At 35.1% G+C, this 66984-nt stretch overlaps 3 protein-coding genes and 1 long non-coding RNA gene across 4 annotated transcripts; 3 read left to right on the top strand and 1 right to left on the bottom strand.

Moving 5' to 3' along the window:
* Window positions 1–9626: 9626 nt before the first annotated feature.
* LOC140762759 (amino acid transporter AVT1C-like) lies at window positions 9627–18453 on the top strand. Its single transcript, XM_073100697.1, has 13 exons — window positions 9627–9782; window positions 9887–10101; window positions 12341–12696; window positions 14706–14920; window positions 15014–15037; window positions 15458–15638; window positions 15875–16094; window positions 16180–16315; window positions 16763–16782; window positions 17059–17204; window positions 17354–17397; window positions 17471–17533; window positions 18094–18453. Exons 2-13 carry the CDS (start codon window positions 9887–9889, stop codon window positions 18187–18189), a joined length of 1716 nt encoding a protein of 571 aa, XP_072956798.1. The 5' UTR covers window positions 9627–9782; the 3' UTR covers window positions 18190–18453.
* An 8021-nt stretch (window positions 18454–26474) lies between these two features.
* LOC140763538 (RNA polymerase sigma factor sigF, chloroplastic) lies at window positions 26475–42923 on the bottom strand. Its single transcript, XM_073101767.1, has 9 exons — window positions 42644–42923; window positions 41996–42144; window positions 32845–32966; window positions 32524–32766; window positions 32153–32429; window positions 31829–32059; window positions 30823–30963; window positions 27997–28194; window positions 26475–27075 (listed from the first exon to the last, which is right to left on the bottom strand). The coding sequence occupies exons 1-9, from the start codon at window positions 42732–42734 to the stop codon at window positions 26779–26781; spliced, it is 1749 nt and encodes a 582-aa protein (XP_072957868.1). The 5' UTR covers window positions 42735–42923; the 3' UTR covers window positions 26475–26778.
* A 1528-nt stretch (window positions 42924–44451) lies between these two features.
* Window positions 44452–48072, top strand: LOC140763930 (uncharacterized). The gene is made up of 4 exons (XR_012104930.1): window positions 44452–44630; window positions 47511–47660; window positions 47747–47828; window positions 47914–48072. It is a non-coding gene; the product is annotated as an uncharacterized lncRNA (long non-coding RNA).
* Window positions 48073–56240: 8168 nt separating this feature from the next.
* On the top strand, window positions 56241–60995 carry LOC140762906 (adenylate kinase isoenzyme 6 homolog). The gene is made up of 3 exons (XM_073100884.1): window positions 56241–56473; window positions 60276–60421; window positions 60577–60995. The coding sequence occupies exons 1-3, from the start codon at window positions 56273–56275 to the stop codon at window positions 60767–60769; spliced, it is 540 nt and encodes a 179-aa protein (XP_072956985.1). The 5' UTR covers window positions 56241–56272; the 3' UTR covers window positions 60770–60995.
* The last annotated feature ends 5989 nt before the right edge of the window (window positions 60996–66984 follow it).

Consider the following 66984-nt stretch of genomic DNA (forward strand, 5'->3'; position numbering starts at 1 on the left):
AGTTAACTGGTGGTAGTGGCACTAGAGGAGCAGCAACGAGGATGGAGAAGTGTTTTGGTTCATCCACGGGTGCTCCTTCCTTGTTCCTTTCCTAATCTTGTGTTAACCATCAGCCGAGGAACTGTGGCTCTGATACCACTGTTATAAAACAGAAATGGAGTATAGGAAAATTCTAAAAAATTTGCGAGTGGTAGCCGTGGGAAGGAAGGTCGAAATGTAACAAAAACTAAAAGAGTGAAGGAAGGTCAAAATGGAATAAAAATGAAAATACCGACCTTGCAGCTGTCGAAGGGTGGCGGACGATAGTGGGATAATGGAGGTTGACTGTAAAGGTCAGTGGTTCGTGGAAGTAGATGGTAGCTACGGTTTGGAGGAAGGATTAGGGTTCTCGATTAAATCTACTCTTAGAAAAACAAATGGATACAATTAAAGGTAAAAGCAAGATAGTAATTAATCCATTACCACTTCTTTTTATTCGAGTAGAGTCATAGCGGGCCAGATCAAATTCACCTTATTGAACTTATATACGTATATTACCCACTTTAATTTAAATTTAAAAGAAATAAATATAATCAATTAACTAAACTCAATTCAACTCAACATAACTAACTCAACTCTCATAGTCGGATCATAACAATTTACAATTTGCAATTCCAACTAATTATTCATCTGTAGGCAAGTCAACATGCTTGCTTTCCTCGATGACAATAACTGTCTTAAACTTTTCAAGCAAAGAAAGATTTTTTCTCGACAATCTTATTTCTAGGAATAATTTCACCTATGTAAAAAACTATTACTTACAATGTCAGTTAACCTAGCATAGAAGTCATTAAATGATTCATGCTCTTTTATGCAAAGAGTCTCAAAATTTGTAGCAAGCCATCGAAGCTTGGATGGTTCAACAGCGGAGCACCCTCATGGATAGTCCCATGGGTTCTTATTAGAGATTTCGCATGTGCAAATCGCGTAAATATGCCAGGTGTAACCCCACTAAATATGGCATTGAAGTTTTCTTACTTCCTTTTGCTTAGGAAATCTCTTATCTTAGATTTCTATTATGAATAATTGGATCCATCGAGCAAGGGAGATCTAACATTCCATCTCTGGATAATTTCATACCTTAAATCAAAATCAAAAGAGACTAGCTCGAATACCAATTAAAAAAGTATATATGCACTAGACACGACTACCCAAGCACTTGCTTATTACGTTTATAATGTTACATAATAAGAAATAAGTAATCCAAGATGAACACACGAGTTTTAGGTGGAAACCTCAAATCGGATAAAAACCTACAAATCCAAACTTAAATCAAAACAATCACTAATAATAAAGTTGATGATATTCTTTCAAAGTCTCTCGAAGATGATGATAGACAGCTACTAAGGTTGAGTTTAATTATCCCCTGAATATCTTCTTCAGACAAAATTAAATATCTCTTAAGGAGATTCTACAAAATATTACGCAGAGTTGATATTCGCATCAATGTTGGGATGCCAATTAATTAAGTTAGTTCAAACGCGCTGACTTAAACAATGAATTTTTGAGTCCATTTGAGTCAAGTTCGAACTTCATTTTGAACCAAAAACTGCATCCGAATTACAAGGTGAATATCTATAATGCCAAAAACACGGTCTCTAAATTTTCGAACTCGGTTAATAATAGCATCCGATCTCAAACTTGTGTATATGCTCATTATAAAGATATTTAGACATATAAGCAATTATTTTTATCACATTTGCCAACATAAAAACCTTAACGACGATGCTTTGATTCAATTGTAGGTTAGGAAGATGTCGACGTCTATAGCTGACAAACTAAGGGGCAAGGTTAGTCTTAGACCGGAATAGCACCAATCATCTTTACACAGTCTCCACACAAGCTGAATGATATGATGCAAATACAACCACCAAAAAGCATATGGTTCAATTGCTAAATGGCAAAAATTATTACTCAATTCCTGCAATCCAGCCAAATACATGAATCCCAGACTTATGTTTTAAAATAAACAACTCCTCAACTTGGAAGTAGATTAATGATCTAGCCTAGATTTGTACTCTTCTCATTCTTTAAGCTATATTTCATGAAAAGAATGACCACTTATCACCAATAATTGATGTTCTATATCAATTTATAAATGCAAATTTGCACATTTTAAATGCAAATGGCTGTTTCTTATGTTGAAGGAACTCATCCCTCATTATTTGTTATCTACTATTAATTTGAGACAGCTCTTTTTTCTTTTCTTTCCTATATTGCAATTAGTGGATACATGTGCTATAATACAATTGATGGCTTCTAAACAAAAGATAAAACTAGAAACCTCTCATTTTAAATTGTAAAAAGTTATGTATTAGGCAAGATTTTATTCATTTCAAGCAAAGAATTATAACCGTCGAAAAAGATAGGAGATAATTTAGACAAGCCCTACGATTTGGTGCGCATCAACGGTACAAGAATAATAACATATTATATCAAGCCCAATATAAAGATGCCCCGACACCGGAATTAGGGGGTTTACAGAAGTTTAGAGAATCGGTAGCCATTTGTTTTCGACTACAATGGCGACACGAAGCCACCTCTATCCACATTTTTATTATGATCAAATTACAAAATTTAATCATCACGGTGAAAGCTACATTCATCATCAATTAGATTACAACAAATTACCATGACGATTACCGATAAGGACGCCCCAGCTAACACAAACTTAGAACAATGTTAGTAATTATATTTTAAAACATAGCATATGGTTACAATATCACAGGATATGAGATAGCCCCCACCTTGATCCAAGGCCATTGGAGAGCTCTTGGAACACCCAGCAGAATCAAATTGGGGAACATAATTTTAGGATGTTAATTGGATAGTGGGGTCAATCTAACTCATGGGCTCGCAAACCACTATAAGATAGGATAGAATTTAGTGATGATCCAAAAGAACTTGTTGAAATATTGATATGTAAAATATCTTCCATCCAATTCTAGATTAAGAACTATAATATATGAAAATATCGCACAGACGTAACAGTTGAAATTAGATTAAAAAATAAATAGGATTTATAAAAGAGTTCATGTCAACTAGTTAATCATATTAAGAAAGATATTTACAAGAATATCAATAAGGATGCAAGTCTAATTTGGAGTCACAAGTTTACCCTTGCAATCCAAAGTTGTTTTCCTTTCTACTTTAATATTTCCTTAAAAATATCTATCAAGATTAAATTGGAGAGCCAGATATCTAAATATTATTTAGAGTTGCAACTACAATGGAACATAAAAATTTTCTAACAGAAGAGTATCAACCAACAATAATTTATTACAATACTAAGGGTAATTTCAAACATACATATATAGTCATTGCATATATATAGAATATTAATATATAGTCATTACACCCATAGAGAATATTAATATAACACCCTAAAGACATAGAAAAATAATGCATGCACGTGCTTGGCACATGTTGCGAGATCTTTAATTAGGCCGCTGCTAAAACTTTAATATTAAATTTATGAGTTTATTACATTATTCTTTAATTATGATCTATCTTGTTGCATTATGTATTACATTATATTTAGATTATAGAGACGTATGCTCATTGGACTTTATACTCACCATTCTTTAATGAAATATATTTTTTAGATTAGTAGATCCTATTAAGATCATAAGGAGTTGGCAGGGATTCTAATTAATTTCTTTATATTTGATAACTAGATTAATCATGTTGCCCATACATAGGTAAATATCCTCTTTAAGATACTTATGTTATGAACATGCATTTTGTAAGCTTATTATGGTAATTTAAATATTTTTATTTAGATTATTTTTTAAAAATTTTGGTATATTATCTTAGATATTTTATCCAAATATTGACTAACTGGTCATGAGTACAATGTGGATTTGATATTTGAGTTAATATATCATCACTGTGTACATAATATCAATCGTTATGTAGCCATTATATACACGGAGAATATTAATATATAGTCGTTATATATATAAATACTATTAATTGCAGTCATTGCATACATAAATAATGTTAATATATATTCATTGTATATATAGAGAATGGTAATACATATATTGATATATATATTATAGACATAGAGAATAATACTATAATATTTATTTTATAGTGGCTTACTCCATCTATCTTATCAACTCCACCTTATGTCATATTAGAGAATATTTTTATAAATCTATAAAAATAAAAATAAAAATTCTTATTTATCTTAATTTTATTTCATATCAAAGATAATTACTATAATACTATTCTATTTTATAACCAAATATGAGAACATCCTACTTCAAGGGTCTAATTTGAAGAGTAAGAATTAAAATAACTATTTTAATTCTTTTTCTTTAATTGCAAATCAAATAGGGCCTAATAAAGTGGTGGTATATTTTACATCTCAGAGAGGTGAGAAAAGTGTTACGTTTTAAATAGTTCATGGGCCAGAGACTAACTTTTCAAAGGTGTAACTTGATAACTATAGTTATTAGAGAACGGTAGTTTCTATATGATGTCATGATCTAACTAAGGAAGTCAGAGCTAGTTGAGTCAATCATAGTCAAACTCAGTCCTTAGTTAACTTTATTTTATTATTTTAAATTCTAAATAAATTAAATAATTTGTATGTGGATTCAATTCTCTATATTTTTTTTATTGAGTGAGTTATTTTTATTAGATCGTCCCTATCTTTTATTATAACCGTTAGATCGTCCTTATCTTTCTAAGAGTAGATCATAACCGTAAAAAAATTTTGATCTTTCAAACCGTAGCTACTATTTTTCTTCCAACCAATAGGGGTGAAAACGGATCGGATACTGATCGGATGGTGCTCAACCCATATCCGTATCCATATTTTTAGTCCGGATACAGATTTGGATACGATATTGAACGGATAGTAAAATTTAAAACCATATCCGGATACGGATAATTTTCGGATAAAGGATCGGATCTTAAACAGATATTGATTGAATTTAAAATAATTATAATATTTTATTTAGATATAATTAACACAAAATTATTAAGAGTTTTACAACAAATAATTTTCTTTGTATGTCAAATATATAAAATTAGAGAAATTAATCTCCATAAATAATATATAAAGTATTATTAGTAACAATATTAATATTTACTATTTAAATAAGCAAACTAAAAACTATAAATCATTTAAAAAAAATGCGGGTAAACGGATATCCAATATCCGTAATCTAAATCCGAAAAATATATCCGACCCGTATCCGAATCCGTATCCGAATTCTTTTCAAAAATTCTATCCATATCCGAATCCGTATCCAAATTAGATAGAAATTTTGTATCTGAATCCGATCCGAGTTAGGTCGGATAGCGAGTCGTGTCAAAGTTAATCCAACCCGTTTTCACCCTTAACCACCAACCTTGGCTTCCACCGCCCCCCAACGACGGCTGCAATGTCGAATATTTACTATTTTGCCCTGTTTCAACCTTCATTATTTCTTTTTTAAAATTTTCATCGCGCTATCAGATTTAGGTAAAACCAAGCCATTAGAATCCTAACTCAAGAGGCTACCAATTCTTAAATTTTCATAATTTTTTTACGTTCAGATTGTCTAGATCCAGTTCGTAACATATTATTTTATTATTTAGTTGAATACTAATATAAGAAGTAATAATTATATTTAATGTGATATAAAGTTGATATTAAAATATTAGAAAAAATAGTGAATTTACATTAGGAATTAGTGATACTTTATACAAAATGACCAAAATTACCAAAATACCCTTATTTGGATGTAAAGTAGAAGTACTAGTATATATTTTTCTAAATAATAATATTTTTTATTATAAATGTGAATTTAAAATGCTTTATATCAGTACTAGGATGAATGCAGACTTACAAATATATAGCAATACAGCTATATAGCTATGTAGTCCATAATAATGCAGACATATAACCATGTAGTGTGTGCTAGTACAAATATATAGTCATATAGTGCATAACAGTATAAACATATAGTTATATAATGTGTGATAGTGTGGATATATAGTTATATAGTATATGACAATGCAGACACATATAACTATGTAGTGCAGACATATAGCCATATACTACGTAGTAGTCTAGATATATAACTATGTATGTGTGACAATGCAAATATATATTAGTGTATTACAATACGAATATAGAACTATGTAGTGCGTGGCAGTACAGATTTATTGTCCTTTGTATTGCTTTATAGTATGGATATAATAGTGTATTTATGTGACATACTACTATATTTTGAGAGAAGAGAGAATAGAGAAAAGAGAGAAAGAAAGAAAGCTGAGATGATGTGTAATTAAGTGATGTTTAATCCAAAGATGAAATAGTAAACACTAATTATTACTAAATTGTGTTTTAAAAGTTGTATGGAATAAAACAAAAAAGAATGATGAATTAGTATACCAGAAAAAAAAATTAAATTATTGTTTTATTTCCTATCGCCAATTTTCACGTACCTTTACTGAACTTTTTTTGTGATACATAGTTCTCCTAAATTATTAAAAACGTATCACCCTTGACGGACTATAAATTCTTTTTGTACAATCAATTAGGCATCTTTAATTGATTAACTGCATGGGAAGATTCTCCATGAAGGATTTTACGTTGCATGAGTTGAAATTGGTTGCTGTAAGTTGGTTCACACGTAAATTTAGGATTCTAAAATGTGCAATAAAAGATAGATGAATCCTTAGCTAGCTCAGAAGTAGTAAAATTCATAGGGATTGGAGGAGACCTTGTAGTATATCCCGTCAACCCAACGAAGAGAAGTAAACATACCCCAACATGCAAATTATCCTAACTCATGATGCTACCAATACTTAAATGTTTACGGGTAGGAATAAATTTAGAAGACTTACAAGTCGTTCAAAAATCAATTAGAAGAGATTGTAGCAGATAATTTGGTCATGATTACTATGAAGAAGAGGAAACAAATGCCAGATTTGAACTGATCTAGAGCAAGTTCTCTTCAACATGGAAGAATGATGAGGGGGATAAGCAACAAAAACTAATGATCGATTTAGAGTTTTGATTATTGATTCATCAAAGGAATAAATATCAAACACATCATAAAAGCATAATTTGCAAAGATATTAGCCTCAAATTATCTTATTCCTGCAAAGATATCTACCCTTTAAAATAAGAATAGAAAATTGCGAATAGCACTGACCTCAAATTATCCTATTCTTCACCCAAGCTACTTCATTTTCGAGCGTTCAATTACAACGCAGAAGTATTTCATAGCTTAATCACAGTATCATTAGTTCTCACTTTAGTTATATGAGATAAAGATGCTAACCGAGTTAAGTCAAATCATATAATGAAGACATTGGGCTCAATAGATTAAAATTATTTATTTTTAATTAATTTATATTTATATCTTATGTAAGCCCGCAAGCCTAGTTAAGTCATATAGACCTTTAAGGCAAATTCAAGTATATCATATAAACCTATAAGGCAAGTCTAATTAAGTCATTTAAACCTATAAAGTAAGTCCAATTATATTATTTAAGTCTTTAAGGCAAATTCTAATTCAAGTTATCTAAGACTTTAGGGCTAGTCCTAGTAGAACTCTTTATACCTGATATATATATATATAAATGGGGTTTAACTCCTTTGTTTAAACATCTAGGCATTAATAAATTATTGAGTTTAACTAATTTATTATATCACATTTACCATTTTATCATAGCAATTAGATCGTCTTTATCTTCATAAGAATAGATTTTAACCATAAAATCTTTATAAACTTTCAAACCCTAGCCATCACCTTTCTCCCGCAAGCCATCCTACCTTATGGCCATCCACCACTACCACCCTTAGCTGTCAAACACCCTCCAACGATCATTACAATGCCAGATAATTACCAATCTGTTTAGTTTTGACCTTTTTCTATTATTTTATTTTTATCTTTTTTTATCTCAGAATCGCATAAAATTAGATCCATAACTTATAAGGTTACCGCCCATAAAAATATCATAATTTTCTTAAGTCTAGATCGTTCCAAGTTCATAACAATAGATGAAAACCGGATTAAGTCGAATTATATCATGAGGGCATTGGGCTCAATAGATCTAGTATATTTATCTTTTCACCCTGACCTCAAAATCATGTGAAATACAAATAATAGTCATTAGATCCATAACTTATGGTGCTACCACCCATAAAAATATCATAAGAAAACACAACCTAGAAGCCACTATTGTAGGTGGCTTTTGCGTTGCTGTAATGGCGACCAAGGTTTATAGTGGTGGGGAGGTTTCCTCTATGGTCGAAGGAGGGGTTTTGGCAACAGGTTGGGTCTCTTCTCCACCTCTTTTACAATTTGAAGATTGTGAACAATGAATTTGTCGTCGCTGGTAGGCGCTAGCGATGGAGGATGGTCATACTGGGTCAGGATAAATACTGTCAAGGCTTTGGTTGAGTCCTTGAGAGAGGTTTCTATCTCCTTCGGGCCCTTCTTTAAATCGGTCGAAAATTCTTTGAATATCACTTTCGCCCATGTTGATGGTTCATTGGGGGCAGTGACTACTAGTGCGCCAAGAAAACCTCTATAAGGATGGAGATGAGTTCTTGGTCCTCCATAGTTGCTCCTTTCTTGTTCGACTTTTTCGATCTTGTGTTAACTATCGATCGATAAATGGTGGCTTTGATAATACTATTACAAGCTAGATCTGAAATGATCTAGACGTAAGAAAATTATGATATTTTTATGAACGTCAATCTCATAAGTTATGAAGTGAAAAGACAAAATTAAAAATTAAAAAAAAAAGGTTAGAACTATGACAGTCGTCGGGAGTGGTAGATGGCTAAATGGGGTGGTGGATGGCCGTAAGTAGAGTGGCTCATAGGAGAAAGATGGTGGCTAGGGCTTAGAAGTTTAGAAGGGTTCTACGTTTAATGTCTACTTTATGAATATAAAGACGATATAATAATTACGATAAAATGGTAAATGCTATGATAATAAATTGGTTAAAACTCAATAATTTCTCAATGCTTGAATTCTTAAATAAAGAAGCCCAACCCCTCTATATGTAGAGGTCAAGTATAATAAGTCCTACTGGGACTAGTCATAAAGATTTACACAATTCTAGTTCTAAATGACTTAATTAGATTTGTCTTAGAGACTTACATAACTTAATTAGACTTACCTTAGAGGCTTACATGATTTAACCAGACTTATTTTAAGAGCTTACATAAAATATAAACATGAATTAATTAAAAGATGAATAGACTCGCGTATGTTTCTAAATTTAAATTTATTTCAAATTATTATCTTACATAAAAAGGCTAAGATATATTTGCTGAATCACGAGGGGTGGGGGGTGGCGGGGGGGACTGTTTGCGGTAAATAAGTTTTTATGACGAGGCCTAATTTGGTCAAATACTTATAGTAAGTGATAGGGCGAAGAATTCACGGGTTATTTTGTAATTCAAAAGAAGGAAAGAAAAGTAAATTCGAAAATAAGAGAGGGGCAAATAAGGTATAATGACATAGACGAATGACGGACCGGAGTCATCAGTCACATTATCTTTTTGCTCTCTTCCCCCCGTTGCTCCCACATGGTTCCTGTCTCTCTGCATATATATAGACACTCAAGCCACGGCGTCACATAATACCGGTTCCATTTCCCAACTCTCTCTCTCTCTCTCTCTCTCTCTCTCTCTCTCTCTCTCTCTCTCTCATCATCCTTCTTAAACTTCCTTGGAGCAAGAAGCAGATCTATCTCGACTTCCGAGCAAGAGAAAAGAGGTTCCCTTCTACTCTCGTTCGATTTCATCTCCTATCTATTTTTGCCCCATTAGATCCATTTCGAAATTAAATCTGTGAATATAAATCTTGATTCGCTTGGCTAGATGAAGAACTCGGTGTCGGATAAGAACTTCTTCATCGATACCGACGACGACGATGGCGACGGCGACGTGGCCGACGCCGAGGAGGGCAGCAATCTCCGTCGGGCGGAAGACGAGGACGCCGATGACGAATCCGACGGCTCAGATTCGTCGTCGGAAGATAGCCCGCGGCGCAGCAGGCCGAGCTCCTACAACTCCGCGTGGCCCCAAAGTTACAGGTACGCCTCGCTTTTCGAATCGTCCCTAATAAATCTCGCCCGTCCGTGTCCGATCGAACGGCGGGATATCGATGCTCTGTATTCGCCGTTGGATCTCGTTTGGGACGGTGATATGTGATAGAAACGCGGCGCCGCGATGAAGTGGTTAGATCTCGGGCTCTCTAATTTCCGGATTTAATTGGGAATAATTCGTATGACAGAATGAGTGGATGAGTACGGCGATGATTTGGGAACTATTCTTTTTGGCCTTTTCTAATTAATGGGATCTATGCAGTATTATTCCTCCCTTCATCGTCCTCTAAGTTGTTTCCAGTTGGGTGGGGGTCGGAGCTGCTGACCTGGATGAGACCCATCCAAAGGACACTGAATTCTAGCTAAATTAGGAAGAATTTTATAACCGAGTTCTTAGGAAAAATATCATTTTTATTTTATTTTAATTCTTTAATCAAAATATAAATTTATTTCTACCATACTAATAATATGTCTATCACTTTTGCTGTGCTAGTATTACTTTTCATCACCACGGTGGATCTTGTAGCTTGCTTTTGGGGAGCAGAATGCCTTTTTAGTTTCTTTAATTACATCCACACTACACTAATTATTATTATTGTTATTATTATTATTATTTAAGGAATGGTATTGAGATGATAATTTTCCTACAACTAGCTTGAGGGTAATTTTGTCTTTGCATAGGCAAATTATTGGATTGGTATTGTAAGGGGGATATTCCATCTGGTTAAATAACAAAGAAAAAATTATCTCGGAAAATGTTTCTATGTGCCCCCACATTGTTTCACCCATTCTGGCCCCTGCAAGGCTGCAGTACTGATTGACGTGGATCACCAATGACCCTTATTCACGTGTTGCTCCTGTACGTCTGTTACAATATACGACAAATGAGTTAGATATATATATATATATATATATATATATATATATATATATATATCGTATACTAGGGATCTACAAAGAGATATTTTATCTTTATTCTGAGGCACATATTAAGTTTCGAGATTAGGATTAGAACGATCACCAGATGTGATAGAAAATGATAGTGTAGTAGTAGGAAGATTCATTTGGTTCGAGTTAGTAGTCCAATCTATGATCCATCTGACCATTGAGATGACGAAGTTGGTAGAGAAAGCGACAGTGTTGTCTACTAGTCAATAATAATGATAATAGTTATAGTGTAAAATAATTCATGGCTCATCACACACATGGAGAGATCAGTATGAACATCTTATCCCACCTGGCCAGTGTCCATCTTATCCATTAGTGAGCTTAGCTTGCTAATTGGAGTTGTCTCGGTTGGTCGATGATTAGTGGATAAGACTTCTTTGAGCTTTGTAGATATTTCCTAAACATGCTACATAATTCTAGTAATATGAGATCTTTATTCATATGAATAGTTTGTAGGATTTATCTGATATTCGATTTTGTATCCACATCGGTAATAAGCAAATAAAGTAACGAAATTTAGCATCCATTTATTATTGATCAATTGACAGCCTCTGCAGTTTAGCTACAGGGTATTCAACATTTGGATGAGACTAAGAAGATGAGCTAATTTTATTTTCTCTTCTCTCTTCTTTTAGAGAGAAATGTGTTGTGGGCAGTAAAGAAATGCGTTACTTATTACCTCAAACTATAATTTATTCTCATATGGTTTGGCCTAGTTTTAATTTTCTAAGTTTAATTACTTAATCCTTGTGGTCATTAGTGCTAATATTGTCTATCATAAGTAGTCAAAATTGATTACTAAATTACCCCTATAATTCCTCACATCAAACTTTATTTTTGTCGAGGTAACTAAATTTTCCACATTCCCGTTAATGAGTGATTAACAATTGTAAATTAATATGAATTATATGAATTATGGACCACCACATTGGAAGTTAAATATTTAATTTTTGAAGTAAGTTAGCATGAGAGTTGCAAAAGCGTTCTCAAACTCCAGTACCATAGCACTAGAATGCAGTTTTCAAACAAAACCAGTCCGTCTCAGATTCAGTGCTACTTTTTGCTGCTCAAGTTTGATTGGAGGACCTTCAAGAACTCATCTTTTGATCCATCTCATATGATTCCCGCAACTCCTGTTGTAGAAGAATAAACGATATCGATCACATTAGGATCAACTCTAATTTATCCTAGTAATCATGGTCGTAGCAATGGTTGGTAATCACATATAATTTCATACATTCTATTAATTGAATTTCTCTTCTTTCTCTGTTCTTTTCAGGCAATCCATAGATATCTACAGTAGTGTTACGCCGCCAAATATTGGATTCTTGGGCACACCAACATTGAGCAGATTATCCAACTCGTTCATTACTTCTTCATTCCGAGGCAAACACACGCCCGAGATTTTCTCCTCGCTTATCAAACCACTCCTACCGACGACCGCTGCCGACGAGCAGCAGCAGCAGCAGCAGCAAGAAGAAATTGAAAGGAAGAGTTCTCATTCTCTTTTAGTCCCTCCTGCCCCAACGAGAAGACCATCTTTGAAAAAGATCCCAGAAGATCTTAAACCTTCAGTGGTCTCGCATGAGTTGCCTATCCAACGCCAATGCACTTATAGTCAGGCTGTGATGAATGGTACGCATAACACTTCCTTCTTTAACTTCCCTTCTTTTATAGAAAATTTCATTTTACTCCATCCTTTTCCCGTTACTGGAGTTATATCTAACCTTTCAGAACAATATCATATAGAACATATTCTATTAAGATAACCCTTGGAGCACTGCATTATTGAAGTCATCGAAGTTAGCTTAACTCGGCACCGGGTTTAGTCTATATAGAAATACTTTGACAGCCGTCTTTGAGATATTGTAATTTAAGTCGTCCTTCTTTTTGCTTATAATGTCTATGTTATACGTGGGTTAAATAGTTCAATAAGAATATTCCAACAGTATCTTTGTCTTCCATTTTCCTTAAAATGCCATTACCTAAAATTACTATCACAATATCTAAAAAAATTTAAGAACATTTTTTAAGGGCATTTCAGTAAATTTAGTTAGTATATGTTAGGTTAGAAAATGTCACAAAAGTGAAATAAATCTTGATCTAAGATTAAGGATAGTTAGTCAAAGTAATAGTAGGGTGTCATAAAACTCATAAACAAAAAGGAAGGGTTAAATTACAAATAACTTAAATATAAGGTGTTAACCGCATAATTGCTAACACGTTGGATGTTATTTGAAAACTGGAGAAAATAAAGCGTTGAAATAGAAAACACCTATGTTTGTACTATATGCAAGATTATCCTAGTGATCACCTTCAAATGCTCGTCACTTCGTGTAGTTAGTTTGTTATGCTAGTTAAACACCATCAAATCTATCTCTTACAATAGCACATCACATTTATATCTAAAAAACGCTTTCGTTAGTTGGTCTCACACAGAGTCCATTACTCTACTGTAACCCTGCGTTCTTTTATTTTTAATCCAGACAAGACATTCACATTTAATGCCTGGAGTCCATTTTTCGAGGTTGGTCTCCCGTAGTCTTATGGACTCTGGATCTCTCAAGCTCTTTCAAACTGTATGCACGAATAATAATCACTACTCTACCATTGAATCCAAATAAAAAATGGGTACTAATCCAATTCCCACAAAGTATTAGTGAAGAATGACAAATTATTAATTCGTATTGATGAGGCCAATCTGTTCTATTATCTCTGACAGTTAGTCTCGTATAGTATTGTTGTTTTCTGTGGGCTATCCAACTTGAGAGACTGCAATCTTATCATGATTATTCCATTTCAGTACATTCTCTATAGATTATTACTTAGGATGGGCCAGATATGATTATCTCGGACAGTGACAAGTGAGTAATGAACCTACCTGCATAAATAGTCCAAGTTCATAGTATGTATTTTTTTAAAATTTATAATCCAGCTGTTGATGGGAAGCTGCTTGTCGGGACATCTCACTCTTTGTTGGCACACTGGAAGACAATAGTAGCTCTATCATACCAACTGCTCATGTTACAAGTTATTGATTCGCCTTTCTGATTCCTTCATGTAATTCTTTTAATAAGTTATAATACTTGATGAAAAAATAGCTTGTAGGCTAAATCCAAATAGAAAAGGCTTGATACATATAAGATTAGAAAGAGGAGTAGGATCTCTCAACTCTTTATTAGTGTTAGCACTTATGCAAATACTCGTCCAAATAAACAAGAATGTGTATCGGAAAAGAATCCACTGGTCCAAAACCCAGCAGGAGAAAGAGCTAAGAGAAAAGGTTCAGCTATAAACTAAGCATAGTTCATCTTTGAGAGGCTAAACATGAAAGAACTATATGGATAACTCCTAACTTCCTTGTGTTTAAGGACACTTAAATTCACCAAAACAGTGTTTTGAAATTCTGCAATTTGAAAAGATCTTGTGAACTTTATGTACTTATTCCATGACTCCCACTATTTGCAAGTCTACAAATTTTAGCCCAGTTCAGATCAAACTCAGTTCTGCATATGATTAGTTCTACTCTTTGCAGTTCCCACACTTAGTTGCAACCAAGTACTCCTGTAAAATGGGTTCTTGAATGCAAGATTTAGTTCCAATTTCTTCTTACTGCACTAACTGTTGCATCATCATACACCTAGGAGTGAATGTCCTCTGTGGAGTTGGGATCCTTTCAACACCATATGCCGTGAAAGAAGGTGGCTGGGCAGGGCTTTCCATACTCTTTATGTTTGCAGTACTGGCATGGTACACAGGCATCCTCCTGCGCCATTGCTTGGATAGTGAGGAAGGCCTGGAGACGTACCCAGATATTGGTCAGGCCGCATTTGGCACCACAGGTCGGATTGCCATCTCGGTGAGTGCTTCTGCAGCCTCTCTATGCTTCTCTAACTTCTTACAATTCCGTTGAAGCTGACATTTTACCTTTCTGTGCTGTTATTGCCTGCAGATAATCTTGTACGTGGAATTGTACGTAAGTACAAACTTGTGATCGTTATTGTGGTATTCATTCTTTCATATAGATGAAGATAGTTTCTTAAGTAATTCTAACCCTGCAATGACACTTGCCTAACACTTTATGATGAAAAGTAACTGAATTCATCTCTTGGGAAGAACTCCTTGTATTTTGTACGAGGATCAAAAGATAGGTTTCCCTGATTTCTCTAGTGATCTGTCCTATAATTTTCATTTATTACTAATTGCAACTCGCTATTCATTGAGGACCAATCAATTGGCTGTAGTGTCAAACTCATAACACCAACATTTTAAGCAATATATATTCTGTTATAGTTCTAGCCAATATTTACTAAGCTATGACAATAGGATCCCATCAGATCCTTTTCTAGCAAATGAAGTAAATCTGACACTACCTCGGATCATTGGTATTCTGCAGGCATGTTGTGTTGAGTATATAATACTCGAGAGTGACAACTTATCATCTTTATTTCCCAATGCACAACTGGATATTGGTGGCCTGCACCTTAACTCTCATGTTCTCTTTGCGATCATCACCACTCTTGTGGTACTGCCTACCACTTGGTTACGTGATCTCAGTGTTCTTAGCTACATCTCAGGTCAGTCTACAACTAATTGTTGTTAATTTTTACAGTTCTTTTAATTATCTAATTCACTGTTGCCATAGTGGCATGTCGGTCTATTGAGAACCACTATAGTCCTAGAAGGCAGAGTAACTAACATGAAGCAATAAGGAACATGCAGTTTCTTCCATCCCTCAGTTCTAGCTTATATGAGACCTGATAGTCTTCTATCAGCAGAATTTCTGAATGATTGTTCTCATGCTTGTTGGCAGCGGGGGGAGTCATCGCATCTATACTAGTTTTCTTCTGCTTGTTCTGGGTCGGAGTAGTTGATAAAGTCGGCTTTGAGAACAAGGGCTCTCCAATAAATCTCGGAGGCATTCCCATTGCCATTGGGTTGTATGGATACTGCTATTCAGGTCATGCAGTTTTCCCAAACATATACTCTTCTCTCAAGAAATCCAGTCAGTATCCGTCAGTTCTCTTCACTAGGTAACTGGTGTCAACAAACTCTATTTAGATCTAGCTTCCATATTCACTCTCAGTTGTAAACTAATACTTTCCTATTTGTTCTCAGTTTTGCAATTTGTACAGTGTTATTTGCGGGAGTTGCTGTGATGGGGTATACTATGTTTGGTGAATCCACACAATCTCAGTTCACTCTCAACTTGCCCCATAACCTAGTGGCTTCTAAAATTGCTCTGTGGACTACGGTAATGTTTGTCTAAAATTTTACTTTGACTATACTATTCCTTCTCAATTTGCTGTCAAGTCAAGCTTTTATGGAAAATTTACACAGTCCAAAACTATAATTTCAAGGGTATGTGTATCAATATACTGGTCTGTATTTGTAAGTCAATAGGTCTCATATAGTCTCAGGATGCCTCAGATACTAAATTTCTTACCTTTCTATCTATTCGCAAGAATCAGAAAGTTGATATAGCTCAATGATCCTTAAGACATGACCGAGATTATATATTTAAAAAAAAAGGAGGTGAAGGACTATGATTTGTCCCAAAGACTTTAGCCAATGGTAAAATGCAACATGGATATGTTGTGCCTTTTCTCATTCATGTCATTTGTTGGATTTCAGTACTGCCTAACTAATACATATCCTTTCTTTGGTTACTGATAATATTTATTTTTTGCCCTTGTTGCAGGTGGTGAACCCTATTACCAAATATCCTTTCTTTTTTGTTTCTATTTTCTTTTTGAGGCAACTTTATATAATCTGCTACTTTCCTTAATAGATATTTCCTAGCAATATATTGTACAATAGGATCCCTGATGTTCTATTTATATTTAACCTTGCATAATACTGTTAAGATTGCATTAATCAGTAACCACACCATTTACAGACCTGCAAAAAAATCTAGCTTACCATTTAGCCTCTAGTAGGGAAGCTTCACCATTATTATCGAATTGCTGGAATTTATTTCCCTTAATTGGCATTTACATATGCATTGACTCTGACTCCTATGGCATTGAGTTTCGAGGAACTGATACCATCAAACCATCAAAAGTCGCACATGCATGCAATCATCATTAGAACAATTTTGGTGATCTCTTCCTTGTGTGTCGCTCTTGCTGTCCCTTTCTTTGGTAAGTTTATTTCCTCCAATTATTAACATTTTGTACTGCCAATTAATGCATGGAATTGGTAGAAGAAACAAGACAAAAACCTTTATGCCCTCATATGGTAGGTTACATACTTTTGCTTGTCTAACTTGAACCTTATTTTGCTTGATCAGGACTTGTGATGGCTTTAATTGGGTCTCTTCTTACCATGCTTGTAGTAAGTATCATATTCCAATTAACTGAACATGTGATTTTATTCATTTACCATAGCTAACATTTTGTTATGGCAGACTTTAATTCTACCATGTGCTTGCTTTTTGAGCATTCTCAGGGGCAAAGCCACTTGGATTCAGGTACACATTACTTCCTAATTATATAGGTTGGGTAGAGCTTCTCTATGACTTTACTGGCTGAAATAACAAAGACATTTTCCTGAATTCTCCAATTATACTTATGTTTAAATAGACAATAAATGTCCAAATAATCTCTGCTATACTTATATTGCTAGAGAATCATTACAGATTTAGGGAAATTATATTTGTTTTCTGTCAATAGTTTTACTGTTAGTTCTAGATATGTTCTCTTCTATTATCATCTTTTCAATCAAAAGGCGTGAAACATGATGATATACCAAAAGTTGGATTTTAAATGCATACCAAAAGTGATTCCTCAAACATTAAGCTTACTGTCGACATGGATCAATCTAAAGCAGCCACTGAGTTAACGAACTTGAAAGATGCTTATAGTGATGTTTGCAACCGAAGCAAATTTGATACAACTATCATATATCATTAAGTAAGATAGGAAGATAATCCATATGGAACTGACATTGATTCTTTGTGCTAATTATCAAGATACTAAAAACACCAAAGTTATCTGTCTAACATTTAATCGTTTCCTTTTCACCTTGTAGGGAACATCCTGTATCATAATCATCGCTATTGGGATTGTTTGCTCTGTCTTTGGCACATCTTCATCTCTCTCCAAAATCATACACAATTTGGGTTAATCACATCCACACTTCATTCACGTGATGGCATTTAAATTTTGCTAATTATATTCGTTCTTTTCTTGTAAGTTTAAGCAGGAATTCATTAAGTTATATTTATTATTTATTTTCAAAGAATGTCCTCTCTTCCTACCATATTAGCTATAAAAATTGTCACAGTTCATTTAAGTTTATGTATCATCTATTAGCTTTGATGTGGTTTCCCACTCAATTCTGTTTAGCATGTGAGAGAAATGTGCCTAATAATATTTGTGTATTTCTTTTTGGATAAATCCTTACCTACAAACACTTCACTAGCATTCTCCAAAAAGTGATGATGTGGCAACGTCTTGTGCATTGGTTATAATCATTGTAATATTAAGAGAGGAGAATCATTGGTTGATAAGATTCTATGTCATCACTTTTTACATAACATTTGTAAGCATAGCACTATTCCTTCTTTTCCTTATTATACTTTCTTATTTTATCTTATCCACAAGAAAACATAATACTCGACTGTTTTTCCTCAAGCTTCTTTTGCTCTTTTAAGCACCCACCTCCCACTCTCCTTCCCCTAGTAGTTTCGGCTAGGAAGAGGGAAGAGGTCCCGCTCTTGATCAATAATCACGCTTGATGTTTCTCTCATCCTTCCCTTTTTTCCATTTTCTTCTCTATCTCACTCATGGTCATTTTGTACCTATCGGTTATGCTGTTATTAGAATCTGGTCAATGAGGATGCTCATTGGGGTTTGTAATTGCTTCCCTTCCTCAATACTCATCTGAGTTTGTCACTTGCTTAAGTTGTCGACGGTGATAATTAGCGTTCACATTGTTGTTCCTCATTGTTATATTCTCTTAGTGTTTTGTCGAGTGTTTCAAGGATCATCGCCCCGCCCCTATCTCGTTTCTTTTGTATATCAAGCTTGAAATTGTTTGTGTCACTAATAATTATTTTTCGTATAGGGTTTCCTCAAAATGAAAACCATTAAAATGAAGGATGAGTTAATTGTTATTTTTTAAAAGAAAAGAAGATATCACTACTTAATCATCATAATTATATAGCACCCTATTTACATCAGAGAACAAAAAGGAGATACACCTATAATCTACAACACTAGCAAAGTGAACCTTCTTAAGTCTAAAAGTGACAAAGGTTTGGCCCCATGTCTAGAGTAAGGTCCTTGACTTCTGAAAATTGATCATCAAATTAACTAAGGGCCTAAGATATCTTAATAGATCCTACAAAATTTAGCATAAAGTTATTCACATAAAAAAACCTCCTAGATAAACTACAAAACCTATCTCACCTTTGCTTCAGAGAGGTCCTAGAGAAATCATCATATTAAATCACATATATAATTGTAAGCTAATAGTCCAAGAGAAAAGACCCTTCAACATCCTCACCTTATAGTTTTTCATAAAAAATCATGTTCAATCAAATGCAACTCGAAATACCATCACTCTTTCGGTTGTTCAAATTAGCGATGAGGTTTCTCTATCTATGAATTTGGTGATGAATTGAAAAACCTAAAATTCTCATTCCCTTCCTTAATCCAAGAGGAGCTAGATTTACTATGTACTTAAAGGATATTTGTCTAAGGATGGCAACAAACTTGTGATTGAGAGAGGCTAGAAGATAGGTGTCACTATTAGAGATAAGGGTCACCATTCCTTGCTTTTCAATTCAAGCAAGCAATTTTTGACCTAGCCGAGGAAAGATGGGACTCAAGCCAACCAAGACAGTTACGATTCCAATTGAGCAAAGAAATACCAAGATGGAGAGATTGTGATTGATAATTGATGCAGGACAAGAAATTGTGGAGGGGGACTTCGAGACCAAATTTGCTCATCACCAAACTGAACAACCAAAGGGGAATGGTTCGAAGCAATATGAGAGAGATGAGAAACAACAATATAAGGAGTAAAGCTAAAAAAAAGCATTCACAAACATTATATCCGGACAAACCAAAATACAAGAATTGTCATGCCTATTATTACACTGTGTATAAGAAATACCATGATAATCTAAATCAATTTAAAGCAACCTCTGTCAAAAAATCTCTTATAAGCACATATAGAGTAATTAACTTCAAATTAAGCACCACCTTCGTTATTAGTAGGATTGATAATACAATTAAAATCTCCAATAATAAACCAAGAAAACTCAAAAGCACAAAAATATCTAATTCATTCTAACGTCGATTAAAGAATAGGAATTGGTATTAGCATAAATTGTAGAAAGAAATTAAATGCCTATTAATATCTAAGACAATGCAATGGATAGCTTAACAGATGAGAAAATTGAGACCTTCAAGATTGACGGTTGCCAATAAACCATAATGCAACCCATTGCTCTAGTAACCAAAACAAAGAGACTATCTAGGATGGAGCCTATAAATTAAAGCAAATGGCTTAGGGGTAGTAGTATGGGTCTCCAAAAAATATGAACATATTAGGAGATTAACAAGAAAAGAGATTAAGACAAGAAGAATGATCCCCTTTTTGGTAATTCCCCTATAATTATAGCATATATACTAATTATTTTACCATGGAAAAGGAGAGCACGGCTTGATCGCCGCCTCACCAAATATTTGACCTAGATCAAAAGTTGGATTGGCAGCAAATTCACATATTCTTTGCGAGCCTCATCTCCAAGCTAACGCTTACATCTATTTCACGCTACTTCAATTTAAGCATAGTAGCAATTTGACTAATTAAGAAGACTTGAGGATTTTTTTTTTGTTGGAAAGATAGAAGGGGAAGACTAGACTCCAAATCTTTATCAATGTGAATAGAAAAGCAATCATAAATTATTAAAGGATTAAACTTAGTTTAAGAGAAAAATTTAATAGTCTTAACTAAGTTGATATAAAGAAAACCAAATGCAAGTAGTGATAACATGTTGAATTGGGGCTATGACTCTCTTCATTCTCTTCATATTAGTCAATTTAAGAGCTATTGCTGTTACTAGATCAACTCCGCGGATCGCTCCAAGTAAGGCATACACTCTTCGCTCAAGCTCAATTATGTATCACATTCTCTTTTCCTTTGATCTTCTAGTTGACTACCTATTTGCCTATATCCTGTCACAAAGGATAAAAGCTAGTAAAATAAATACCTTCACAAGGAGAGCAAAATATCCCAATAGAAATATAGATAATAAAATTAGAAGCATAAAAATAAAAGGTAATCAAAGATGACAAAGATGATGATGAGCCTATATAAACAATAGTATTATCTTTAATTAATTAAATAAATTACAACATTAGATTAACTCTCATATAGCTCAATAATAAATATGGAATATTCCTAAATAATATTATAAAAAACCAAATTCAACATCTATTTTTCTCAATATTGTCATAGTAAATAGATTAACTAAACCTCTTTGATCTTTCGAGTTTACAAGAGCAATGTTAACAAGCTTCTCCACTAGCATGACATTTCTCTTCTTTGCCTGCAATAGCCTCTCCATACTTAATGTAAGAAGCTTAGAGTTAAATAAGGAAGACTCATTCATAGACTGACTATGTTTGTACCTTCATCTAAATCTTGGCCTCTTGTTGCAACTCAAGGCCAAAAATCTCATCCTACAAATGAGGAGGAGCAATTGCAGCCTTCATAGATGGTGGCTCTCAAGGTTCGCCTTCCAACAATTTAGAAAGTTTCTCAAAAAAGAGTTGAAGTTCTCAAGAATTTCCAATATAGTAAACAACTTGTCATTATCGTCATTGTCAAAAACTAGGAGGTTGCTAATGGAGTTTATGCCTTCGGGGAGGCTTATGATCTTCAACTGGGCATGACGATGCCGAGAGATTTTTGATGAAAAATTTAGTATTTGCTTAATCAGGAATAAGAACAACAACAGCCATAGCTTGATATTAGGCAGCAGCAAGAGTGGTGGTCGTTGGAAGCACGAGAACCTCATGCTTAGGGTTCAACATTAGGACAAGAAACAATCTTAGAGAAAATTTAAAACTAGTATAAGTGGGGAAGGTCAAAATTTGAGAAGGCAAAGGGGAGGTGGTAGCAACTTGGGGTTGGCGGTTGATGGTTGGGAGTGTGAGATGAGAGATTTGGGAAAAAAAGTCACTAGGAGTAGTGGGAGAATGATTGGTTTGAGAGCTAGAACTTGGATCATCAAAGATAAATAAAATCACAATTTATTTGTTCGGAAGCTTTATTAGCCATAGTAGAAAATTGATTTGCAATAGATTGAATGTAGCGTAAGCCACTTGGGAAACTGGTAACCATTAAGTTTGGCAAAGTAGGAGTAACTTAGAATGTGGAGGTTAGACACAAGAGTAGGGATGTTAGTTTCATAGTATCCATAGGATCAATCACATTACTTATAGAATTGGCCACTATTGTGTACTTTGGAAGTATGGCAAAATTAAGACCTTACTATTCAAGGCCCCATAGGCTTTGTCAACTTTAGTTAGATTAGTACGCAATAATTGAGGAGTTAGAAAATGAGGATCAAGAAGATTTCCTAATGGCTATAAATTTGTCATAGAGATATGCAATCTAGGAATAGATACATGATCTAATGGCAAAGGATTTAGAGACTAACAGCAAAAGATCGGTGATAACATTATCGTCGTTGAGAGATAATCTCAAGGCCTGATGACCTACAATGAGAGTAGTAAACTCACCTCCCTAGGAAGTCAGAATAACATAATTGGTCTTACCTTAATTAATCATTAATGATGAGGGAGAGCCACCACCTATCACTCCTCGGGCTAATGGTCACGTCTATCCTTTTGTTGAATTTTGATCAAAGGCTTGATTGAAGTTATCTCTTTGAAGCCTAGACCAACAGAGCACACAACCCTAGGCCACCTACTAAAAGATTTAAAAAGGTCGCATCTCTTAGTAGCATAGTAATAACAGAAAGGTATCATATTTATAGAAAACATGAAATTATAACCGAGATGGTCACATTTGTAATAAATAAATAGCAAGTTCTTGTATGTGATAATCTAAAATATATTATTCTTAGTTGGTCCAACTTCATGAACTACACTCATATCGGTGCCGATTTGATCTCCTCTACCAATAGTTGAAAGTTTTGAAATCAGGGGATAAGATTAAGCACTAATAGAAGATGTACGACCCTCGTGAATATGTTTATTATATTTATCTTAAAAGAGAACTTAATAGTAAAAGAAATCAGGTGTTATATCAATAACTTGAAGTTGGCTACCAATTTTTACCTTCTAACAATTTCTTTAGTGAGATAGGCTAAAGGAGAATACCTATTAAAAATATTTCAATCAGGTTGAAGCACCATTCGACAAAACCATCTTTTAGACACTTTAGGTTCAGGTCAAATGTGCTAGAGGAATTTTGAAGATATTGTAGTATGGGGCTACAAAAAACTGAGGTAGAAAATAAGCCCCCAAGATGGCTGGAGCTTTTGAAGAGTTGTGGCCAATATATTTAAGTGTTTTTTTTTGTTTTTGTTTTAGGAGTGGTTGCCAAGAGTGTTTTTAAGGGCTCATGAGAGACTCTTAATTAAGAGAGGCTTGGATGAATGAGGAGGCTTCTTAGCCAAAGTATGAAAATTTATAGGGGAAAGGGTTGGTAGCACTTATTTACTCTCGTTAACTCCATTGCATGTAGACCTACATGAATTAATCGTTCCCAATTATTGATTAGTCCTTGGTTCATCAATAAAGGCTGAATAAGTGTTGATATTTATAAAGCTAGGTAACTTGCATACTATGAGTCCTATATGCAATATATTACTAAAAATTACTAATTAATCTAACCTTAACTCATCACCATATACCATAGAGAAGCGAGAATGATTGAGCAGAAAAAGACAAGAGAATGTTATGGAAACTTCAAATAATTAAAACATAAGATTTAATTAAGACAACTTTGGTAGATTTAGCAAGACAAAAATAGGGTTAAACCTAACAAAGTGAAACATAATCATTTTGATAAACATCTATTTTACTATTAGCACATAAATAATTTGCAAAGTGAAAAACTCCTATTTCCATCATAACCACTTTACTCTATAAATACATCATAATGGAGAGTTGAGTGGATTGGGAGGCTTCTTAAGCAAAACAAAAAAATTTACTTAGTGGAGAGGATTGGTGACACTCATTTACTCTTGCTAACTCTGTTGTATTTAGGCTAACATAGAATTAATTTTCCTCAAATTATTGATTGATCTTTGCTTAACGTTGAATATGTAATGTTGATTATTTTGCTTAGCGACTTACATATTCTAAGTCTATACATAATATATTACTAAAAATCACTAGTTAGTTTAACCTTAGCTCATCATTAGATGCCTTAGAGAAGTTAGAATGGTTAGGAAGGAAAACATAAGATAATTTTATGAAAACTTTAAAATTAAAATGTAAGATTTAAATAATATAACTTTAGTAGGTTTAACAAAATATGGTTAAATCTCACAAAAGGAAATATGGTTATTTTGATAAAACCTCTATCTTACTATTAGCACATAATAATTTGCAAAGTGGAAGCCATTACCATTGGTATCACCTAAATCCACAAATATATTAAGTTATTTTAAAATAATATAAAAAACCAAAATCCTATACAAAAAGTTTTATTTATAGTGAGAAATTTGATTATATGTAGAATTCTTAGAAAAATAGTTTGCATTAATGGGGTAGATTAGTAAAATCATCAATTAGTTTTAAAAGTGTAAAAATTATTATGTTAAAATAATATAGTGTGCTTAGACCCATTGTAGATGATTAGGGGATATCAAATAGAGTTAGATATGTTGAGAGGCGAGAGTAGCCTAATTTAAGGGAGAAAAGGAGAAAGGCTATAAGTATAGAGTTTTCTTTTTATGCCAACCTCATGATGTTGGTGAATTGTTGGTATGCTTTTGATAGTCGATATTAGATATTAGTCTCATAGTTGACTCAACTAACTCAGGTGTGAATATATAATAATGAGCCACTTAAAGTGATGTGAGTTGTACAATGATTCTAAGAAACTCTTATATACATGGATTTTGAAAAGACTACATTTAATTTAGTCTCACATTATGTGAGACCCACATTCACACTAAAATCACATCCAACATTCTATTCATTATAAATCTTGTAATATCTTGTGGATTGTTAGCAATACCTCAACCAGTTGATAATAAACTATTAGAGGCCATAAAGTAGAATTATATGCTTCTAGTTCAAGCCGTTGTGCTACTCATTTTGATGAAATTATAAATATGAGTTTTTTTTTTCTATTATAGTCTTTATAGAGTTATAAATTGTGTCGATACAGACAAGAACCTAATTTTTTTAGTCGAAAACTAGAATGTTATGACATCCTTTCATACAAAATATTATATTGTGACCAAAGTCATATCTGTGTATGTCCTTTCTTTTTCTTTTTTAGTCTCTCTATGAACTTAGATATCTTTATTACATAATAAAATACTAATGCAAATTAGTGTTGGCGTTGAAAACTTAAAAGGCCTTGTTCACATTAGAAATAGAGTGAAATTGGAATAATAAAGTCTAATTTGTTATTAATAAAATAAGAAATTTATTATAGGAATATCTTTTCCTATATTTACTTATATTATGGAATAAGGGTATAATGATTATGTTTGATGTGATATAAAGTGAAGGTAAAGAAAAAATTACTAAAATACCCTTTGATTTAATTTAAAATAGATTGATAGAATAGATGGTAAATAAATTAATATATTTTATGTATATAATGCTTGGAGTTATGTATGCAGTACTAAGCTAATTCATTATATATCGAATATTAGACTAAGTCATTACATATGCATTAAGATATATTAGAGTTTTTGCATTAAAGTATGTTAGAGCTTGCTTGATCTAAACATATATATTCTACTATTTCAGACCGACTTATTCACGTTGAGTTAGAGCAAAATTTTCCAAAGGATACAACAAACCCTAGTTCACTATTGTAATTAGACTTCCTTTGCACAGAGTCGAATCATGTGGGCTTTATAGAGGCTTTTGCAATTTAATTATATTTATTTCTTTATTTGTAATAATAGATATATAAATCCTGTGTACTTCAACAAAATATTACATCGATTATAGAAAAAAAAAAAAAAAAAAAAAAAAAAAAATATATATATATATATATATATATATATATATATATATATATATGCATTTAATTTTATATGCTAAATTAAAAAAACTAGCAAAAGCCCAGGGTTTTATAAAAAGCTCTTAATAGAAAAGATGCCTTCACAAATTTTCTATTATTTAACTATTTATCACAGCATCCACTTAATTTGGACCACATTCTTCTTGAAAAAGCATATATAACTGAACAAGTTCCTATAACAGTTGACTTTTTTGAACGAGGAAATCTAGTTCTGAAAATTTATAGCAAAAAAACCACTTTTCCACTAAATACACCACTACACTCAAAAAAGATGAACAAAAAACAAACAATTAGAAGTCATTCCTTTTGACACATAAGAGATTTACAAGAACTGAACGAATGTACAGTCAGTTGGAGATGTATATTTTATATTTAACGCTAATCATAGAACGAGCCATTTGCAATGAACAACTGAATCAAAACCAGCAGCTTCAGAGCAAATATAGTGATGAGCACCTAGATTCCTTGAATTATCAATTCCATATAAGCTTCTAGACCTTGGCTTGGGAGACTTGCTTTCAGCTTTTCCAAAGCTTGACTTTCTATCTGCCGAACCCTTTCTTTCGACAGGCCAAACATGTTGCCGATCTCAGTGAGAGATTTTCGCTCACCGTCATGGATGCCGAAACGGTAGAGAATTATTGTCCTCTCCCTAGGTTTGAGAATTCTAAGGAGGTCTACCACATGCTGTCTCATCATCATCTTGGTTATTTTCAGATCAGGTACTTCAACCTCCGGGTCTGCCGTGATTTCCTGCAACCATCAAGTGAACTCTTGATACAACAAACTTCAGCAGTAAATTGACTTAGACATGATACAGTGTATTTGGATATAGAAAATGTCCAACAACTTTTTAAATATCGAGCTTGAATTTATGAGTGTAGAAAAGGAATTACATGGATTTGTATGTAGAAATACATACAGGAAACAAGGAAGATAATAAAACCAATAACACGGAGATGGCATAATGTGCTTGCTCTTGTAATTATGTACGAAAGAAATTTGACAATCATTATATCAACACGATATATGCTGGCCTTGGATACTTATAAGACAATCATATGCACCTCAGAGAGGCCATCGCCCTCATGGATCGTTAACTAAGTCAACCTGAAAAGGGGGAAGTCACTGAATAGACAATCCACCAGTGGAAATCAGATCAATTCTGGACAACCTGCATAGTGCCGTGCCTCACGGCAGGCCTGCCATGCCAGTGTGGACGCCGCTTCACCAATTGCCCAATAGGCACAACAAATCCTTACATTTTCAAGCAGCTAAGGAAAAATTATGCGACAAGAAAAGGGAAAAAGATTCGTGTCTAAGAATGTGGGCAACAACAGGGGGCTAGTAAAGCAACACGAATGTAGCAAATATAAGAGTGTTCAGATAGATATTGCAGTAAATCAATGGAAGCTTTCAGAAGGGAGCATGCTGAGAAACAAAAATTTAAATAAAGATCTTAAAAATGACTCAATGTGAAAGCTCAAGATCTGAAAAAGAGGATACTAAAAGAATGTGTGTTAACATCAAAAGAAATACTAAAGGAACAAATTATGAAACAAGTAATGATAAAACTACAAGTAGCTCACCTAAAATTGGCAACGGAATAAAAGCTCAATATTGAGAAACATATCAACAGTTTTTTTTTTCCTGCTATCTAATTAGCATAATTACCTGGAAAGTGACATCCTGATCTGACCAAGGACGTTCTTGAATTGAGACTGGTTTTCTAGATGTTAATAACAAACTTCGCAACCTTTCAGTTGTGATCCCAACACGCCTCGCTATGTCTTCGTATGTAGGTAGATGGCCTTCTTGAAGGTATAATCTCCTTGCAGTCTTTATCTTCTTCAGAACTGCAAAAACATTCTCCTGCAACCATGGAATATGATAAGTGAATTTTACTTCTATCAGACCAAATGCTACTTGATTTTCCATTAGCAAGCAATTCTCGGAAATCAGATATCAATATAGAAGATGTCAAGGAAATTTGTTGATCCGAAACTATTAGATAAACTACAATTACTTTGAGTGTCCATGAGAATGAGTAAGACAGAGTACGGAGTATTTTGCAAAAAATAAAAATTTTGGTACGATATTAGCAACCAATTTCAAGAAGTTTCAAGTGCCGAAAGCTCATCAACATGTTTAGACTCAATTCTTTTCAAGCTGAAATCAATGAATTTCTTTTACAAAATTGACAAATGGGGTTGTTGCCTAGTAATTGGCTCTCCTCTCCTTCTGTGAGGTTGTGTACTTTTATTCGAATGTTATGAAGGTCGTTCCTAGTTTCCTACAATCTTGAGACATTTTCTAACTAGTGGCTATCAATTGTCACTGTTAAGAAGCTTTGGCAATTCAAAGATCTATATTCATGCATATATGTATGTAGAGTCCTTGTATTGTGGCTAGGGAACATCATACCTATTCTGCCTATATATTCTTTAGCCTAGTAAAAAATAATAGAAAAGTTCCTTTTTACAACATGGTATTAGAGCAATAATATTTTCTATTAGACACCTCATGTGGAGCAAAATCTCCTTCCTGTCAATTTGTTACGCAAAATACAAGTCCCCGATTCACATTGAACTCCCCAAATTACATGACATGTCTCATATCCCTGTCGAACTCATCACGAGCATGAGTTCTCTCCCAGTCAATTTCTCACACAATGTGAGTCTCCCTATTCTGTCAAACTCCTTCTGCACAAGTGCTCTATTTTTTCCATGTGAGTTCGACAAGTGATATAGTGTGTGCATCCCTCTACGCTCGACTGTACATCTTCCAATGAGTTCACTGGCATGTGTTCTTCTGTCAGCAAATATCTCTCTCTGGTTCAATGCACATCTCGTCGAGATCGTAATCGTCGCTGCTGATACTGAAGATCTTAGGTTTTGCTGTCGCTGCATCTATTTTACAATGGATAATGTTGATCCAACCTGTTACTATCTTCTTCCCTCTGCTGACTTCAAACTTGCGATAACAACTAATTGACCACTACGAAACATGGATACTGGTATGCAAAACGAATATCCCAGTATGGGCAACCGTGAGAAACAAGGATATGATACGCTAAGAATACATTGTGAATTTATATCTATAATACATAATTTAGACAAAGCCTCTCTAAATGAAAATATAAAGTTAATGTTGGTAATATGTTAGTGCTTGTATTCTATTATATTTTGGTAACATGTAATGGTACATGCCAAGCACATCTAACTATTCATTAGAAAGCTAATAATTTTTAATAAATTGGCAATTACTAATATTGAGTGAAAAGAAGAGAATTTTAAATTTGTAAATTACAAGTTCATTGTGACATGAAATCCCAATATCAATCTCCTTAAAATTCATAGATAATCCCAATATCAACTTCTGGGCCCGAGTCTTATTATAAATGGAACCCTCTGAACTAATAGGAATGTTTAATTTGACTTTACATTTCAACTTTCAAAGTATCCAAGTATCCATAGTATCCACTTTTCTATTTTAATTTTGGAAAAATAGGATCCGTTATGGAATTACCAGCTATTTTTTTGTGAAGTATCCAGCGAGTTTCATGTTCTACATAGTATCTGATGTGATATGGCTAGAGCTTAGAAGTAAGCAAGCTTCTTAGATTGGCCATATTGGTCAGCTACTTTGGAGACTGCACTTCTGGTTGTGATCTCACTAACCTACATGAAACTAGTCCCGTACCCTTTGACGCTTTAGATGAGAAACACATATGTGTATGTAGAGTGCTTATATTGCATTCGCAGAACATCATAACTATTGTATCTATCATATTTTTTACCCCTGATAAGAAAGAGTGAACTTAACCTTTGATAGCAATCTGAAGTAATAACTCAGTAATACAAAGCATTTGAATTAAAGAGTTTGGGAATCTTATTATTATAAAATGAGCATGTTACTATGTGTATGTGCTGAGATACAGCTGGAAGCAAGAGGCTTACTTCTTATGAATTTCCCAGTTCCCAAATGTACTGCTGTAATCTGGATCAGTGCAGGTACCACGAAATTGTGATAATCAGAATAACTTATTGACTCTACCTTGTCTTATAACAAACACAGAATTTTGCTTCAAGGGTAACTTATTTCAAGTTCTTTTTCTATCACTAGACCATTTTATCATGTATACTGGGATAGCAAGATACTGGATATTTACTCATCTCAAGGGTATTTTTCATAATAATAAGAAAAAACTCATGGGGATTGAAAAACTGATGACTTCCAAATCCATCATCCTCCCTTCCAATATCCTCAATCAATTCCCACCTATAAGGGAATTTTTACCACAGATAATATAGCTGAAAATCCAGAAAGTGGCAGCCTCTAGGTGCACCTTGCATAGATGCAGCAAGAACACTTGTATGCATAAAATAACCGCAGGTTTGGTTGGATAATTGCATCAAAATTGAATGTAGGACTTTATCTTTTAAAAAAAAGTCTGAACACTTCAGTTTTAATGAAAATACAAAAGAAAGCCATTCATACCGGCAATCGAACTGTTCTCGAGTTCTGAAATATGGCCTTCCTAATAGATTGACGTATCCACCAATATGCATAAGTTGAAAACCGGCATCCTGCTTTAGGCTTAAATTTCTCCAAGCTCCTCATCAAACCCCTGCTTCCCTCCTACAGTAACAGATACTTTTATACTGAAAGAATGCACTTCGATTATCTTGAAGAGGAGAACAAAGGGCTATTTCAAACTTGAAATTAACTATCAACTCCTGCTATGACAGAATGGAACAATTCAATGATTCCAACAAAGTAATCTAAATATTGCAACTGCAAAAATTGAAATGGGCAAATATAAGAGTAAGACCCTACCTTCTCTGATTTTGTGTAATTATATGGAAATGATTCATATTCACAGGGCATAACTTCTTCATGATTAATAACAAGAATACATAGGGGGGTGGACAGTGTGACATCTAGTAATTAATGTTTCATTGTTTCACATTGTTCATCATTCATTATAAACAACGTCTAAAGTTCCTCAATATATCTTCAACTTCTTCAGGATTCATTTATTCTCAGTTAAGTGATTATCAATTGGATGGCTGTTAAACAACCGAATGATATTTCTCTTGATTAGCATAAAATTCATCTGGATTATCAGAGAAATGGAAGGAAAAGATCATCAATTTGACTAACAATAGATGGAATTTAAAAGTAGAAAAATCAAAACCACAGTAGAATAGTTTGGAGTTGATTCATGTTATAGTCAACAGATGAGATGAAGATCAACACATGTCTTGCTAAATGGCAGATAGTATTCATGTAAGATAGTGTTCATGTAATCAATCCCAATCTAATAGGCGATAAGGCTCTTTTAAATCTTGCTATTGGGAAGACATAAAGATCACAAAAATTAACACAGCAACGGCTTCACCATAATCAAAAGATAAATAGTCAGCATAAATAAAGGAAGATAAATGAACACAGAGAACTAAATACCAGTACAGCATGTAGTAAGTGGAGAAGGATAACCTACCTGCAGTAGATCCTGAATGTTGAGACCCTTCCCCTCATATTGTTTAGCTACATGTACCACAAGACGCAGGTTACCATTAATCATCTTTTCTCGGCTGCGCTTTCCAGAATAAAGGCGAGACTGCAGATCTTGGCAGCTCATTCCAACAGCTTGAGCCCACTCAGCTAAGGTAGGTTCACGAGCAAATTGAACAGAAAGTCTTTGCTTAACTTCTTCCAATCTGATAAGATCCTGTTAAGAATTATAATTACGAACCATTAGAAAAGGGCTACACCATGTTAACAAAGTTAAATCTTGCAAGAGAACGAGAGGACAAAAACATGCCTGTATCTGAACAAACAACTCCTTTTCTTCTTTAATGGTTAATAATTGTTTTGTTTCAGGGCCCCACAAAAATAATCTGAGGGGATCATTTAGATCAATACTTTTATCAATCTTCTTGCTCATGTTAGTGTTCTTCAAACTGGGGACATCATAAATAAAATTGTCCAGATTCTTTGAGACCTTCCGCTTCTTGGGTCTCCTCTCCGATATTCTTTTTGATCTAATAATTACTTCTTCCCTTGTCAAGATATCCTTGCAGAATTCTTTGGGATCGGCACTGATAACAAGTCATATTTTAGTTGCAGCAATAAGATTAAAGCACTAAATTTACTATTGGTAAAAAAGGAAGGCCTTAAAGGAATGAAACAAACCCATGAAAATGTGGCTCATTCAACTCTGCAGCCAAGATACTGGATTTTTCTGCTAGTACAGCAGCTTTTCTTGTGGCCATCATGGCCCTCTTAGCAAGGGCAAGGACATCATCTGGGGTTACAGAATTTGCACTATTCTCAAATTCCTTAGCTCCATTTTCTATAGTTGCAGTATTCTCATGTGCAATCAATTCTTCAGTTGAGACTGAAATTGGATTTTCCTTGCTGCATGTAGGTGGCAACCTGAAATGAGGAGAACAAGCATATTAGGTTCAGAAATAAACAAGCCAGCATTAGAAATGTTCGAATAGACAAGCATACCAGAATCCTGACTGATAAAGCATTTGACGTTCAAAATATTTCCGATATTGGTCAAATTCCTGCTCTTCATTCTCTTCACAAGAAGATGTTCCAGTCTCTAATTGCTGCCTATCCAGAGTTTCCTTAAATAGTTAAACAGAATGATATTAATTTGAACGTGTCATGGATCAAGCAAATGTGTCAGCAATTAACTGACCAAATGAAGATGCTAACAAGGATGCACATGAAAATCTAATGCAATTAAGGCACATCCTATGAAGCCTTACTCTAAAAAATTATAATATGAGAATAAAATATTTGGTCAACATGATAGGTCATATAAAAAAGATAACTGGGAATAAGTGCTCGCTGGAAAATCTCTGCAAAACAAAACAAAACATTCGATTGTTTCTGGAGAAAGAGAAAAGTAAACATTTCTTGGACCACAACATTGATCATAAATAATGAGAGTGTACTGAATACCTTTCTATTATGATGCTAGTCATGGAACAATATGCATATGTATCTCAATATTACTACCTAATAGTTTAAAGAAGATCTCCCGTAATATCACTAAGAAAATCTCACCATTATATGAAATTTTCTTCCTCAAGTTACCAACTTATTAACAGTGTCTCTACCAATATAATGAAAACTCATTAAGAAAACATCATCATTATATCAATTATGAAATTTCCTTCCTCAAATTAACAACATATCAAGAGTATTTCTATTTCCTGATAGAAAAACAGAAATATAGTGACTTCTCATGATAATACCATGCTATTTAATAAAAAAAAGAAACAAAATTTAAGACTTCTATGACTACAACCATGTCTGAGCACATAAAGGATTAAGGTGAAAGCTCATGTTTGATGCTATCTTAAAAACATAACAAGATATTCAATCTTAGTACTAAAGTTTGTAGAATGCATTGCACATTTACAGTAAGGAGAGACTTTTGGGCTAATCTGCATCAAAGAATAAATCATTGGAGAAAATGTAAAGTTTGATTCATGTTTCCTGCAAAAACATGACAGTATTCTGTTAAAAAATAGCACAACCTAGCTAAAGATGTAAGAGAACATCTTCTTGGAGCAACCAAACAAAAAGGGTAAGACAAAGGAAGAAAAAAGAGAAAATATTTACAGAGCCCAAGTGTCACGAACTAGATCTGAACTAATTCGGACATAAGAAAATTATGAAAATCTTAGGTGGTGGTAGTCTCATGAGTTAGGGTTCTAATGGCTTTGGTCTTAACTAAATCGGAGGTCAAGATAAAAAGATATAAATAAAATAGAGAAGCAAGGTCAGAATAAGATAGAACGGTAAATATTCGATGTTATGGCGATCGTTGGAAGGTGACAGACGGCCAAGAATGGTGGTGGACAGCCGTAAGGTAGGGTGGCTCATGAAGATGATAGTGGCTATGGGTTAGAGATAAAATTAGAGTTTCTAACTTAGATCTACTTCTAGGAAAATAAACGACTATGATTAATTTACTTTTACTCTTAGATTATTTTACTCTTACTCCTAAGATAGTCTAAAGCTAAAATATTATTCTTAATTTTTTATTGAATGCTTGGATGAATAAACAAAGAAGCTCAGCCCCTCTATATATATAGGTCGGATACAATAAGTCCTATAAAGGTTTATACAACTCAAACTAGGACTTGCCATAAAGGATTAGATGATTTAATTAAACTTGTTTTAGTGATTTACTTGACTCAATTGAATTTATTTTATTGGCTTACATATTTTAACTAGACTTACCTTAAGGGCTTACATAACATAGCTAAACTTGTTTTAAGGGCTTACATAACATAATTAAACTTGCCTTAAGGGATTACATAAGAGATATAAACATAAATCATTTAAAAGATAAATAAATTCAATTCATCGAGCCCATTGTCTTCATGATGCAATCCAATCCGACCTGATTGGCATTACCAAAAGGAGGCTAAATAATAGGAGACTCTTAACTCTTCTATATGCTTGTCCGCTAATATTTCCCATACAACTTAAATAAAAATAGAATTTGCACAAACATACTACGAAATGCTTCATTTATAAGCAAAATCTGATAGGAAGGGAAGAATAAAATATGCACAAACATACTATGAAATGCTTCATTTATAAGCAAAATCTAATAGGAATGGAAGTCTAGTCATTCCAATCTAGTTGACTTATTAGAGGAGACAACATCAGGCGACTAATAGAGGAGGAGATTCATCGGAATAGACGAAATTTTGGCCGAGAATTCAAATGCTTGGCCAACCATTCAAATGCCCGATTGGGTTCATCATGTCGTTTGAACAAGTTCAAAACGTTTCGGACAAAGAGAAAAGTTTGCCAATGAGTTCAAATACCCCTCGAGCCGTTCAAATGCCCGACAACTAGATCGTTGATTAAATTAATTTATGTTTAAAGAGTATGACAACTTTAAGGTCTGTTTTGTTTTCTTAAGTGATTAGTTTGATTGGAAGGCTATTTATATGCTATTTTAACTTGATTTTGGCAAGTAATAATGTATTTTCTTCTCTTTTTCTTTTCTCTCAAGTCGACCTACTAGCCAAAGGGCTAGGTTTTGTTGACTTCTTTTTTTGTCCATTAAACTACTGTGATAATGCTTGATAGAATTTGTTGCGTAAAAACTTATCAATTGATATTAGAGATTTTGTGCCCGGTTGACTAAAATCCATTAATCAACTCACCACAAAGTCATGGAGGATGTCGAAGACATAGCTGATATCAGTTGAAGACCATCTCAATGCACTAGAGTTTCTATCAAAAAGTGAGGACACAGTCGGAACATGGGAGACTATATAGGTAATTAACAATAGCATCGATGAGGTGACGAAACAAATGATGCGCATCGCCAAAATGCTAGCTCTGTTAGATGGAATGTCGGTCATCACATCTATTAGAGCGCTTGAGGACATTCAAGCTAGGGGATTTCAGCCCCGTATCACCCGTCTAAACGTTCCAAAGTAATTAGGTGAAGATCCCCTAAGTTGGATATACAAGGCCAATGGCAGAGCTAAGAATTTTTATTGGAGGAGGGGGAGCAAGATTATGAAGTCAATTATATAAAAAAATATATCAAATTATATTTTACTTATATAAAATGCAAACCAAGAAATTTTAAGAGTACCAACTAAAGTTTTAAATGATAAAAAATGTACAATAATTTTTGCCCCTCTAAATTATACTAAAAATTTATATTCGCACTCGGTGAGAATAAATCGTCGAGATATAGTATCAAACTTTGCTATATAAAATTTATGGCATTGATTGACATGGACCCCTTTGTAAATACTTTCTTCTAATTTTATGTTGTATATCTAGGTGGTAATTAGATATTATAATTCTTAATTTAGGATTTGACGGGAGATTTTTTTTATATCAATAATTTGATGATTTTTTATATCAATATTTGTTTCATTACCACCAATTTCTATTTGACCAACCATAATTGAAATAAAAACCTAGTAAGAATAGGAAAGAAATCAATTAGATAAAAAAACATTAGTATAAAAAGAAATAAATACTTACCTAGTGCTATTAATGCAATGATAGATTTACCGTGGCTTTCTATTATCATCCTTCATTATTTTTCTTCTAATCAAATGAGGCATTGGAAAAAGACTTAAAAGAAAAAAAAGATTAATTCTTTTGTTAGAACCCAAAAATAAATAAATAAATAAATATTTGGGTTGAGAGAGGAGGGTGCACGTGCTCTGCACGTGCAGCCCCTCCCCTCTCCCTCTCCGGTACGCAGCGAAGCGCGGAAAAGAAGGGATTTCATCTAATCCGAATCGGATTAGATTTAATCCTCTTCTAATCTATAAATTAACCCTAATCCTCTCTCTCCTCAACCCCCCCAGCCCTCTTCTCTCTCTCCTTCCTCCCTTCTTTTGCTTCTTCCTCACCGTCGGAGTCGTTGCTGTGGGATCGGATCGCCGAAGCACCGCCGGAGGGAATTGGAACCACCACACTCCTCCCCGGTGAGCCCTCTCTCATCCCTCTAGTTTAATTTAAATTTAAATAGGTAAATCAGAAATACCTAATTCGCGGAATTCGGCCTCGTCGGCAAATCTGGCCGGCCGGCGGCTTTGAGTCGCAACCGCATCGTCACCGGAGGCTTCGCGCTCCAAGCCTGGTGTCGGAGATGTCTTCTGCGGGGCCCTCGTGGCTCCGATCGGCGTTGGCTTCCGTGTCAACTGTCGGTGATGAGTTCTCCACCTCGTGAGGACGACAGAGAAAGAGTAAGAGAGAGAGAGGGAAAGGAGAGGTTGAAGGGTGGTCGTGATGGGGTCGCCGGCGGTCACCCTCTCCCTCAGTCACCTTCTCGCGTCGGCCGCGAGAGAGAAGAAGGGGTTGGCTGGGCTCGGGTGAAACTCGAGCCAAACCCCTTTTTCCTTTTAAGTCGGGTTCGGTTCGGGTTTGGATTTCGGATCCACAAACCCGAACCGAACCACTTAAGTTTGGTGGGCTAGGTTAGCTCGTAGCCCAGTCCACCTAGTTTTGGGCTGGGCCTCGGCCCAACCCGATTAATTTAAAATTTTTTTGGAATGGGCTGGGCCAGCAATAGCCCAGCCCAATCCAATGGGTAATTTTAAACCCATTTTAGTTCTTTTTGGTTTTTAAATTTTAAAAATATTATTATTATTCAAATTAAAAATTTTAATATTATTTATTATTTAAGGCGGTGAATTCTAGTACGTGAGCTAGAGATTTGAGGTTTCGGTTGTCTTGCCTAGACTCAGGTGAGTGGGGTCACTCACATATTTATTTTATTGTATTTCGTATTTTTTGTCAGAACATGTAAATTTCTGTGTGCAAATTATTTATTTCACCCTTATGTGTAAAAATTAAATTGTTGCAATTTCTGTATGCAAGTCTATTTATTTCATTCGTACATGCAAAAATTTAATTGTTTTGTTTTCTGTGTGCATTTAATTATTATATTCAGTGCATCACCATACTTCGTACTAATATTAAAATTTATGAAAAGAAAAATGAGACTAGTATTGATACGACTTAGAGAACAGTCCCGGTATAAATCGTTTGCGATTTTCCGTGGTGACTCAAATCTATCTGGAAGTCCAGGGGAAAGTCCTAAATTAGATCACTGCGGTGACTTTCTTAGGTGATTCTAGCAGGGTTAGGGAACAGTCCTAGGAAGAATGAAAAAAAATTCTTAGGTGACTCTAACTTCTCTCAACGGTTAGAGGAAAAGACAGAGTGTGTTGATCAAAGGGTGATACCCTCTGATGACCCTAACCGGATCAGCTATGAAGAAAAGTCCCGAGCGTCATCTCAAGGTGACTTCTAGTTGATGTGGATCCACAGGGTTTAGACCCATTGAGACATATGACAGTATAAATATCAAAAAGATGTTAATATGTTGAAAATATGCAAGTTTATAAGTTGTGACATCTCTCTATTGTTATCATTGTTATTATTTAGAGAGCCTGCCTATTGCATATTGTGATGGATATTGTTGCTTTTAGTTTAATTTATTCAGCATTAACATGATTTAAAATTTATTTGGTTTTCGAGTGGATTCCACTCACTGAGCTATAGTTGTTGGCTCATGGGTTCTATTGTTTTTTTTGTATTTGTTTATTTATTTCAGGTAATAGTCAGCGGGGCGACTGAGCGAAATGTACCCGGATTCCACCTCCACTTAGGATTCACCTATTTACCTTTATGCTCTTTTAGATTTTGTGCTTTAGATTAGAAGTTTTTATTTTTATTTAGTTTAGAGACTCAAAAACATTAACATTGTTTTTATTTTGATTGCAATTAGTAATAAAATTTTAAATAAGCACATTCTCATTTTATTTATTTATTTTGTCATCGTATACGTAGAGAGTATTATTAAGGCTTCGTGCATCTCAAGCATATTGAGATGCATGGCCGGTCATGATTCCTATTTTGGGTCGTGACATCTTTGCTCTTGGCTACTAGGATTTTATTTTTGTTTATTTTGTTGAGTACGGCTCGGGTTAGAAATTAGTTAAAATGTGTGGATCTAAGAGTATGTGGTCCCACATAATTATTTTTGTTTAGATGGTTAGCTCAATAGATTTGAAAATGGGAAACAAAAAACTATTAATAATTTAGTATAAATGGCAGTGATCCCATTAGTTAACAAAAAGTTTTGAAATTTTGGGGGGCCCACCATTGCCAATTAAAGGTTGGAGTGTAGGGAGATTTGTCGTGATGTGGAGGTCCGATTGCAAGACTACCACTTCCTCATCAATACATAGCCCTTAGGACTACAAGGCTCTAATGTCATCTTGGTGGTGGAGTAGCTCCAAAGTTTGGAACCGATCACCTTTGACTACGAAAGTTTCACAATGGAATTCAGGATAATGGGAAAGAAGTACCAATCGCAAAGGGATGTGGGGGCGGCCTATCGGGTGATGAAATGGATGATGAGTCGCAAAGCGGGGCCATTATTGATGATGATGATGGAAATGACTCCAATTGAGTCACTAATAGTGGTGCGAAACCAATGGGATCTAGGTTGGGTGGTTTGGGCACCACATACCGTAGCCAAAAGATGGTGAGGTTACTGGAGGATTAGATAGGTGGCATTCCGTCTGCATCAAAGGGATCTCTACTGATAAAGTAGGTAGCCGAGAAAGGGCGCAGTGTACCATGTCTACCTAAAATTGCTGATTTTGGGAAAATTGCTATGGAACACGATGAAACTCGAAATTTTCTCTGGTTTAAGAATAGAGGTGCCTTACTGCGCAAAGCATTGGTCCATTGGGAAGGATTATGATTGGAGGATATTACGTAAAAGAATTTTGACGAGTTATAGCTGAGATGTTTACATCTAAACCTTGAGGACAAGGTTCATCTTTAAGGGAAGAGAAGTGATATGAATGAAAGTCTAGTCGCTCCATTCCAATTCCCTATTAGAAGAGCTGACATCAGGCGACTAGTGGAGGAGATTTGCCAAAATAGACAAAATTTGGGTCAGGAATTCGAACATCTGGCCAATAGTTCAAATGCCCGACTGGGTTTGCCATGCTATTCGAACGAGTCAGATGGAGACGAAAGTTTGTTGATGTGTTCGAATGCTCTTCCAGCCATTTGAACGCCCGACAACTAAATCATTGATTAAATTAATTTATTTTTATAGAGTTTGATGGGTTTAGGATTATTTTGCCCCTGAGTGATTAGATCAATAAGGAGGCTACTTATTTGTTGGTTTACTTGAGTTTGGCAAGCAATAAAGTATTTTCTTCTCTTTATCTTTTCTCTAAAGTTGGTTGAACTCGCCAGAAGGCTACAGTTTGTTGGTTTCTTCTATTTTTTGTCTATTAAATTGTTATGGTATAAGATCTATCGAGTCAGAACTTATCAAAATCTTTTACTAGCTATTGAGAAAATCTTGTTCACATGAGACACATGGGCCTGTTACAATACCAGAAATAAGTAGACTTCCATCAATCATTATTACCCCTTCTCCCACCTCCCAAGCTTTCCATTATTTTTCAATCCATACTCTTGTATGCACAATTCGATCATAGTGCATTAGTCTAGTGACTAGGATGTGAGGGGTTTAAATGAAATGATTCAAATTGCATACTAGAGGTAGCATTAGATAATAGAAATGAAAGATAGTTCGTAGTTGTTATCATATTCTTATACCCACATGAATGGCTCTTAGTGTAAAGTGCAGTAACATGATATATTTTTCTCAAGAGATAGTGCAACAAAATGCATTTTGTTTTTATTAACATGGTAGTAGAAATTAAGCATGAGGTTTATTACTTTTATGACAATTATAAAAGTAGGATGCCAACTTATAAATAGCTGGGAAACTCCCTATCATTATGAAGATCTTTTCCTAGATGCCATGAGCTCAAATATGTCATGAGAAATTGTTGCACTCATTATTGGGAGAATCCAATAGTGAGTTGACCTTAAAATTGGAAGACAGGTGTAGATACTAGAAATATTTATTGTGGGGAGTTGCAGTTTGACAATTTGATCTTTTACAAAGCTTTTTGGGTGCTGTTGATGATATGTATGATGTAGATTTACATTTCCTTGTTGCTTGAAGGTGCATTCTTAGAACTTGGGCACAAGCTTAAAAAGCCCCTGATACACATCTTACCTACGCATCCTAGCACTCATCTTCACTGCAAAATATTGCCTGCACCAAGAGCCTAGAGCATTTTTCTTTAGGTGCTCCTAGCTTTACATGCAGAGTCATATCTGATGTCTAAAGGTAATTGCAGGTATTGGCGACTTCATATTGTGACGTTCTTGTGTAAGCTCAATGTCACCCTTTAAAAATGTTCAATGCCGACATTGAGAGATTCAAAGTATTTGTATAGTCTTCCCTCAAAAACTTTCATGAAGCAGTGATTCTTTTACCTTTAATGCTCTCAGGACCATTCTGCAAATAAATTTATGTTTCTTTTCTAGGTTTCAACTATTCACTGCGTAAACATTTTCTAACTTCCTCTGACACTGACTAGGTTGCATAGACATGTGATCCTATTTTTAAATACACTGCATAGTTATGGGCCTTGTGGCAATGGATTATATTGAATCATGCATTGCAGTTTAATTATTTTCTGTTCCAGAGTATAAGAAGGAAAATTTTGATAATTTAGCCCTTTGTGAACTCTTGGACAGGGATTTCTATCTAAAAGGGCATCAGTTTGTAGGAACTTAGTTGTTTATTAATTTATGATCCCCACAGACATTTTCAACATAAATCACTGTATAGCATTGAACTAGATTTACTTGATGAGAATGGAGGAAAGAAGAAAGTTGTATAACATAATTGATTGCATTTTTTCTATAATGCTTTCATTATCAGATCACTATATTCGTAAGCATTTTAGGATGACTTTATGGATATGGATAAAAACTTGAAACTCTTGAAATGGCTTTTTTACTAGAACATGTTATGATATTCTTCTCATAGTATATTTCATAATATAGCAAAAATTTTTGTATTTCTAGTTACCTACCAAGCTATCATCTGGGCCTAATATTAACAACACAAGCATACAAAGCTAAAGTAAAACCATTTTTAAAATGGAAAAACTTTTGTCTGAACAGAATAATCCATCATTTGTATGGTTTTATTGTTCTATGTGTAGAAATAAGAGTGGATGTCCAAGAGCATTACCTGGGCAACCTTTTCATCCTTTAAGAAATAGTGGCCTTTATAATCCTCACGTTGTTCCAAGGAAAGAACTGATGTAGGAAAATGACGCAAAGTGGACGATGTTGGCATGGAGGCAACCACTCGGCTTGTGTGCTCATGTAGCATTTGTACTGCAAAAAAAAAGTAATTGCAGAAAACCCATTTTTCAGTAGCCGAAATAATCCTAAATGTTGCATACCATTGGGCTGGCAGCTAATAAAGATAAAATTGCATGCCTACCACTACAAGGGAGCAACAATTTGATATTCACAAAGTTATATTTACTAGAAATATGCAGCAGCTCCATCATAGATGCTGAGACAATCAAATTGAAGCTTAAAAAAAAAAAGGCACTAAGCACACTGCGTAAAAAGGATGCTCTTGTTGATGGAAAAAGGGTAGATTTTTTTTATCATATTCGATACAACAGTACACTGATTCTAGTGCAAATTCAATTGCCAAAACAAATAGAATCCACCATCTATTTGGATGTCTTTCCTATAAGGTAAATACTCACTATAATCGATGGTCAGCTGGTACTTGTTCTTAAAATTAAGTGCAACAAAAGAGGATTCAAACCGGTGGAATGTGATTATGGAAAAAAAAAAACGAGTGCCAATCGATAGCTACCTGAGGTGGAGACTGGATTCCTGAAGTGGGTTCTCGGGAGATAGGAAGGAGAAGGAAGAGACGAGGAGAGGAGGCTCTTCCCTGCATCCATTCCCGCGAAGTGTGGGAAAATGGCCACGCCAGTAGTCTATTCTTCTCCACCCTATCTATATATCAACAATCCGTGATGAGTGTTGGGAAAAGAAGAAGGGAGAGCAAGAGAAGTGAGGCTGAGGCTGAGGCTGAGGCTGAGGCTGCTCTAACGGCAGAGAGAAAGGAAGGAAAAAAGAAATAGAAAAATAAAATAGAAAGAAATCGGAAGGGCCCGTAAGGATGAGGTTCTGCTGCTGCGTTGCTGGTGGAGAGAGTGAGTGGAAGATCACGGCCGCTCAACCGTACTAAGCCACCTCGAGATGCTAATTTAAGATGGATTTCTCTCCGCGTGAATCCCGAGGCAGCATGGACGGTACAAAGAGGTGAAGAAGGCTGGGATAGTTATTATCCGTCCGATCAACTTTTCTTTTTTCTGTCATATAATATTTGTTTTTATTGTGATATTTTACACTCATTCCTTAGTCTTATTTTGGGTATTTTAAACTAAACTAACAACGTTAGGTGTTTAATTATGACATAGGTTAAGAATATAATTATTATTTTTTATGTAATATAAAAAAAATTCGAGAGAAAATGAGAATATATTAAAAGAAATTGAATCAGAATATCCTTTTAGTCTGAGAGAAAATCCACGGTGAAGAGTAAAAAGGAGAGAGAGGAAATGATTCTAGTTGCCTTTTAGCATCATGACTCCCTGAGATCCTCTCAACTAGAAATTATTTCTCTAAATTGCTTTAAGAAATCTAATCTTCTTTGTTAAAATCTTCATAGAAATGTTTCTCAAACAATATTTGATTTACTAGAGGCCAAATAATTCAATAAGAATTATTAATTTCTCTTTCTTAATCGAATCAGTTGAGATTAAATGATACCAAATAAAATTAATCGGAACTACCGGTCATATTAACCGGAAGTATGGATTACTTTTCTAAATTGTAAAAGTAAATTAGTCATATTTTATTTCTCTCTTAGCTATTTATTTTTTATAAAAAATAAAAATAATAATAAATTGGTAGAAGTTGACACTCCTATTATTATTATTATTAAGGAAACAGTTATAAGAAATGGTTGGTATGGTTAGTATGGTATCATTACTCTTACTAGAGATGTTAAAATTAGTATACATATCTTGCTTAGTAGACTCAAAGGTAGAGCCACACTTCACTTTTAGAGGGGTCAAATAATATATCCAATAGATAATTTTAAGAAATATAAGGTCTTGACTTAAAAAAAAAAAAAAGAATTGCCCTACAATTTAAAATTTAAGATCTCCCTTTCTCTTGTATGTGTTTATATATATATAAACAAAACTTATTCACAAGCTGGTCTTAATATTCAATATCTAGTATTTAATTAATCTCTTGAAAGCAATCTACAGGATTTAACTGTTCTTATAAAGTAAAAGGCATCTTTTTTGTGAGTACCCGAGCTATATATCAACCTCTCAAAACTTACGTCATTGATGGTGATTAGGCCTATCAAAAAAGCCGTGGGCCCGTGAGGCTTGTGGGCTCGGCTCGATAAAAGCTCGGCTCGAGTTCTAAATAAGCCGAGCTGGCACTGGCTCACTTAAGCTCGGCTTGATTAGACTCGATTATATATATATATGATTTATTAAGATCCAGCGGTTGATATGATATGTATAAATAAGGTGAAAGGCCTAACCCTCCACCAAAACCCTCTTCTCCACCATCTTCTCTAGTTACCAAAGGCGACCATCGTCTTCTTCACCACCGAGGCACCGACGACGATCATCACTGTCGAGGCGTCGACGGTCAAAAGACTAGTATTCTTCACCGGACCACCGAAACATCTCCTTGTTCACCATTGATGGGAGTCACTCTCTATCTTCATCGCTGGAATGATCTCATCCTCCACCTCTCGAGGAGTCAAGGTAAGTTAATAATTTTTTTTAGCAATCAAAACATCTTCACCTACTCATTCTCTATTTTCATTACTTAATCCATCTCATCTTCACCTAGAATTAATTTTTTATGTGAGATTAGCCTTCTCTTCTCTCATCTCCAAGAATGTTTTGGTTGATTAAATATTATACTACCTAGTTATTGCAGCTATTATATAAGAGACAAAAGATATTTGGGCTCGTTTCAATGCTTATATTGTTTCAGTGGTTAAATATTACGAATCGATAACAAAAGTGATGAACATTAAGATTGATATTTTATGAATCTTTTTTACGAGAGAATTATATGCGTATAATTTGAACTTGGTGTAGCTCATTTTTTGGGATCGAGATGAATTAAAGGATTAGGCTGATTATTTAGTATATAGCCTACATGCATGGATAAAAATAAAATTAGTAAGTAAATTAGTTTGGGCATAGATCAACAACACTACAATTTGAAAAGAACTAGAATAATACTGTGCCAGTTCATGTTATGAATATATTATTTTAGTTGGAAAAACAGGGTTATGAATATATTGTTTTAGGTTCCCTTGGAACTATATTATGATCTTGAACTACTTCATTTCCATTTCTTTGTTTATCTGGATGAAAAATGTTGCTGGAATTGATACTTTCTGAACTTGAAATCGATCAATTTGACATCTGATTCAATTTCTAGTTCAACTATTTGCACATCATTGCAAATAATTGGATTCTCTCAATGCTCAAACCCTAAATGGTGCCAAATGTCAATCAACTGAACTCGTCATGTACTACTTCAGAAATTTAATGTTAGCTGTTATGTTGTTAGACACTATAAGATAAAGTGAATATCTCTATAACCACCTATAAAAACTTTATTTTCTGTAGCATAATAAGGGAAGTAACACGACTGCATCGGCTCAATTTAATTCACCCATATGTCACAATCCTACATTTTATTGTTAATACATATGGTTTTATTTTGCCATAAAAAACATTTTATATAGCTTCAAGTCATGCAGTAAAAGTTTTATTTAGTATTTGATGCTACTGCTTTTCATTCACCAAGACAATGATTAAATTACTAGCATATTTTCTTCATGTATATTTTATTAAAAAATTTATTATTTTTTTAGATGTCTAGTATTCTTCATTCATCTCAACAATCTATGGTCTCTCTCTCCAATTGAACTTAAAAAATATATGACTACTGAAAATGTAGAAATGGAAGAAGTGCAACTAGAAAATGAAGTAGGAAAAGGGAGAGAAAAAAGTATCCGGTCTGGGATGTTTTTGATGAAGTTGAGGTATTAGAAAAGAAACAAAAAGTAGGAAAGTATCACTGTAAGTACTGTCAATGATTATATTATAAGGGATGTAGAAATTCCTGTGATTTTTAGTTCAACTTCATCATTCTTTGATCATACAAAAATAAATAAACTTATAGCAAAAATGGTAATTGTTCATGAATATCTTTTCAGAATGGTTGAACATATTTGGTTTAATGTGTTAATGAATGTATTAAATCCTTGTGATGAAAAGATTTTTAGAAATACTATAAGAAATGAATTAGAAAAGGAGAAGCTAAAGAAGAGTTTTCAAAAAGTTAACGAAATCTCATTAACATGCGATTATTGGACTTCTAATCAAACAATCAGTGTGCTTGACAGCTCATTATATTGATCCTCATCGGTAGTTACAAGCACGTATTATTAGTTACATTGATTTAAAGCCACCTAACAATGGTATGGTTATATCTAATGGTATTTCTCAATGTCTCTTAGATTGGAATATTCAAGATAAAATTGCTTTTATTACATTGGATAATGCTTTAAGTAATGATGCAGCAGTTAGATGCTTGAGAGCTAACTTTGATTGAAGAGGAAAACTATATTTCAAAATAATTTTTTTGTCATGTGCGGTGTTGTGTTGTGCTCGTGTTCTTAATTTGATGGTACAGGATGGATTAAAAGAAATTGAAGAAGTGAACAATAACATTAGAGAGACAGTGAAATATCTGAAAAAGTCTTATAATTATTTATTTAAATTTGGTGAAATTGATAGACAATTTATCTTAACTACAACAAGAGGGTTATGTACTTATATTCCTACAAAATGGAACTCCACATATGGTATGCTAGATTATGCCTTCACATACAAAATTGTGTTTAGCCTTTATGCTTATAGAGATGCTAATTACAAGTGGCTTCCTATCGAGCAAGATTGGTGCAAGTTTGAAAAAAAAATTAAAAGATATTGACAGTGATAAATGATGCAACTAATGTGTTTTCTGGATCTACATTTCATACATCCAATCAATTCCTTCCAGAAATTTACAATACTAAGAGAATATTACTAGAGGAGTCAAATTCTTTTAATGAATACATAAAGGCAATGGTGATAGTAACGAGAAGTAAGTTTGATAAATATTGGGGTGAATGCAACACATTGATGTCAATTACATCTATTCTAGATCCGATATATAAAATGAAGCTTCTCACTTTCCTTAAAATTTATCCAACAAATGAGAATTTTGATGTTATTGCTTCAATTCAAGTTACATTAGAGGATCTTTACTCTACATATGCAGGTGATTACTCGGCTATCCAAGAACATAGTTCTAATGTATCAAATATGACATCAAACATATCAATGATTCATTCTTCAAATAATAAGAGACATATTACAAGGATTACTTTAGAATTTGATGATTTTCTAAGATCTACTAGTACCATAAGACCTGTTAAATCAGAGTTGGAGATATATTTGCAGGAGCCAAATGAAACATGTGATCCTAGCACTTTTGATATATTAAATTAGTGGAAAATAAATATAATAAAAATTTCTATTATGTCTAAGATGGCTCGTGATAATCTTTCTATACAGATCACTACAGTAGCATCAGAGTTTGCCTTTAGTGCTAAAGGAAGGGTACTAGATGATTATCGAAATTCTTTGACTCCAAAGGTAGTGGAAGCTTTGGTTTGCATTAGGAATTGAATTAGAGCTACTCAAAAGAAAATCAAATGTCCATATGTAAGTTTACTATAAATTAGTACTTTAATTTTCTTTATTCTTGTTATAATAGCTTATAACAGAAAGTTAAACCTTTTCTTTTTCAGGAAGAATAGATTGAAGAAGAGGATCTTCATATTAACTTGCCAAATTGATCATCACATGTCTAGTATTAGTGTATTACTACTGGTATTTACTGAACTTTATTAATGCTAATAATTTTGTAGGAGTATTAATTATTTTCTTTGACTAACTTTTTTTTAATTACTTGTAGAGGAAGATGACACTAGTAATACTAATCAAGGTTTATTGGTGGCAATCATGGAGTATAAATGTGTAATGGAGTCTTGCTTATTTTGTAACCCTTGTGGAAAATTTTAAATGATCATTTGCTTGTAATCTTTGCGGGGGATAATATTTAAGTGATCAATTGCTTGTATTTATAATCCTTTCATTTGCTTGTAAGTTGTAAGCCTTGTGGGGGGATATTATTACCTTTTGTTGGGATAATATTTAGGTGATCAATTGTTTCTACTTATAATCATTTTATTTACTTGTAAGCTGTAACCCTTGTGGGGATATTATTACTTTTTGTTGGTTTTTATTTATTGGTTTTGTAATCTTTGTAGGAGTATTTTTTTACTTGTTAAGGTAAGTTATCAATGGTTTTGATTTATTTTTTATTTATCATTATAAGTTTGTCGCAAGCTTCAATTTAAATTTTCAAAATCTATTTTTTTCCTTCATATTTAACTACAAAGCTCATGATAAATATACCTAGCCCGTTTGGCCCACGAACTAGAGAGCCGAGGCTCATCGAATTGGGCTCGGGTAAAGCCGAGCTGAGTTTCTCTAGCTTGAATCGAGCTATCGAGCCAAGCCGAGCCAGGGTAAAATGCTGTCGAGCTGAGCTGAGCTGGGTCCAGCTCGCTCAAGCTTGGCTCGTTTATACCTCTAATGGTGGTAGACGTTGATGCAGAAATAAATTCGTTTCAGCTCCTCTGATACTGGGGACTATTTTAGTAGATATCAATCTATTAAGTCCAATATCCTCATGATGCAATTCAATTTGACTCAGCTTATATTAGAAAAGAGGAGAAGAGATGACAAAACCTATGAGGGAGTAAGGCCTCTCCAATCTCTTGGCAACAAGGCTAGGAAAAGGAAGGATGAAATATGGCGGCAACAAGAGAACCCTTTGTGAAAGGGAGAAGATCGAACCCTACCAGAGCTAAGTTGACCTGAGGGAAAAATAGAAAAACATATTTCAAATGTTCAAAAATTAACCGATTCAATTTTGAGCATGTCAATTCGGTAATTTCCACTAATTAAACAATTCAATTTTCATTTTTCTATGTTTAACAATTTCAAATTTTTCAAGAATTTCAACAGAATAACTATAATTTTTAATATGTCAAAAAAGAAATAGTAATGTCTCAAGATAAGTATAAGAACAATCCTAATGTTCTCCTCCTCTCTACATGAGAGCTTTCTCTATCTCCTCTGAGATATCTCCCTCTCACTCTTAGTTTGCCTCCTCTGATCTCTCCCATGTTTACCATCTCTCTTTAACTTACCTCCTTCTCTTTACATTCCTACAACTTGCTCAATCCTTCATCCTCAGACTCCCTTAGCTCAAGTAAAAAGAAAAGCCTACCGCTCCCCTAGAAATGGACTCCGAGGAAGCTCTCCTCAAAAAATTCTCTGACCTCCTGAAAGGTGACACAATGGAAGAGGCAATCAATCTAGAGGAGGAAAACACTATCTCTTCAAGAAGACCTCACCCGTGTCTTATTGGTAAATTATTCACCTTAAGACATCACAACCCAGCTGGCTTGAAGGCAATTTTCATGAAAGCCTGGATTCCTGAAGGAAAGCTCGAGTTTATTGAAGCCGGCAAGAACATATACTTGATGGCCTTCGAACTCGAGATCGATAGCTAGAAGGCCTGGTATGGTGCTCCGTGGTCTTTCAACCGGGACCTCTTTGCTCTTGCTTATTTTCAGCCTAACAAACCAGTGCAGTCTTGGACTTTCTCCCACACTGAGTTCTGGGTTCAATTCCATGGTCTCCCTCTGAAGTATCTATCAACCACAACAGCCCAAGTATTAGCGGAAAAGGTAGGCTACCCCGTTCCCTCTGATTCCCGGGATGAAACAAAATGGTCGAGGTTCATTAGGACCCTTATTAATGTGGATATTGCAAAACCTCTTATTTCGACACTCAACGGCTACCCTCCTTAACGGCTTTATCCAAGAGATATCAGTTATGTACGAATGCCTACCCTGGCACTATTCATTATGCACCCTCATTGGCCATGAGCTGCCGGAGTGTCCTCAAAGAGGTGAGCTCGAGATGAAGATAATTGGCGAGTCCCACCCCATATTCACCAAAAACTTCTTGAAATGGCTCAAGTTCCTCCATTTGAGTGCCTCACAGTCGGCGAATGAGCCTCGCTATCTTAAATGGGAAAGTATAACCTCCAGTAAAGCTAATGCTCCCCTAAGAGATGCCCATCTCCCAGCTCCCTCGTCGTCGATGCCTTCGGCCGCTACCGGTGCAGCATTGGCCATGACCGGCCTCCTACCTCCTTTGAAAGAGACTAACGTTGACAGCGCTGGCAAATCTTCCCAGGTAGGTACCACTACGCCATCAAGCATCTCCCTCCCTAAATACATCCAATCCTCTCCATTAATGCATCCTCCACTTGTCAACAACTCGAGCAACCATATCTACCAGTCAGTCACTTTCTCTACTCAAACCATCCCTCCTTCTAACTCAACATCCCATCTATACCACATCCCCATCAACTCCATTGCTAAGTGTAACACACCATCCCCTAGTAGTAACAACCCCACTCTCCTTTTGACAACTAAGCCTCCTCCAACACTCCCTGACTTGACAACTAGGACCTCCCCCCTAAGTCCAATCCCAACGATCATCTCGGACCTATCTAGTCTCGGTAATCTAAATAAATCCATCTCCTCACGTCTCCCTCGAGCCATGTAGGATACGACTATTCATGTATCCATCCTCACTGCCCTAGCTACCTTAACCTCGAAATCCTTTCCCATTGTTCACGTACCTATCCATACACTTCCTACCCCCAGAAACCCGAACACAAATACTATCCAAAACCTAAAAAAGTTTATCAACTCGCTCACCCCACATCTTGACAGGCCCCACTCAGTTGAACTCCAAACCCCTCCTCCTCCACATACCCGATGTGACTGTCCTACTCCCACCATCATTCAACTTGTAGAAACAACTAACTCTCCTAACTCTCCCCAGCTATCATCCCCCACTGCCTCATCCAGCTGCAAACCGAATAGTGGGTCGCCGGGTAAAAGGAAGGCAGCCGCAGAAAATAGGTGGCTATCAAAGAAACATGCCGCCCCGATCATCCTGCCTCCTAAGGCTAACCCTCCTACCAATACTGCCAAAGCAGGGAGCGCTGCTCCGCCGCTGACAAAGCAATGAATATATTGGCCTAGAATTATCGCAGGTGTGGAGGCTTGGCGATAATCCGTAACACGAAAAGCATCCTCCGTAGCACTGTTACTAAGCTGGATTTCTTATTTGAAACGAAATGCAACAGCACCAAAGCCAACTCCATAATCTCCTCCCTTCCCCTTCGTCAGAGCTATGCTGTTAGTGCCTAGGGTCATTTCGACGGGCTTTGGTTACTATGGGATGATTCAACTAAGGTGCAAGTTCTAGAAGCTTCATCTCAGTTCATCTTTGCCACAATCAATGATCCCTCCTCTACAACTGTCTAGATCTTTGGCGGGGTCTATGGTGACCCACGCCATGGCCTAGATGATGTCTTGTGGGGACGCATAAGACACTATGCAACTGGCTCATCCCGTTCTACTGTATGGGTGACTTCAACGCTATCACTTCTACCTCTGAAAAGGTTGGTGGCTCAGCTTCCTCCCTCTCCCGACGAACGACCTTTAGTTGTCGAATCGGCAATGCTGACCTCAAGGATTTAGGATTTGTTGGCCCTGCCTTCACCTGGTCCAACAGACGATCTACTAACTTCCTCATCCGGGAAAAATTGGATAGAACCCTTGTCTTTGTTCCTTGGTACACCAAATTCATCAATGCCCAAGTATACCATCTTTCGGCTATAAGTAGTGATCACAATCCACTCCTTTTGATGCTTCAGCCGGCAAAGAGAAGAACCCACTGTCGTTTCCACATTGAGCATTGGTGGACTAAAACTTCATTCTTTTGCTCCCTTCTGTCAGCATAGTTGGTCCACCATCTTTGCCCCAGAAGCCCCTATCTCTAAAAACATTCGGTCTTTCACTCACAGCATCAAACAATGGGCTTACTCCAACACCCACAACCTTCAAAAGGAGATCATCTCAGTGGAAAGCGATATTCTTGCTCTGCAAAGCTGTAGTCACCCAGATCGAGAAAAAGAAAACCTTCTCCATTCCAAGCACAAAGCTCTCCTTCTCAAAAGTGAAATGTTCTGGAGCCAGCGCTCACGCATCAAGTGGCTTAAGGATGGAGATCAAAATACTAAATTCTTTCACTCTACTACTTCCTACCATATGAGGAAGAAGGAAATCCTTCATCTGTTAGTGGAGGCTGACAAGCTGATTTATAACCGGGACCTTATAAGAGATAAGTTTGTCTCTCACTTTTGTACTCTCTTTACGACAACTAACCTTCTGTCTATCAAGGCTTTGGACCATATTGGTTGGAGCACCTTTCCTAAGATACCCGAGGATGCCATCTGTAACCTCAGGAGTATCCCTTCAAAAGAAGAGATCTCCGCTATTGTGAAAAGATTAAGCCAGGATAAATCTCCTGGTCCGAACGGCCTAACAGCCAGATTCTTTCAGCTCTTCTAGACAGATCTCAAACCTGCAGTCTATCAGGCCATCAAAAATTCTTCTCCACTAGCCTGCTTGACGAAGGCATAAATAAGACTATTATTGTCCTCATCAAGAAGGACTCTTTAACAACACTGAATGATTTTAGGCTTATTGGACTTTGCAATACCATTTACAAGATTATCTCGAAGCTTCTTGCAATGAGAATGAAGTATCTACTTCCGGATCTGATTTTTGAAGCCTAGAAAGCCTTTGTTCCTGGCAGACAAATTCTAGATAACCAGGTTATTGCTCATGAAATGATGCACTTCCTTAACTCCTCTACAAGCAAGGAAGACTACTTCTTGCTCAAAGCCGATTTGTCTAAGGCCTTTGATAGAATGGGCTGGGAATTCTTAAGGGACTGTGTGAATCTTTATGGCTTTCCTACGGACTACACCAACCTTATATTTCAATGCATCTCAACCTCATCTCTAGCTGTCAACGTCAATGGTCAAGCAAGTGGATTCTTCAAGCCCTCTAGGGGCCTGAGGCAAGGGTGCCTGCTTTCACCCTACCTATTCATCTTAGGCACCAACATCCTTTCCTTCTTCAAGTTAGCTTCTGCGAAAGACACATTGAAAGGCATCAGAATTGCTCGAATAGCCCCCACACACTCTCACCTATTATTCACAGATCATCTCCTAATATTCAGAAAAAGCTCTCAGAAGAAGGCACTCGCTATATCCAAGATTATTAGGCTATTTGGTGTCATCTCTAGCCAAGTGCTAAACTTAGACAAGTCTTCCATTTACTTCAGCAAGCATATGTCGTCGGGGAGAAAATCTATCGTACTCAATACCCTAAACCTAAAGGCTCTACAGCAAGGTGATTGCTATTTGGGTAGTCCTCTCCTCCTTCCTTCTTCGAAGAGATATATGCCTACCAGTTCATTGTGGATAAAGTGAAAACTAGATTGACAAGATGGAAATGCAATCTCCTATCTCATGCAGGAAGGCTCACTCTTATCAAATCCGTCCTGAGCGCTATTCCTACCTATTTCATGGCCTTGGTAGCCCTCCCTAAACTATTGCTAAAGGAACTAAATTAAACTATAAGGAATTTCTGGTGGGACTTCAATAGCAGTGGTAGACATCTCTTCCTTCGAAAATGGGACCTTGTTTGCAAACCGACGTCTTCAGGTGACTTAGGAGTTCGACAACCACTACTTATCAATCAATCACTCAATCTTAAGCTTGCTTGGCGTATGCTATCTAATCCCACCTCTGATTGGGCTTCACTCCTAAAAGCAAAATACTTCTCCTCCCACTAATTCTGAAAGGTCAATCCTAAACGATCGGGGTCCACTATCTGGAGAGCCATAATCAAAGTTAAAGATACCCTGGCCAAGCATGCGCGTTGGATGGTGGGAGATGGCTCATCCCTCTCCATTCTCTCTGACCCTTGGCTACCTGTGACGATGACGGAGAACCTTCAGCTTCCCATGACCATCAATATTGTAAGCAACCTGATCTGCGACGGCAACTGGAACTAACCTCTAATCAACAGCATCTTTCCAATAGCCATGGCCACGTTCATTCTCAGCACCTACATTAGCCCAAGCTCCACTGCTCGACCCAATAATCTCATCTGGATGCCTGCTAAGAATGGCATGTTTTTTGCAAAAGCAGCTTATGAAGCAATCTCTCAAGGTGAATGGCTTAGTTCGTTGTTTAACGGCAACAATAGGAAGCTCTGGTCGATCATCTGGAAAGCAAAAGGTGTCCTCCCAAGGGTCAAAACTTTTATTTGGAGATGTCTAGTATAGGTTATTCCGGTCAGGGAGATCCTTCATAGTCATATCCAAGAGATTAATGTTGGTTGCCCAATGTGCTCCTCTAATAGTGAGTTTGTAGACCACATTTTGCTTTGCTGCCCCTTTGCTTGCGTAGCTTGGCACTCTAGCCATTTGGGACTCATATCCACTAACCTCCCCTCCTCCTTAGACACTTGGGTGGTAACTATTCATTCAAAGTTGACGGTTGACGACGTGGTCTTTTGTTTCTCTATGCTTTGGAGCATTTGGAAAGCCAGATGCCAAAAAGTGTTCAATGGCAAGGACATGCTCCCCAAAGAAGTGGTGTCTAATGCCAGTCAGTTGCTTTGGCGTCCCGCGAAAAATCTTGATAGCTTTGAGAACAGGGCTATGAATCCCCCCATTTCTCTTGATCCTGGCAACATAGTTAACTGTGCCGGCTGGGTTGACGCAGCTTGGCAAAGCTCGCTCTGTGGAGGTTTAGGAATCTTCATCCCTTTCAATCCGCATTCACCCCCCTATGCTAGATCGATTTTTCTTGATCACTGCTCTAGTCCTTTGTAGGGAGAAGCCCGAGCTATTCTGACAGGACTAATCGAACTCTCCATGCTCCCGCCAAGAGACAACACGTGGCTCTTTAGCGATAGCCAACTATCGGTCAAATGGATCAATGACCAGGTGGCCAATCCTGAGTGGGTAATCCATCACATTGTCCTTGATTATAAGCGTCTGCTTGCCAAAACCCCTTGGATAAGGCTAGGGTTTACAAGCAGACAAAACAACCTCCATGCCCATCTTCTAGCGTAACGTACCATTCGCTCTAGGTCCTCAAACCTATGGACGGGTGAGGCACTGGAAGCCATCTGTACTCCCTCTTTGAATCAATGAAATCGGTCCACGGACCTCCTTTCGAAAAAAAATGTCTCAAGATAAGTCAATATAATTCATCAAAAACACATGATAGGTAAATGAAATCCAATGAAAATACATAATATGCCAAAAATCACATAATATAACAATAAAGGACAACAAATTCATATGATAAATCTATAAAATCTATTAAGGTCATGAGATGTGTAGCCAAAAATCTATCACAAGATATGACAGTGATACACTGCTCCCTATGATTAAAACATGCATCATATTTAAATTTTACATATGATGTAAAATTACGATGAAATGAATTAGGTACAAAACTCAAATAATCTATGCTATTACAATATTTTCTAATGATAAACTTGTGGGTACAAAACACTAATAAATATATTATACAATCTATAGTTTTATGTATGATTAAGTTGCATTACTTATGAAAGACATTATGCGTAAAGAAATTGAAGATGGAAATCAAAGTAAGCCCAAATTTAGCATTACTGTAGAAACTATTTAAATCATTCTTGGTCGGTTCGAACCACGACATTAGTTCTATAATGGAGGCAAACAAGGAACATAAGTTTGATGCCACCCATACTCAAATTGATTTGAACCTATTATGCATAACACTTAAAAAATGTCTGAAAATATAATCAAACTTGATATTTTCCACCGGCGAATATGCTAGTATGGATGAAAGGTGTTCATCTATTATAAAAGGATAATAGAGATTAGGACAACCACAGAAAATTAAGGAGAGACTAAAGTATCATATTTTCAGTGTTTGGATGAAATTTTAGTATTCCCGATGCTTGATTTGATTATATTATTATCATAAATTGGTTTTTGGCTTGTCTTTGTATTGTTTTGAAGGCTTAATTTTGTTCTATAATTAAGTTAATTAAATTGTATTTATCTATTTAATGGTAGGATGTGTGTTGATATGTTTTTAGGAAATAGAGGTCTCTGTATATTAATAATGAAAAGAGAGGATTTTATTTGTAATATAGACAAATTGTAGGGTGTTATGTGTAATGTCCACTATTTATAAATCTAAATGGGTTACAAAAATCCTAGGGTTTATTTTAGGGGGGGTGCATATAACCCTAATCTGAATGGCGGCTGGCGACTCGCGGCGATCTCGGCCGAACATATTGGTGACGGGGACGCCGGGGACGGGGAAGACGACGACGAGTTCACTCCTCGCCGACGCCGCCGGCCTTCGCCACGTCAACGTCGGCGATCTCGTGAAAGAAAAGGAACTTCACGACGGGTGGGACGATGAGCTCGAATGCCACATCATCAATGAGGACCTGGTCAGATCAATCGAATCTTTTCCATGTTTGCCGAATCTTAGAAATTTGAAATATGCTATGTTACTTCTTGAAATTATAGTAGGCTCATGATGTTTTGTGGTGATGAAAGATAGAGGTGTGATTCTACATATATATATATATATATATATATATATATATATATATATATATATATGTTGAATAGAATCATATATACTCAGTTTCATCAAGATACAAAAGGCCTGCTCTACCATCCAGATAGACAAGCCAAACTGTTTAATATTGCAACCCACACCAAAATGAAGGTTCCTAGCTACAGACCCTGCACATCACTTTCTTACAAAGTACACAAACTAGCAGAACAAAAACACACACACACAAACAGTGCAAAGAACAGAACGGCACATTAGACAGAACAACCCCACGGAACAGATTCCAACCTTAGCTCTTCTAATTCTGCTTCCACTGCATCATTAACTTTGCCCGATTAGTCTTGACGGTGCTCTGGACAACATGATTAATATGACTTGGTTTTGGTGATGGGATAGGTGGGATGAAAGAGGGAAGAGGAAACCTGGTAACTGCATGTGAAATATTTCCAAGTGCCAAACACCAGAAGTATCATAATTACTTGGGGCTAATTTCTATAGTAATCACTTGGATGGTTATCTAAATTCTCCGAATTTTTGATACTACAGATTTTAAATTCAGAGTGGCCAAACTCCAAACATGCACTTAGAGGCATATGAGTCTTCCACAATCCATGAATAACCCTCAAAATTTCCCCCCTATTATTTAAAAATTATATAATGAACATATTGTATAAATCCTAGAAGAATCAAATCGCCACTTACGGTCATCTCTCACATTTTTTGTAGAGTATAAGAATAAACTCATATGCTAGACACGTGGGACATGATGGAAGTGAAGGAGGTGCATCTAATCCTTATCAGACCAACAAAATTTTCCCAATGCTTTTTTTTTTGGGGTTGGGGGGAGGGGAATATGTTCGCACCTATGGTTTAATAGTTTTGGTGTAGTAAAGTAGTAAACTATTTAAAATTTTATATACAATTATATATATATATATATATTTAAAATTTTTATATATTAAAATTTTTTGGCCGCCTTGGCACCCACCTTCTGCCTAGGCGATGGGGTGAATGTCCACAACTTGCGACTGCCTTAATACACTGTTGATGAACTGAAACATTTGTTGCTTTAAAGACTCATTCAGCCCTCTTCTATGAATAAGCTGCCATCTTCCATCATCCCAAGCTTTAGAGACAGTGATACGCTCATCCCAAGTGATATCAAAAAGAGTAAAAGATTTGGTAGCCAAGATACATTTTGCCTACTCAAATGTTAGTCTAAAATTTAATGGTCCCATTTCCCAAATTCTGCAAAAGACGAGTCTTAAACATTGCACCAATACTTGGCACACCTCTCCAAAAATAATAACTTACAACTTGAAACCATCTTTTTGTGTCCTCTTTTATTTTTTTTTACAAATAATCTGTGCTCGCAACTGGTTTGGGGAGATTAATAATTTTATTGCTTTTCAACAGAGCAGTATTCATCTCCTGCAGATTCAAAATACCCAAGCCTTTAAACTCTTTCTTCCAACAGACCAAAATCCAGTTTATCAGATGGTAACCTTTATCTTCTTCATTGGCTCCTTTCTAAAGAAAATTGCTCCTCAACTGGATAATTACTTAATCCTTTTACTAACCCTGTTATACGGAGTTAATTATGGCATAGAGTTCAATACGGAGTTAATTAGGGCAATCTTACCCTGTAAAGATAATAATTTCTCTTTCCAACTTGCCAGCCTCTTCTCAATTTTTTCAATAACAGGGTACCGGTCATGCTTCCTTAGCTTGCTATCACGTAAAAGGAGTCCTAAATATCACAAGTAAAGTTTCCATTTGACATTTCATAATCAGCAAACTTCCAATATTTTGAAAGGTGGTCGAGGGTGGCGAGCGGTTACCCCACCACTTAGCGCCTCGGTAGAAAGCTGGCGACAAGGCAGTTTAACATTTTTAATATAAAAAAATAAAAATTAAATATATAAACATATATAATATACATTATATACTTATATGTAATTATTGACAAACAAATTAATAGACTAATTACTAAGTTAATTAACATTTGACAGGTTAAAACATTTCAATGGATTAAGTGATTAACGGATGATTACTGATTTACAATTTTACAAGCATTTATTCTTCAACAGATAATTAATTCAGTCAATTTTTGATATACAACTTTACAAGTATTGAAACTTCTATTCTTCTCTTTTAACACTTCTCAAATAGACTAAAGAACTTTTATTGAAATTAATTTTCAAACTAGAAATACTCTCAAAACAGTGAGGAATATATTTAAGAATAGCCATCTCCCTCTCATATACTTTGAATAATATCAAAGTATTATCTGCATATTGTAAGTTGATAACACCCCCGCTAATTATATCCTCATTGAGATCAGAAGTAAGCCGATGCTGCTTACTTAGAGGTGTGGTTATTGACAATTGAAACTTAGGCTAATTTTGTTGAAGAAGAATCTTATTATTATTTAAGGGAACAATCTCTTAATTGCTTGTTATATTTTGTCTCACATTTATGCAAAGAATAGGAATCTGTTTCATGGTATGCATGCGACTTTGTGAACTAGTTTAAGCTCTGAAATTGATCATCTTTGGGAGAAAGAAATAGAACTTTCCAAGGTGTTGAGTGTGATTTATATAGATTGGAATTAGATCCTGCCCGTGTTTTATGTCAGGTTGTTAGGAAGAATTCTTCTAGACAAAGGATGATTTTTCCTTTTGCTTTCATAATCGAAGTAATGTGGGCATTTTGAAGCCTTGAAGAGACATCTGGTGCTCGTTGGAAGTTGATTTGTTATTAGGTCGACCCACTTCACGCTATTAGAAGAAGAAAAATGTGGTTATGGAACATAACAAGACTTTTCAGGGGTTTTGTATTATGACCTCATTGCAAGCAGTTCCTTTGTAGATTATATCAACTATTAATCAACAGGATGACATCTATGTTCAATCTTTTCTTCTGATATGCTTTGAGATTTATTTATTTGTTATGTCTAATTTCAATTTCATTCATTTATTTTCTTCCGATATGCTTAGTTGTTACTATTTTTAATTCAGCACCAAAATATTAGACCCTTATCATGACCTTGAAGCTATGCCATTCAATTAGTTTTAAGAGTTGGATTCATAGAGATTTGAAGTTGACTTAAATTCTAATGGGTTTGCTTTCTGTTGCTATAAAAGGAACTTGTCTTTTGACGTGCTTTTGTATGATTGAAGCTTTTCCATCCTGTTGCACAGTAATTGTTTTTAAGTAACTTGAATTATAATGTTTGCTTGAGTGCCAAGGTCGTAGATTGCATCATTTTGCCTGCAAACCTTTTTTTTTCCTTTTGAATGTGTATGGTACATATACCTGTAAATTATAAACTTCAAATGAGTTGGCTCCTATAATACTAATATATCACTGATATGGTCATGCCTTATCTTCTTGGTTGGTGGTGGTAGTATTCTGTAGTTTTGCACTCAATGTAAGCAAAACATACTAGATGGGCAAAGCTCTTATCTATTTGGATCAATGGTTCCAATATTATGAGATGTTGGTTGTAATCAAGCTATTCGGTCAGAATTTGGTTATGGTTTAAGATCTTGATAATATTGTCTATGTGGCCATTTAATCCATCCCTCTTAAAAGGCGCTCATTATATAGGTTTCATTTTGGTATTTCTGGTATGCGTGCATTAGTTTCCTTTTGTTTTGACATGGCAGGTATGCGATGAACTTGAGGACATGATGGAAGAAGGTGGAAATATCGTAGATTATCATGGTTGCGATTTCTTCCCTGAGCGTTGGTTCGACCGCGTTGTTGTTCTACAGACAGACAATTCGATTCTTCATGATCGCTTAACTAGTAGGTAAAGACACAATTACAGGAGACCTCACAAGGATATGCTGTTACTTCACTATAACTGAAACCAACTTGCAGCATCTCTCATCCTGTGGATGCAGTTTACCTTCCTTTCCTCATTTAGTAGCACTAGTTATTGATTGACTCACAAAATATGTGCAGAGGTTACATGGGCGCGAAGCTCACTAACAACATTGAGTGTGAGATCTTTCAAATGCTACTAGAGGAGGCAAGAGAAAGCTATGCAGAAGATGTTGTGGTTGCTTTGCGTAGCGACAACGTTGAAGACATTAGTAGAAATGTATCGATGATGACGGAATGGGTAAATAACTGGAGGCCAGTCAGGTCAAACTAGTGGCTCAATTTTCCTCTGGATGAATCATAAATTACAATGTTGCTATCATTGAAGTAATGTAGCAAACAAATCTTGGCTGTGTGAGTCTGACCCTGCTATCTTTCCAGTTAGCTGGTGGTTTGGTGGCTTGTATTGAGTTCTTGTAGTTTATGCTGAATAATTTGGCCGTTGTTTCTTCTCTTAATAGTTTGTGAAAAGATAAAATGGGAATATGCTTGCAAGTGTACATAGGATTAACTGGTATAACCCGGAGGAGGCTTCACTTTCAGCATCGTTCCTGTTTCAATTATTGTTATTGATATTAAAACAGTATGTAATATGCTTCACAGTGGATGTGTGTTATTGTGAGTGTCAAGAGAATAATCTTTGGAAGAACTAAGGCTGTGTTTACTTGGAATAGGAGCGAAATAGTCATAATTATTCTAATTTTTAATATTAGAAGTTATTCTAATATTTAGTTCAATACTAGTATAAAAAATAATAATCATATTTAATGTGATATAAAGTTATATTAAAATATTAAAGGATAATGAAATTGTATTGAGAGTTGATGATGTTTTAAATTAAATGGTGAAAATACTCTTGAGTATAAAATAGTATTTTTTTTAAAATGATATTATTTTTTATTGAAACTGTAGACTTAAAATATTTTATATATCTATACTATGAAAAAATAACTATGCACTGTAAGATAATGTAGGATTATAAGTCTACACTGTAAGATACTGTAAATAATACGGAGTTATAAGCCCCTATTAAAATAATAGTACATTAAAGAATATAAATAGGAAATATAAAATAATGTTGAATTATAAGTCCGTACGCTATGTAAAATAATTATGTACTAAAAGAAATAAATAGATACTACAGTATAATATGAGTTTATGAGTCCGCACTGCAGTGTAATACGAGGTTATCACCCCTATGTAAAATAATCATACACTATAAAAAAATAAATAGGCATTGCTGGTTAAACTAGTGAGATAATCGATAACCTATAAAGTTAGCATAAAAGATATATACTAAAATAGCCTACAACGTTAACTTTAAAGTTTGAAATTTAAATTCTACCAGTTGCATGAATATCTTAGTGTAGTTGCTCATCTGATCCTTTGACAATATGTTTAATAAAAAACAGACTTTGGCCGGACGGTGATATTAGAGATTTATCCCAAAGGCAGTCTACCCAGCGTATCTGGGAATCAAATCTTGTCCAATGTTTAAACTTATTGCAGTAATTATGGTGATTTGAACACTAATAAAGTAAAAGGGAAAAAAACCTTAGAGGCAACAAAGCCACTAAGTAACTCAAAGGATGGAGAAGTAACCTAAATGATGTGAGCAATGCTTTTATATGGACTATGTGAAAAATAATGCTGATCTTGTACTCCAATTTATCTATGAATAATGGAAAATTTAACTAACCTCAAAAAAGCTATTCGAATGTACCAAAAAGAATTATCTATGGTTTGAAGTTTCATCTTGGATAGAACAGTAGTGCTGGAACTTATTGAGAACTAAAGCAAAAACTCATTTGTTAGAGCTGATGATACTATCAAGATTTCTAGTTTTGACATTTGTTTTGAACTACAATAGGCTCAAAACAAAAATTCTATTTCAGTGTAAAATATTTCATTTTTTTTTTCGGGTTCAAAATCGAAACCAACCAAAACCTCAACTATTAGGACTTCGGACAGTAGCACCATGCTGACATCGAGGTAACTAAGGGAAAACAGGTTAGTGACATTACTAATGTTGCTGTAGGAGATCTTCATACCCAAAGAAAGAAGTGTGTGGCTGGGTAACTGGGAGAACTTGTAAGTTTCAAACGATAAATTATATGGATGGCTGTGCCGGCGGCGTATTGACACATAGCATGAGGGGGTGCCGCACAGCACTCCTCCTAATAGCTTCACCATCAACCTCGTCGTCGCCGTCGTCGCCGTCGCCGCTCGCCGACGCCGCTCAAATCTGCAACTTAAGTTTTAACCAATAAACCCTCTCTCTCTCTTTCTCTTGATCTCTTTCTCCCCCCTCTCGGCTAGGGCACCCGACGCAAGCTCGAGCGAGCAGCAAGCGGCAACGACGACCGGGAGCGGCGACAACAACGGTTAAGGTGATACATTTTTCTCTTCTTTTTTCACGGCACAGCCGACAAATGCTACGGCCGGTGCTGTGCCGTGCCGTGCCGGCTGGCGATCGACACAGGCTGTGCCTGTGGCACGGCCATCGTTGCGATAAAACACACACGAAGAATCTGGACATCTATCAAAATAAAGCATGTAGGAACAAAACAACTGTGAGAATACAACAATATAGACAATCACTCTACTGTAATAATTCCGTATCAAGTTCAAGAAGCTCAAGAGGCAACCAGTCATTATTGATTGAAACAAGAAGCAAATCATTCTGAAAGGTACCACAATTCAATGATGATAGATATCATCACTTTAAAAGCACTGACTTCACAAATGAATTAATAGGTAATCGATAGTAAACTTTCTATATAAGACGGATGTCACAATAAACAAAAATATATAGAAACTATTTCAAATCCTAAAATAATAGAATTAATTACCACTTGGTTGTAATGGATTATAGTCAGAAATCTGTAGCACATATGAGAAACACCATCAGAGAGCAACGACATCGATGATGTAATGAAAGAGCTACTACTAATAAAATCTATCATCAAAATAGCCAAGAGATGATCGATGCATTATCAAAGTTACCCGTCACCTGATTCATGGACGTAAGGATCAAGACACGAGAATAGCTTTGATTTCTTGAATTGTTGGGCATGTACGTTTCGTATGACCAGGATGATGGCAATGTCCTCACCTGTGTATTTTTGTTGCCTGATTTTATCTTCTTTTTAGCTACATTGTTAGTGATCACAGGTACTACGGATGGCTTAGCTTCTTCATCTCGTAAACCTTCTGAACTGATATTGCAATTGGCAAAATCTTTTGAATCACTATTGATTTTATGCTTTAATTTATCCCTTAGAAGTACCATTAACTCTTGATAGCTTTCTTTTAACTTTGATGCTTCATAAAATACTAGACTGCCTTAACTAGTCAGGATTTGATATCTTCGCTGTTCATTTTCTTCTTGCCACTCATTATCGGATTTAGAGACAGTATCAGCATTACCTTTAGAAATTTGTTTGACTTCTCTATCCTATTTGAAAAGTTATATAGATCCCTTGGTATGAAGCCCACATTTTAGGTCCATCGTATTTGTGTTCCATTACAACTATTATTTGGTGCTTACGAAGCTCAACATTCTGTAAGGCAATTATGTCAGACTTTTTAACCTCATCTATCTTTCTATGGCCGAAGTAGAGGCACTTCATCAGGTCTAACCAACTCATGATTATGTCGATCCTCAAAATCATGCACAAACCATGTATGAAATCGAATACTAAATGCGCAGGACATTCACAACGAGTAAGAACTCGTTCCTTTCTTTTTCTATCTTCCATGTCCATATACTTCTTCTCTCGTAATCCTGCTCTTGAGCAAAGGAATCGACGATAGACTACCATACCAATTTTAGGGTGGTGTTTTATTACCTCCCTTCTGATACTAAAACCTTTTTGCTTGGCATATTTGTTGAAAAACTCGCATCCTTCATCTTCAGTTGAGAAAGTCATTTGAATTACCTTCATACTCACTCAATGATGATTCCGCAGTATCTTGATGCGCTAATTGTTCCTTCTATGTATCGATAAGAGCCTTATCATTCACTCGCAGACCCTCCTCCATAACTTCACTGTCACAGGTAACCTATACTTTATAAATCAATACTAACCATGGAAGATATAACACTAAGTTCTTGGTGGATGCAACCTTTCTCCTCATCAACTTTTGAGTTAATGTATACTGGAGCATCCAAGAATACAAAGTAGCTCAAAGATGAGACCATGAAAAGTAATCCTCACATGAATGATCTACGATGGGTCTATCTACAAATCACTAGTATGACCGTTTTATCTTCAAATGATATCTTAAGGAGTCAAGGACAATGGAAAGACCAGACATAGCTTTAGAATAAGATAAAATTAATTAATGCAATAGAGAATTTGACAGACATAATATATAAAGAAGAGCATTAATATGGACCCTCAATAGTCAAAGAGAAAATGCACAAAAAGAAAATGTTGGGCCATTTGTCTTTAATTTATTGTTCCTATGAAATATCATTTTCATAGACTAAGTTAAGGCTCATAATGAGCATCTCCAAGGGAGGGGGCTAAATACAGAGCTAAGAGCCCGGTGCGCGCCATATTTATTATTTAATTAATATAATATTATATATATATATATATATATATATATATATATATATATATATATATATATATATATATATGCTAAATCATTTAATAAGACCTCTTAATATTATTAGTTTTTAATAAAAAATATATGTTTATAAAACTCTCATCGATATCTTTATAATAAGACTAATATTCAATAGTTTCACACATAATTTTAAATTACTATTTTTTTAATTAAAAACATCAAAATTATATTACATAAAATAAAAATAAAATATTTAAAACAACTTAAATAATTTAATATTAGACGATGAGAGCATTCTAATGGTACTATTTTTGTTAAAAATTGATTAGCAAAATTAATTATATATTCAGTTTAATTAATTAGATTATTTAATAAAGGATACAGACGGAATTTAAAATTTTAAATGAGGCTTTTGTAGGGCAAAATTGGTATTTCTAAAAGTTGAATAGTATTAGGGCTGGGCTCCAAATTTTTAGATGGGGCTCCAAATTTGGAGCTCCACTGTATCTGACTCCAAATTTGGAGCTCCACTGGACTCCAAATTTGGAGTTTTGGAGCCCGGTTGGAAATGCTCTAAGCAGCATCTTGATATCTGCTAGAATTAAATGGATTTCTAACTTTTACTAAGAGGAAATGATTAGAAGATATAAGACATCTATTTTTATCAGTTTCTCATTTAACACTACAAATACTTGAAACATATTGTATCAATGTGAGGAAAAGATGGAAGATATGAGAGCTGTTTTTCCTCCTTTGCAAAGATTTTGTCCTGCTGATTTGTATTGTTCAATGTAATAGTTATTATTAAAAAGCAAGTCCTGTAAACTAGACATGAAAGAGAAATTATCGTTTAATATTCAGAAGTTAGCATTCCATTTTTGAGAGAAAAAAAAAGTACTAATTAGAAACAACAGATGGATTACCTATCTCAATCCTGGATTCACACCGGAAAGAAGTCTAGTTTGATCAACGCAAGGAAGGGACGGACAAAAAGAGAGAGAGGTTAGGGTTTTGCTTCGGTGAACTTCTCTATTCGAAACTATATGTACGTAGAACGAATGCCCGAGATTAGATTCCGTGCAACTGACAAGAGAAGTGGAAGAAACGAGCAGTTCTTTATTATTATTATTATTTTAAATTGTTTTCCTTTTCTTGAATAATGGATTTTTTTGGTTATCTGATAAAATAAAATTGCTAGATAAAAGGGAAATCATATTCACTACCAAGTTCCGTCGTTAATCTATATGGGTTGGTCTCAGCCCTGTTATAACAGATATGCCAAGTCTAGCATATCGATCGAACACATCTAATAATCTTGGTATATACTATAATTAGAGTTGTCACGTGTATATAATGGCCCGCTAGATTCGACCTACATAAGTTTGGTTCGCACCACTCCCTGCAGTGAATCCCATCCAAATTGTATACTTCTGTAGATAGCAAAATTAGTATTTGGCTGGGAACAACCAAATCTCGGTGAAGATTGTTCGAATTTAGGAACATGGAATGGAAATTTAGTTACCATATAGCTTAATACAAATAGAAATATGATATATTGAAATCTATAGTATGATATGTAAGAAAAATAAATTAGAATTTATTTACTTCTTTTATTCTATTTTGATAATAGATAGTACCTGCAATATGAGCCTCTTAATTCTTTTGAGCATTTTCTTACTGATTTAACTTAATTTACCCTTTTTTTTAACCCAACCCCACTGTTTAATCTAATTTATTAATCATTTAATTAAATGTCTAACTACGCAAACCCCTTTCTTTTCTCCTTTCAGTTATTTTTCTCCTTACACATCAAATTAGTTTTTTTCTCTTCTTACCATCAACCCCCAACTTTCTCTTTCACACATTGAGCCCATCTTACTCTTCTTCCTATTTGCGCCTGTGGGTGCT

Source organism: Typha angustifolia, chromosome 7, assembly GCF_048772165.1.
Source record: "Typha angustifolia cultivar Huaian chromosome 7, ASM4877216v1, whole genome shotgun sequence".
In the NCBI taxonomy this organism is placed as follows: domain Eukaryota; kingdom Viridiplantae; phylum Streptophyta; class Magnoliopsida; order Poales; family Typhaceae; genus Typha; species Typha angustifolia.

Excerpts from the sequence above, each read along its gene's own strand:
- LOC140762759 (XM_073100697.1), top strand. The coding sequence starts at position 9,887 with ATGAAGAACTCGGTGTCGGATAAGAACTTCTTCATCGATACCGACGAC. Across the intron at positions 16,095-16,179 it reads CCGTCAGTTCTCTTCACTAG|TTTTGCAATTTGTACAGTGT; the intron begins GTAACTGGTGTC and ends ATTTGTTCTCAG. Across the intron at positions 17,205-17,353 it reads TCTTGCTGTCCCTTTCTTTG|GACTTGTGATGGCTTTAATT; the intron begins GTAAGTTTATTT and ends TTGCTTGATCAG.
- LOC140763538 (XM_073101767.1), bottom strand. The coding sequence starts at position 42,734 with ATGGATGCAGGGAAGAGCCTCCTCTCCTCGTCTCTTCCTTCTCCTTCC. Across the intron at positions 28,195-30,822 it reads CGAGAACAGTTCGATTGCCG|GAGAATGTTTTTGCAGTTCT; the intron begins GTATGAATGGCT and ends CCATGGTTGCAG. Across the intron at positions 27,076-27,996 it reads ATCAGGATGTCACTTTCCAG|GAAATCACGGCAGACCCGGA; the intron begins GTAATTATGCTA and ends TGATGGTTGCAG.
- LOC140762906 (XM_073100884.1), top strand. The coding sequence starts at position 56,273 with ATGGCGGCTGGCGACTCGCGGCGATCTCGGCCGAACATATTGGTGACG. Across the intron at positions 56,474-60,275 it reads ACATCATCAATGAGGACCTG|GTATGCGATGAACTTGAGGA; the intron begins GTCAGATCAATC and ends TTGACATGGCAG. Across the intron at positions 60,422-60,576 it reads CATGATCGCTTAACTAGTAG|AGGTTACATGGGCGCGAAGC; the intron begins GTAAAGACACAA and ends AAATATGTGCAG.